Here is a 72089-nt window from a genome sequence, read left to right on the forward strand (position 1 = left end):
CCTTCCAGGGTCTCGAGCTCGTACGCTCCCCCGAGTACTCTCTTCACTCGGTAGGATCCTTCCCAGTTCAGCCCGAGTTTGCCAACGTCAGGCTCAGGTACCAGGATTTTGCGGAGGACCAGGTCACCGACGCGGAAGTTTCGTTTCTTAACTCTGGCGTTGTAGTACCGAGATACCCTTTGCTGGTATACTGCGGTTCTGATGTATGCGAGGTCCCTCACCTCGTCAAGTAGGTCGACGTTGGTACGTAGCTCGTCGTTATTAGTATTGTCACTGTTGTTAGACAGTTTTTGTATGCCCTTAGCTTCAATCCGATTTGATGTACTTTTGTTATTTAGTGGAAATAAATAAAGTGCATGTTTGATTCATGTTGTTTGGTTTAATTCTGTGTAAGACCCTAAAACTGGACACTTATAGAGACTCGTGTTAGTCTTAAATGTTCATAGCCATTGGATAAGTCTGGGGAGATTTATCCTGCCAAGGCTGATACTGGTGTGCCACCAAGTGTTGGGATGGCCTGTCTCGGCCACCAGGGTAAGACCCAAGGCACATGCAGTATGGGATTAGTCGAATCCTTGAACCCGACCAGATTTCCAGTATTGCCCTGGACCTTGGAGACAAATGGGCAAAACTGGAAAGTTACACCTGACCCTTAGACTCGATTGTGACACTTCACTAGATGTCGGATCAGGCTGTCTTTGATATGCCAATCAGTGAGATCCTTAGATGGGGGTCAAAACCTGGGTATGTTGGGGCAATTTGAGAATTCATCTGAGTGGGTGATCATAGTGACAGGATCAGCCACTTTGTCGGACAAAGGGTAATGATCGGGAATGCACTCTCTCTGATGGAAACCAAATTGCCGGCAGTTGATTTCAATCGTTGGAATTTTGTTTTGCAAAATTTATATATATTATATATGTACGGTTTCAAAATGTTTGCAAATGGTTTTAATTCCCGGGATCCATGTGAGTGGAGAGTGCAGCACTGTTCGTTGCAGCCGAAGAAGAGGACCTCTCTTGTCGGGCAGTGCTTAATCATTAAGGGCTGAGAGGTTCAGTGTAAACCATTTAGGATAGTACCTGATGGGCTAATCTTGCACCTGCCCACAGTCCTTGGGTTTTTATAAGATGGCTTGGCCCAGGGACCACTTAATGTAAGTGTTGGGCCCATAGGGTCCATATGATTGGCTCAGGGGTTTACTGAGTTTTTCAGTGAATTCAGTTGGGCCTTGTATTAAAGGCTGGGCCGAACCCATGTGGCTGGTGTGTAGATCAATGCTTGGGTCCCATGCCATACAAAGAAGCCCAACTGGGCAGCAGATTGGAAAGTAATTAAACACTGAACACTTAATGGGCCAAAAGCCCATTTCGAGGTGGGCTGATATGATCACCCATATGAGGCGAATATGAGATTAATGTTAGCAAAAGGATAGGGCCTTTAACCTTATCCACTCTAGGAGACCAAATTCAAATTAAATTTGAATCTGGTAACCTCTTGATAAGATCAGGAGTAAGCTAACTTAATCTGCAAATAGGATTAAGACTATCATCAATCCAAATACTGATTTGGATTGGGATAACTCCTAATTAGGAGTTTTCTTAATCAAGAAGGAGGGAGGAAGAACAGAGAGGTGGAGAAATATCAGATTTCGAACCATTTTTTGGTACACAAGGGATATCTCCTGCGAATTGAGATCAGATCTCATTCATACTCCAGAGAGAAGAGAAACAAGTTCAGCCATCTTAGTCCCAGGAGTTTTCATCCAGCCGCCACTATTCGCTTTTGCAAAATTCGATCTTTGCAGCAAAAGGAAGTCAAGAAATCAGTTCTTGACACCAGTCTTGCAAGAAAGACTAAAAAGGCTCAGTGTTTAGTGTTTTCAGAGGGTTCTTGCGAAGGATCCAGTGTGTAGGACGCACCCTGCTGGTTCTGTTCCATCCACAGCTGTGTCATCTTTAGCAGGAACGGATCTTGGTGTATTCTTTGGGTGTGAACACCAACTTTGGGAGATACCGCTTCTCCGGATCAGGTATATTCCTCCCTTTTACCTTTTGGTTCAGATCTGGTTTGTTTGTGGTTCAAATAAGATCCTTGAATATGGTATTCTAAATTTAGGGAATACGATTCCCAGTTAGAAGAAGGTAGGAAAATTTTTTGAAATTCGCCCTCCCATTCCGCAATCTTTTTGGCGTCCATTAGATGGATCCTACCATTCTTTCAGTGGTATCAGAGCCACAGGTTCGAATCTTGAACCAAAAGAAAATCAGATCTAACCCTGTGCAGATGGATAAAAGTTGTTCTTCCAAGATTTGCGCAGATTGCTTTCTTTTTTTCAAGAAATGGTTTCTTGTTAAGGGCGATTGATCTGAAATTAATTTTTATTAAATCCAAAATTTATTTAGAATTGTTCTTTATTTATTTTGATTTAATGGATTGTTCGAACCTGGAGATCGCAGTGGGGTTTTGGCGCAGATGGTCTGCGCACCCTTTTTCTTTTATTTTATTCAATTCGGTTTGTAAATAATTTTTTTTATTTTTATAGACTGAATGTATCGGATTTGATCAAGAATGTAATTAATTAATAGAAATAGGATTTCTATTGTTTTTTTTCTTGATTAAATAAGAAGGAAGAAGATGGCAACGCTGGAGATTTGCAGATGGAGAAATCGCTTCCTGCAATTTGCAGTTTATGAAACTGCAACAATAGTGATTAACCTCTGTTTTCCAAGTGGTGTGAACAGTCTATAATTGATTTGTGATTGTTTAAAATCAAGATTATTAATTTCAGATCTTTCATGAATTAATTCTTGAATTGAAAATCAGTTTTGGACCACTTCGGACTAGATTGGACCAAAACTGTTTGGACCGAATCTGGGGTTCGAAGGGGACTATTTTTCAATCCATATTTCTCACACTTGCTGTTCCAAATCTGATGTTCAATTACAGGGATTAATTTGGCCCACCTGTAAAGCCCAGTTTTAAAGGGTTAAAACTGCAAAAGCCCATTATTGTGAGATAAACTGTATGGGCCGAACTGCTAACTGTGATTCAGCCCATACACCTAGTAGACATTAATTGTTAATGATATAGATTTTAAATGGGCTATTCGATGGGCTTTACAGCAGTTAATTGATTGGATCAATTCCTCCTTTACGTGTGATGTTTGGATGTTTGATGTGCTGCGACCATGGGCCATAAGCACTTGGCCCATGAAGACTCGTTAGTGGCTCTTGCGCACACCATGGCTGAATGCACATCATTGCCATGGTGTTCCTTAAGGTCATTGGATGACCCCTCTTTGCTTGGTGGGCCCCATAACCCTGAAAAGGGATGCGTACGGAACCCCTAGCCGATTAAGGCCCACCAGAAATCTGACTTTATGAAAGTCAGTGGGAGCCACTCTAGTTTGACCTAAATTAGAACTAGGGCATAATTTTGTTCCCTCCAGCAAATATGAGTGCATGCGATAGGGAGATCCATATGATGGACTCTCTAAAGGCTTTCCGTCATTAGCACAATGATGGGTCCTTCAGTAATGAGGAAACGCACCATAAAATTGGGCTATCCATTTGCTATTGGATCTGTCAGAGTGTTTCATAAGATGATAGGGGCGTCATAGACCGATGTTGGAGGGGCTTCACCAGAAAATGGGAACTCTCTCACGGTACCTTGGCGTAACCTGAATATGATGGGTAAACACTCACTGGACAGAAAGGTTTACCTAAAAATGGCTCTGAACCTTGTCTGACAGAGGCCAAAAAGGAAACTCATTTGATGAGTGGATATGATCCATCACAGAAAGGTGGTGGGGTTATGCAGCTGAAACAGTTGGCTTCACACACCCCATGTGATTTCCTACATTTCCAGAGACATTTCGTCGTCTCCGTCACTGAGAAAGGAGGGAAATCTCAGAGATGAACAAATGAGAATGGAACATAGATTAAAAACCATATCTATGTAGGTAACATGAATCAAATTAAGGTTGTGGACTAACGTCTTTGCTGTTTTATCATAAAATGGCAAACGATCAATTTGCAAAGCTACTAGACGATAACAAGCTTAAGGGCCCAAACTATGCCGACTGGTACAGAAATCTTATGCTGGTCCTAACTTCCGAAAAGTTAGACAAGGTGGTGAAAAATCCTACCCCGGAACGTCCGGCTGATAGGGCTTCTGAGGCCCGTAGGAGGGACTACCAAGATTGGGAGGATAAGAACTCCCTAGCCCGCTGCTTTGTCATTGCCTCATTAGACAACTCAATACAGAGGCAGTTCGATCAGATCGAACTAGCCAAGGACATATTGGACAGTCTAAAAACAATGTATGAAGAGCAGAACCGTTCTACTCGACAGAAGGTCCTGAAATTGTTCACGACCGCACAAATGTTCAAAGGGCAGAAAGTTCATGACCATTGTCTTCAGATGATGTGATACATTAATGAACTAGAAGCTCTTGGATCTGAGCTAGATCTTGGCACGCAAGTGGATGCCATCCTAAATTCTTTGCCCTCTTCCTTCAATGCGTTCACAATGAACTACAATATGAATAAGCTGAATATCAGCATCCAGGAACTCAGCAATATGTTGCAGAGAGCCGAGGATTTACTCAAGAAGGATGAGCCTGTGGTTATGCTTGCCGAAGCTAACAAATCGGGCAAGAAAAAGAGAAAGGCAAAGAAGCCCCAGAAGAAAACTACCAAACCTAAGAAGCAGAAGAAGAACAAGGCATCTGATGTCTGTCACTTCTGCAAGCAGACCGACCACTGGAAGAGGAATTGTCCTGCCTACCTGGAATCAAAGAAAGGTAACATCAAAACTTGTGTCATAGAAACTAATATGTTAGTTACTTCTATGTCTTGGTGTGTTGACTCTGGGGCTTCAACTCATGCGTGTAACTCACTGCAGGGGTTCAAAGTTAGCAGAAGGTTGAGTGAAGGTGAAGTGACACTGTTCTTGGGAACGACTGCAAGTGTTGCAGCTGCGGCAATAGGAACCGTAGAATTAGTTTTTAAAGAAGGAGTACTTGTACTTAAAGATTGTCTTTATGTACAGAACTTGAGAAGAAATTTAATTTCTGTTTCTAAACTATGTGCTGATGGATATACTGTTTATTTTAGTAATATGATTACTGTTAAACGGAATAACAAATTCATCGCATGCGGGGAACTGGAGAACGGTCTCTATGTTCTACATCCTTCTCTGGAAACTAACTTAACCGAAACTATGTCAGTCGAAAATCCCAAGAAAAGGAATCGTGATACAGTAAATCCCACGTGCCTCTAGCATTACCGACTTGGCCATATCGGTGTTGACCGAATCACAAGGCTGGTAAAGGATGGTCCTTTGGATTTTCTAACCGTAGAAAATCTTCCCACTTGTGAACCTTGCCTTCAAGGTAAGATGTCTAAGCAGCCATTTGATGGTAAGCCTGAAAGATCTAAAGGCACACTTGACCTAATACATACTGATGTATGTGGTCCCCTGAGTGTTAGGACACGGAATCAACACGTGTATTTCATCACCTTTACAGATGATTTTTCACGATATGGTTACGTGTACCTAATGAGACATAAGTCTGAATCCTTTGAAAAGTTCAAAGAGTTCAGACAAGAAGTCGAGAAACAGTTAGGGAGAGAAATTAAGGCCCTTTGATCAGATCGAGGTGGCGAGTATCTCTCTGACGAATTCAGGGACTACTTAAAGGTCAATGGGATAGTGTCACAATTAGCTCCTCTTGCTACACCTCAACTCAATGGTGTTTCAGAGAGGAGGAATAGAACCTTGTTGGACATGGTCCGATCACTTCTCGTACGCTTAGAATTACCCTCATCCTTTTGGGGATACGCATTAGAGACTGCTATCTATGTGCTGAATCGGGTTCCAACCAAATCAGTTCCGAAAACTCCATATGAACTTTGGACCAGAAGGAAGCCAAGTGTAAGACACTTGAAGATTTGGGGTTGTCCTACACACGTTAAAAGAACAAGTGCAGACAAGTTAGAATCTAAAACCAGTCGTTGCCTGTTTATAGGCTACCCAAAGGATTCGGTGGGTTATCTATTCTATGACCCAAGTGAGCAGAAAGTGTTCTGCAGTCGAAACGCCCGATTCTTAGAATCCGATTACATCCTGGACACCCATCGTCAGGAAATAGTTCTTGATGAGGAGAGCTCAGGAGCAGTGGGAAATGTCCCACAAGTTCCAGGCAATGACCAACCTAGAAGGTCCACCCGGGTATCCAGACCACCAGTCTGATATGGTTATGACCAGGATAGTTACCTGGTAGAAGCCTTGACTAGTGAAGAGGATCCCGTGACTTACGCGGAAGCTATGTTAGACATAGACTCCCAGAAGTGGGTGGAGGCCATGAGAGCCGAGATGGACTCAATGGAGACCAATGGAGTCTGGACTCTAGTGGATCCGCCCTCCGGGGTAAAAGCAATTGGTTGCAAATGGATCTACAAGAGGAAGAAGGGCCCCGATGGCAGGATTGAGACCTTTAAAGCTCGTTTGGTGGCGAAAGGGTGTACTCAGAAAGAAGGCATCGACTATGAGGAAACCTTTTCACCGATGGCCATGCTTAAATCCATTAGGATCCTACTAGCTGTAGCAGCGTACCATGATTACGAGATTTGGCAAATGGATGTCAAAACAGCGTTCCTGAATGGAGATCTTAGTGAAGATATCTACATGCAGCAGCCGCAAGGCTTCATTGCTGCTGGTCAGGAACACATGGTATGTAAACTTAATAGATCCATATATGGACTTAAGCAGGCTTCTAGGAATTGGAACATCCGTTTTGATTCTACAGTCAAAACGTTTGACTTTGAGCAGAATCCGGATGAGCCCTGTGTTTACAGGAAATCCAGTGGGGATAAGATCACCTTTTTGGTCTTGTATGTGGACGATATCCTACTCATTGGGAATGATGTAGGAATGTTGACTTCGGTCAAGGTATGGCTATCACAGCAGTTCTCCATGAAAGATCTTGGAGAAGCTTCATACATACTGGGTCTTCGACTTTATAGAGATAGATCGAAGCGGATAATTGGATTATCCTAGGCTGCTTATATTGACAAAATTGTCAAAAGGTACAGCATGGAGAACTCCAAGAAAGGAAACGTTCCTTTCAGGCACGGAGTCACTCTCTCCAAGAAAATGTCTCCCAAGACTTCTGAGGAGATTGAGGGCCTGAGAGACGTTCCCTATGCCTCAGCCGTAGGGAGCATCATGTATGCCATGCTGTGCACTCACCTGGACATTGCTCAGGCGGTGAGTGTGGTAAGCAGATTCTAGGCAAACTCAGGGCAGGAGCATTGGACTGCTGTGAAGAACATACTCAAATACCTTCGAAGGACAAAAGAGTTTTGTCTGGTATTCGATGGTAGTTCACTGCAAGTTCTAGGGTATACCGATGCCGATTTCCAGTCGGATCCAGATGATAGAAAGTCTACATCTGGGTATGTTTTCATGATAGTATCGTGTGCTATTTGCTGAAAAAGCAGCAAACAGGGGTCCACTGCAGACTCCACAACTGAGGCCGAGTACATTGCCGCAAGTGAAGCTGCCAAGGAAGCCGTGTGGATGAAGAAATTCATACACGAATTGAGAGCGATTCCATCCAGCACATCACCCATCCCATTGTTGTGTGACAACAATGGAGCGATAGCCCAGGCTAAAGAGCCTTGGGCTTACTGGAAGTCAAAGCACATCGAGAGAAAGTACCATGTACTGCGGGAGATCGTTGGTAGAGGCGACGTCCTAATTCAGAAGGTAGCATCAGTGGATAATGTGGCAGACCCATTGACTAAGCCACTGACACAGAAGGTGTTTGAAAAACACATGGAAAGTATGGGACTCCGGCTTGTACCAGATTGGACCTAAGTGCAAGTGGGAGCTGTTAGACAGTTTTTGTATGCCCTTAGCTTCAATCCGATTTGATGTACTTTTGTTATTTAGTGGAAATAAATAAAGTGCATGTTTGATTCATGTTGTTTGGTTTAATTCTGTGTAAGACCCTAAAACTGGACATTTATAAAGACTCGTGTTAGTCTTAAATGTTCATAGCCATTGGATAAGTCTGGGGAGATTTATCCTACCAAGGCTGATACTGGTGTGCCACCAAGTGTTGGGATGGCTTGTCTCGGCCACCAGGTTAAGACCCAAGGCACTTGCAGTATGGGATTAGTCGAATCCTTGAACTGGACCAGATTTCCAGTATTGCCCTGGACCTTGGAGACAAATGGGCAAAACTGGAAAGTTACACCTGACCCTTAGACTCGATTATGACACTTCACTAGATGTCAGATCGGGCTGTCTTTGATATGCCAATCAGTGAGATCCTTAGATGGGGGTCAAAACCTGGGTATGTTGGGGCAGTTTGAGAATTCATTTGAGTGGGTGATCATAGTGATAGGATCAGCCACTTTGTCGGACAAAGGGTAATGATCGGGAATGCACTCTCTCTGATGGAAACCAAATTGCCGGCAGTTGATTTCAATCGTTGGAATTTTGTTTTGCAAAATTTATATATATTATATATGTATGGTTTCAAAATGTTTGCAAATGGTTTTAATTCTCAGGATCAATGTGAGTGGAGAGTGCAGCACTGTTCGTTGCAGCCGAGGGAGAGGTCCTCTCTTATCGGGCAGTGCTTGATCATTAAGGGCTGAGAGGTTGAGTGTAAACCATTTAGGATAGTACCTGGTGGGCTAATCTTGCACCTGCCCACAGTCCTTGGGTTTTTATAAGATGGCTTGGCCCAAGGACCACTTAATGTAAGTGTTGGGCCCATAGGGTCCATATGATGGGCTCAGGGGTTTACTGAGTTTTTCAGTGAATTCGGCTGGGCCTTGTATTAAAGGCTGGGCCGAACCCATGTGGCTGGTGTGTAGATCAATGCTTGGGTCCCACGCCATACAAAGAAGCCCAACTGGGCAGCAGATTGGAAAGCAATTAAACACTGAACACTTAATGGGTCAAAAGCCCATTTCGAGGTGGGCTGATATGATCACCCATATGGGGCGAATCTGAGATTAATGTTAGCAAAAGGATAGGGCCTTTAACCTTATCCACTCTAGGAGACCAAATTCAAATTAGATTTGAATCTGGTAACCTCCTGATAAGATCAGGAGTAAGCTAACTTAATCTGCAGATAGGATTAAGATTATTATCAATCCAAATACTGATTTGGATTGGGATAACTCCTAATTAGGAGTTTTCTTAATCAAGAAGAAGGGAGGAAAAATAGAGAGGTGGAGAAATATCAGATTTCGGACCATTTTTTGGTACACAAGGGATATCTCCTGCGAATTGAGATCAGATTTCATTCATACTCCAGTGAGAAGAGAAGCAAGTTCAGCCATCTTCGTCCCAGGAGTTCTCCAGCCGCCACCATTCGCTTTTGCAAGATTCGATCTTTGCAGCAAAAGGAAGTCAAGAAATCAGTTCTTGACACCAGTCTTGCAAGAGAGACTGAAAAGGCTCAGTGTTTAGTGTTTTCAGAGGGTTCTTGCGAAGGATCCAGTGTGTAGGACGCACCCTGCTGGTTCTATTCCATCCACAGTTGTGTCATCTTCAGCAGGAATGGATCTTGGTGTATTCTTTGGGCGTGAACACCCACTTTGGGAGATACTGCTTCTCCGGATCAGGTATATTCCTCCCTTTTACCTTTTGGTTCAGATCTTGTTCGTTTGTGGTTCAAGTATGATCTTTGAATATGGTATTCTAAATTTAGGGAATATGATTTCCAGTTGGAAGAAGGTAGGAAAATTTTTTGAAATTCGCCCTCCCATTCCGCAACCTTTTTGGCGTCCATTAGATGGATCCTACCTTTCTTTCAACTGTATGCTTCCAACCGAAGTGAGGGGATCTCGATTTTGGCTGGGATGACTGCCTATGTGCCATAGGTGAGGTTGAAGGGAGTTTCTCTAGTGGCGGTCTTCTCTGTAGTTCGATAATCCCATAGGACACTGGGTAGCTCATTCGCCCATAGTCCTTTAGCTCAGTCTAGCCTGGCTTTCAGTCCGCGGAGGGTAGCTCTGTTCATGAGTTCTGCCTGACCGTTTGCTTGTGGGTGTGCAACCGATGTGAAGTTTTTCCGGATCCCCATGCCTTGGCACTACTCTTGGAATTTGATGTCTTCGAACTGCTTACCGTTGTCAGAGATCAGCACCCGAGGTAGCCCGAAGCGGCACACTATGTTCTTCCAGAAGAAGTTTTGGACATTCCGAGTTGTTATGGTTACGAGAGTTTCAACTTCAACCCACTTGGTGAAGTAGTCTACTGCCACTACTAGGAAATTCCTCCCTCCTGTTGCTGGCGGGAATGGCCCGAGTAGGTCGATACCCCATTGTGCGAAGGGCTATGGGCTGGTGAGGTACTTGAGGTCGGCGGCGGGCTGATGGTGAATATTGGTGTGCTTTTGGCACTTCTCGCATTTCCTGATTAGCCTAATGACGTATGCTTTCATTGTTGGCCAATAGTACCCCTGTCGTCGTGCCTTCTAAGCGACGGCCCTGCCCCCCAAGTGACCGCCACATAGGCCTTCATGAATGTCGCGGAGTATGAGCTCGGCTTCGGGAGGTCGCAAGTTGCGCAGGTAAGGGAGCGTGTAGGATCTTCAGTACATCCATCCATCTATCATGATGTACTTGGCTGCCTGACGCTCTACCCTCCTGGCTGCATTGCATTCTTCGGGGAGGGTTCCGTATAGCAGGAAGCTCGCGAATGGATCAATCCAGCTCGGTTCTGCTTGGGCGATAGGAGCGACCTCCTTTGCTCCCAGGAGAATGCTGGGCCGAGGTAACTCCTCTATGTACACAGTTTTCATGGTGTTGTCATTGGTGCTGGCTAGCCAGGACAGGGCGTCGGCCTCAGTGTTCTCTGACCTCGGGATTTTCTTGATGAAGTGTGACTGGAAGCTAAGCAGTGCCTCTCTTACCTTTGCCAGGTAGGCAATCATAGCTGGCTCGCGGGCTTCGTATTCCCCTATAGCTTGGTTGACCACGAGCTGAGAACCCCTGCAGATAACTATGGGTTTTGCCTTTACTTCTTGCGCCAGGGCTAGTCTGGCTATCAACACCTCGTATTCTGCCTCATTGTTGGATGCCGCGAACTCAAAGCGTAGTGCGTACTCCAGTTTCGTGCCACTCGGACCACGGAGAACTACACCGGCTCCACTACCTTGCTGGTTTGAGGAGCCATCTACGTGAAGGATCCAGGGCTCTTCATCCCAGTTCACGCTTGGCCTAACCAGGAGAGATACCAAACTGGGTGCGACCCTACAGGGCTCGGACTCAGCCGGCCTGGGAGCACCGAGCTCACCCGAACTAGGAGCCCTGTGCTCAACCGGGCCAAGGTCCTTAGAGCAGAACGTGCATTCTGCAATGAAATCCGCCAAGGCTTGGGCTTTGATGGCAGTTCAGGGCTTGTACTGGAGGTCGTACTCACTATGTTTGATGGCCCACTTTGTCAATCGTCCAGAGACCTCGGGCCTGAGTAATACTTGCCTCAGGGGTTTGTTGGTGAGGACGGTGATGGTATGAGCTTGGAAATACAGGCGGAGTTTACGGGCCGCAATGACCAATGCATAGGCCAACTTTTCTATCTCTGGATATCTCGTTTCTGCTCCCTGCAATATCTTACTAACATAGTAGATGGGTCGTTGGACCCGATCTGCTTCCTTTATTAGTACCGAACTGACCACTTCGTCGTTTGCCAAAAGGTACAATTCTAAAACATCGCCCTCTTCGGGCCGGGTCAACACCGGGATGCTGGCAAGGTATTTCTTGAGCTCGGCAAACGCGAGATGGAAGTTCGGGTTCCACTCGAACCCTTTGCCTTTTATTGCCTTGAAGAAGGGCAGACAACGGTCTACTGATTTAGACATGAAGCGACTTAGAGTGGCTATCCTACCATTTAGCCTCTGAACCTCTTTTACTTTTCGGGGTGGTCTCATATCTAGGATGGCCTTTATTTTGTCCGGGTTGGCCTCAATACCGCGCCAGTTGACGATGTACCCTAGGAACTTACCCAAGGTGACACCGAAGACACACTTGTTTGGGTTTAGTTTCATGCTAAATTGACGCAGAATTTGAAAGACTGAGTGTAAGTCTTGTATTAATTCATGCAAAAACTGTGTCTTGACAACCATGTCGTCTACATAACATGCTATCTTCGTGCCAATTAAGAGCTGAAACAGCTTATTCACGAGTCTTTAGAAGGTCGCTCCAGCATTTTTCAGTCCGAAGGGCATAACCTTGTAGCAGTACAAGCCGAACTCGGTTATGAATATGGTTTTTTCCTCGTCGGACGGGTCCATCCTGATTTGGTTGTAGCCCGAGTAGGCATCCAGGAAGCTTAGCAACTCGTGTCCCGAGGTCGCGTTCACTAGGCGGTCGATCCTGGGGAGGGGGAAGCAACCTTTCGGGCAAGCTCGGTTCAGGTCGGTGTAGTTGACGCACATGTGCCACTTGCCGTTTGCCTTTTTTACCAGGACTGGGTTGGCTACCCAGTTTGGGTTAACCCAGTTCGGGTAATGAACTTCCCTTATGAAGTTTGTTTCGAGGAGCTTCTCGACCTCCTCATCGACCGCCCTCCAGCATTCTGGGGCTAAGTTGCGTTTCTTCTGTCTAATGGGTCTGACTACAGGGTCAGTATTGAGCTTGTGAGTTATAAGCATAGGGTCTATGCCGGGCATTTCTGCCGTGGACCAAGCGAAAACATCAAAGTTATCGAGTAAGAAGCGTACCAGTTTGGATCGTAGGGGTTCTTCAAGGGATGCTCTGACCTGAAGAAATCTGGCGGGGTCCTCTGCTGAGACAGAGATGGGAACAGTTTCCTCTGTTGGTGCAGCTCGCTCCTCATTCTGTTTCGTAGATCGCTCTAGTTTGAGGTTGCTGGTTACCTTGGCCTTTCCCTTGAGGGCGGCAACGTAGCACTTGCGGGACTCAAGCTGGTCGCCTCGCACTACCCCGATGCCAAAGTCCGTTGGGAACTTCATGGCCAAATAGTAAGTGGACACCACAGCTTTTAAAGCGTTGGTGATCGACCGACCTACTATGGCATTATAGAGGGAGGGGGTCACGACCACCAAGAAATCGTGACTGAGTCTTACCGTGCTAGGCCACGTGCCGACTTCCACAGGTACTCTGACCTTCCCCAGGGGTCTGACCTCTTCTCCACTGAAGCCGACCAGTGGGGTGAACGCGGGCTTCAAGTCACTTTCTCGGAATTGGAGCTTGTCAAAGGCCGCTTTAAAGACGATGTCTACCGAACTGCCAGAGTCAATGAGTACCCATCGGACTTCGAAGTTGTTAATCTTCGTCTTTATGACAAGTACGTCGACGTGGGGGTAGTGGACCCCGCATGCATCATCTTCGGTGAAGAATATGGGGTCTTCTGTCCTAGGCCACTTCGGGGGATTTCGTTCTTCTCTGGCAGCCTCCCGAGTTGACGCGCGAGCTGCTGCCGAGGTGCACCCTGCCACGATTGATCCTCCAACGATCACGTGGATTGTTCCCCGAACTGGTCTTTCCTCCGGGGGCTGCTTTTGTGGTTCTGCTGGACTCGGGAGCGTCTTTGTTGTGCTCTCCCTGCCGACCTGGCTTATTACTATTATTATTATTATTGTGTTGTACAAAATTTCGTAGATACCCGCGACGGATAAGTTCCTCTATCTCGTCGCGGAGATTATTACAATGTTCGGTGCTATGACCGTGATCCCTATGGAAACTGCAGTACAAGTTTTTATTCCTCTCGTTCGGATTTCCCTTCAGACGAGGTGGCCACTTCACATACGAGGCATCTTTGATCGTCATTAAGATCTTGGCTCGCTTTGCGTTCAAGGGTGTGTAGTTCGCTCGAGCTGCAAAGGGAGCTCGGAATGGCTGGCTTGGCTTCGTCTCCCGAGCTGGGTCTTTCCTTCTTCTGTCGTCTGGGTTGGAGGGCTCGCCTTCCATCTTCCTTTTCTCGATCCCGCTTTCAGTCTTTTAGTTGATCTCCTCTTCTGTTCTCATGAATTTGTTCGCGAGCTTGAGGAATTCAGCCACGGTCGTGGGCTAGCTAACTACCATGTGCCACTTGAACTCCTTATGTGTCACTCCTCTCTTGGCTGCCGCGAGCTGCACCGCGGGGTCTAGTCGCGGTATCTACAAGCATGCGTTATTGAACCGCTTGATGTAGCCTCGGATGGACTCTCCTTCTCTCTGGACTACTTCGAAGATGCTCTCCTCGGTTCTGGGGCACCGCTTGCTGGTAACGAAGTCCACGGTGAAGACCTACACGAACTGGGCCCAGCTTCTTATTGACCCGGGGGCCAGGTTCCTGTACCAGGTGTGGGCCACCCCCCTGAAGGTGGTTGTGAAGGCCACGCACATGCAGGATTCACTGGCCCTTGCCAGGTGCATTTGGGACTGGAAGGCATCGACGTGGTCGTTAGGGTCGAAGGACCCATAATACTTGTCTAGAGAGGGGAGTTTGAAATCTCTGGGCATGGGGACTGCAAGGAGTTCTGATGAGAGGGGGGAAGGGACTGAGAGAATAGGGGCAACTTTTACCTTGTCCGAGCTTGTCTCTTCTTTACCTCGGAGCTCAGGTAGGATGCGGATGGAAGTTCGGCAACTTCGTCGGCGCCTTCGTTGCTGCTTAGAGGGCCTGGTATTGGCACTGCTGGCTTCGGTAGTGCCGAGCTTGATGGGCCCGGACTGTTGGTAGTCTGCTGACTTGAGCGGTAGCTCAAACTTGGAGTGCCGAGGTGCTGACTTGGCTGGCAAGGAGGTTCCCGATCCACCAATGAGCTGCGAGGTGGGGGGGATTGGTCTTTCCCTCCTGCCTGGGGATGAGGCCTGGCTCTTGGAGGGGTTCTGAAGTTGGGAGGCTTCTCCTCGGTGGAGACGTCCGCCTTGAGGGGAGGGCTTGACCGGCTTCGGAGCGGGGTGCCGAGGTGAAAGCTGTGGTTCGTTCAAAGGCAGTTGGGGGAACTGCTGTTGATAGTGATACTGAGAGATGTGGTGCAGTACTTGATGATGATGGAGCTGATGCTGCTGGAACTGCTGCATTTGGGCTTGCATTGCCCGCATGCACTGCATCAAGTCGTCAAACTGGTTTTGGCTAGTTGCCAGGGGGACAGCAGTTGGTTCGGCAAAGGTTGTCTCGATAGGGAGAGGGAGGGGAACGTTCACAGGTGCCACCATGTTTGGTGCGTTGAGGCTAGGGATTCCGTCCGTCGATAGGGGAATGGTGAACTGTCCTATGCACACAATGGCGGGCTGGGGGTGTTCCCCTACAGCATTCAAGTCGGCGTTGTGCCTACTGTTGTTGGGAGAAGCCATGGAAGCTAAGGTTTCTTTGAGAGAGAGAGAGAGAGAGTTAGAGGTTAGGGGAGGCTTTTTGAAGTTATCCCACAGACGACGCCAAATGATGATGCGCGATCCGGTCTATCCTAGCTGTCGGTTACCTCACTTCTGACGAGATCGGAGGTGCCTAAAACAAGGAAGAAAATGGAGGCTTCCGGGGAGGAACCCAGTTGGAACACTCCGAAGCTCAAGTTAGTGTTCTTCAGAAGGCAAGGGAAATGAGGAATTCTAAGACCAAAAAACGCAAGAATCACATACCTTCTTCTTTGTGAGATGGGGGACATTTATAATCACCCTGGGTGCTCACTTCCATGCCTCTGCCAGCTCGGGCATCATTACCTCTGCCAGATCGGGTCACTTCCTTCTGTCAACTACTAGTTCGGGTGTCATAACCTCCACTGTCAACTGCCAGTTCGGGTGTCATAACCTCCATTATCAACTGCCAATTCGGGTGTCATAACCTCCACTGCCAGTTGCCAGGGCCGCCTCTGTCCGTCTGGGATGCCGGTGGCAGGTGGTCATTGGATGGCGGCTGTCATGTGTCAGTCCTCTGATCGATCAGGTGCGTCGCCTCTGTGTACGGTCTCCTGGGCGTCAGGTACGGTTGCTCAGTCAGGCGATTTGGAGCCGGAGTGTTCTTTTAATGTGAAGTCTCGAGTTCGGATAGAAGTATGGCCCGAACTACCCCTGGGCGGGCAGTTCAGGTTTTTTGCCTTTGGTGCTTGTAAGGCTCAGGACCTCGATGGGAGAGCTCGGGACTCTTTAGTTCGAAGCTCGGTTTGTAGGATCCTTCGAGGGAGCTCGGCCCTCTTTAGTTCGGAACTCGGGTTGCAGGTTCCTTCAAGGGAGCTCGGCTCTTTAGTTCGGAGCTTGGGTTGCAGGTTCCTTCGAGGGAGCTTAGCTCTTTAGTTCGGAGCTCGGGTTGTGGGCCTGCTGCCGTGCCGAGCTAGCGTTTCTGCCAGGTCACTCTTGGTTGCTTCCACGTGTCGCATGGCCAAGGGGTCGGGTCAAATCTTCCTCCATCACTACTTTTATGTTTAACAAGGTGTACTTACCATTGCCTCCAATGTGATATGAAATGTGAGAGGTTTCTAAAATTTGATATGCCACATTGAAACGGGAAAAACCAAAACACTTTTCTGAATTGTCACACTAAGCTGTGTTTGACTTCATGAAAATATAGAGAGAAACAGAAAGCTGAGTTAAAGAACTTTATCTCAACTTCTTTGTTTCTTTCTTCGCTTTCAATCGAACCAAAGGCAGCCTAAGGGTAATATTTTTTTTTAAAGAATGAAAAGCACAACCTACGGTGGGGAGTTACAACAATGCAATGATAAAAAGAAAATAAATAAATAAATAATTATGTACTTCACCATCCTATTGAAATGAAATCATGGAACACTCCATGAAAATGGGGCTATAACTACGACACTTTAGCTGTAGTTAGACAAATTGTAGCTAAAACATAGGATATAACCACAGATAATTCGATGTTCGTGGCAAAAAATTGAGCTTTAGCTACGGACAATTTGTCTGTGGTTAAAAGTTATTTTGTCCGTGGCTAAAAGATATTTATAGCCATGGTTATAATGCATCCGTGGTTATAAGTTATAAAAGCAGAAGTTGAGCTTTAGCTATGAACAATTTGTCTGTGGTTAAAAGTTATTCTGTCCGTGGCTAAAAGATATTATAGCCACGGTTATAATGTATCCGTGGCTATAAGTTACTAAAGCAAAAGTTAAGCTTTAGCTACAAACAATTTATTCGTGGTTAAATGCTATTCCGTCCGTGGCTATAATTACGAAGTTAATCATCTTTAGCTACAATCATTTTATTCCTAGCTCATAAATAATAATCATATAATATTCATTTAAAATATTTATTATATATTAATTACTTTTTATAGTATTAATAATTAAGAATTTATTAAAGTAAATGAATATAATTAATAATTAATAATTAAAAAAATTATTAGCTCATTACTATTGCATAACAATAATAATTAATGATTTCTATTTAATAATAATTAAACTAGAAAATAAATTATTAATAATTTCATAAGTACATTAATAAAAAGAAAATAATTTCTAAAATAAAAATAAATAAGTAGTAATTATTATTTGATTAATTAAAACTAATCATCAAAAAATAATTTAATTATTTAAGTAAATTAATAATTATTATAAAATAATAGACTAAATATGAAAACCACTAATAGTAAATTAATTAATTACCTAAGAATGAAAATTATATTGACAATTAAACTAAATTATTTAAATTCATAAAAAAAATTATTAATAAATTAATATTGTATAGATAAATAATTATTAATTAAATAATAACTAATAATTTATTTAATAAATTATTTCAACCACTTTACCAATTTTTTGCCTCAAAGTGTAATTTTTAACTTTTTTATTTGTGAAAGATGAAAAACTAAAATAAAATATAAATAAATCAATATATATATATATATATATATATATATATATATATATATATATATATATATATTCTACATATTTCAAAGCAGCATTATTTACTCTATATATAATAAAACATATAACACTAACCAATGTTTCGAAAGTTGGATGAGACTTGCTAGTGAGATTATTGTTAAGCCATGACCCAACCCTTAACCAATTCGATCATACACCTAACCCTATTATTCCAAAAAAAAAAAAAAAAATCTTGGGTAACGCTTTTGCTACCTATGTGTTTTAAAGTATTGAAGGCACCTTACCTTGCTATTTTTGCCATAAATCAAGGGTGATCATTTTAGCGAGTTGGCAAATTTCACTCTTGGAACTTGATTTTGTGTTTAAGCTCTAGCTGAGGCTCGGGCCTTCATTAGAGCCACAAATTTTAGGGTTGGGCCTAATACTTTAAACCCGCCTTGGGCTTAACTATCTATCTATCTATCTATTTATATATCTATCTATCTATCTATCTATCTATCTATCTATATATATATATATATATATACAGAGTGGTCAAGAAAATTCTCCTTTTTTTGATTTTTTTATTCTATGCCATTTTTTTTTAAAGAACCAATGAGATGCTCTCATTCCTCATAAAAAATTATCTAAAATCTCTCTCTTACCCACACGTTCCCAACAATCTCCTCTCCTAAAATTTATCCTAAACTACCTCCCCCACTTTCTCATGAATCATCTCCAATTCCTATTTATCTCCTAACTTATCTTTAATTTACCACACCATTTCTCTCCAAAATATCTCTTATTCCTATTTATCCTCTTTGCCACTTTTTATCTATATCTATCTAAAGAAAGTTTAAATTATAAAATTTATCTCCAAATTATCTCTAATAAACTTTAAAATAATTATTAAAAATGCAAAAAATAATTATAATAGATTTAATAATATTCATATTATTAATAGTCTTATATTTCTACAAAATTCATCATGAAATTATGTACTAACAATATAAATTATGATTTTCCAGATTATTCAAATTAAATGTTATTCAAATAATAGAAATTTAATATTAAAAAAATAAATTACTATTTCAATATTTTCAATATTTCAATATTTCAATGACTATATATCTTAAACAATAAAATACTGAAAATAGCTAAATAATTATATAGAAAAAATATTTAATTATTTAAATATTTCAATAACTGAATATCTTAAATTCAAATAATGAGTATTTTTAAATATTTAAATAACTAAATATTTTAAATAACGGAATATTTAACATAACAATGTTTTAAATAGTTAAAATAATGAAATTATCACTAAAATAAAAATCTTAAGATAAAAAACCATAACTTAATATTCAAATTAATAATAATTTAATATTTTTACAAAATTAATAATGAAATTATGTAATAATAGTATAAACTTTAAAATATTTATTAAAAACACAAAAATAAATTATAATAGATTTAATAATATTCATATTATTAATAGTTTTAAATTTTTACAAAATTCAACACGAAATTATGTACTAACAATATAAATTATGATTTTCCAAACCAAACCAGTAAATTATGATTTGGTGCAGTTTCTAATACGGTTTGGGAACTTTAGACCTTTCTTTATTCTATTGGGCTTAATCCCATTAGAAATCCCAAATAGAACCCTTAAAAATTAAAACTCAAAACTTTAATTGTATTATAAAATAATTTTATACATTCGGTTTAGATATATTATATTATATTATATATAATTTTGGTTTACAGTTTAGTTCGGTTTATAAAATCCAAGAAACCAAACCAAAATGGCAAACCACAATTTAACAAAATATGAAACTGAACCAAACCATTTTCAGGTGTAGACCAAACCAAACCACAAATTTGGTTAGGTTCAATTTGGTTTTGCGGTTTGGACCAAATAATGAACACCCCTATGTATACTTTTGAGGCCATAACTTTGCATTTTGGTTGCCTATTGGGATTATCTTTTTTTATGTTTTATTTTTATTTGGGGCAATTTTTTTTGCTATCGACATGTTCCAAAGTGCTGAAGGCACCTCCTTACCTTGCTATTTTTGCCAAAAAAAAAAAAAACACCTTTTTTTGTTCTCAAATCCTAATTTTTCATATTAAAATTTTCAAAGTAGAATAAAAGATATATGTTATAGTAGAATGTTATTGTATATTTTGTATATATGCATATTATTATTATTATTATTATTATTAGGGTAAATTTCTTAAACTACCCTTATGGGTTAGTTAAGTGACTAAGTATATTCCTACTGTTTGACTATTGTCTAATAATTAACTAATTCTACCCTTATCGTTAACACCGGTTAATATTCCATCAAAACCTATACACACATGACACCACATGACATTTAAATTTTTTTAAAACTCAATATTATAACCCGGATCCCCTTCTTCTCAACGGACACCCCTTTATCCTCCGACCCCCTCTCTCTTCTTCCCTCTGTCTTTCTCTTTCTTGTCCTTGCTCCAAGCTCAACCCCAAAGGAAAACCGGTTCCCTATAACCCACTTCTTAGCATCACGACCAAACCCATCACCAAAGCTAAGGTCATTATAGAGAGAGAGGGGTCGGAACGTGACTGCCAAACCCATTGTGGAGCTAAGGTAAAGGCCTCTGTGTACAATCTTCGGAGTGTGACTGTCAAACCCGGGGTCCAGACCCAGAAATCTAGCGACCAACACCCCTTTCTCGGCAACCTTGCAACCTTGCGAGAAAGAAGCGACCTAAATTTTTCGGAGGCGAATGCTTTGCGTATAAAGGGAACTAAATCTTTGGCGTTGCAGATGGCGGAGGAAACGAGGAGTTGATCAAGCTTGTCGGAATCGCTGGCAGTGATGAATAAGGGGAGAGAGAGAGGCTCTTTGAATTGGAAATAAGCTATGAGCGGAACCAGATTTGGATGTTAGAGACCACCCACAGATTCTAAGTGGCGCTCGAACATCTGCTTACCGGTCATCATCATCTTGCTCACGTCGAGTCATCCTCCTCCCCAGCATCTCTGCGGAAGCCTTCCTCAACTTCTCTAGTTTGTAAACCTTCGGCTCCTTGGTACAGAACACCAAGCACCCACTATTCTATGTTGGCTTGTACATGGGTTTTGACGAGGCTCGCACAACGCCTTACAAAAATTGACAGCTTCAAAGGCAAATAGCAAGCATTCAGAGGCTTTGGATTGAAACTGATGGGAATCTCAGAGCTCACTACGGGCGCGGATCGAGTTAGGTTTAGGATTACTAGGAGATTAACGAAGAGTGTGATCTTTCTCGCAGAACATGCGAATCCTATGGATTGTGTCTTTCTACTGGATGGGTCATGGCTTCGCAATTCTCGAATATGGTCTTTCTCGCAGTTTTCACCAGGGTCATGGCTTCACCAGTTGCTGTTGTCTTTCTCGAATATGGTCTTTGTCGGTTTCAAAGGGATTTAACGAAAGGGTAAAACTGATATTTCAGTTCTACCATCAATATTTAGCAACAATGGTAATATTGTTGTTGTTATTTACCTTTTAAAGATTTATTAATTAGTTTTAAAATTTAATTAATTATAAGTTTAATTTATATATAATTTGGAAGTGATTATATTAATTAAAATACATTTTTATTAATTTTAAATGGATACGTACTAAATAAATTTTGAATTTATGATTTTAATTAATTTTAAATGGATACTAAATTAAGAAAAAGTATTTTCCACATAATTCACTCTTAAATTGTATTAATTTATTCTATAATCCAAAAAATGTTGAATCAAATATTACATTAATTGGGACAGAACCGAACGGGCATAATCAGTTTGGTTAGGTTTCGATTGGTCTAGCAAAACCGACCCGTTGACAGCCCCAAATGAGGGGTTTATTTGATTGAAAATCCCCTCCCGCTCTTCATCTCTAAAGTCTTCTCTCCCTTTCCCGCTCTTCGTGACTTTTCGCTTTTGCTCACTCTCTCCCCCTACTCTCACTACTATCTCACTCTGAGGCTCACTACTTTATCTCTCTCCCTAGTCGCAACCTCTCATCTCTCTCTCTAGATCTCTTGCCACCGAAGTCACGATCTCTGCCTCTGCCCCGGGTTTATTAGTTCAAGTACAGAAATTTATTGAATCACTAAATGAAACTCTCCTATCTCATGGGGGATTTGGTGTTTCTATTGGTTTCTTAGAACCCTACTTTTTCTTCCCAATTTCAGTCATGTCCTCATTGTCGCACTCATTTCTTACAATCGACACTTGTGGACCTGTTGACATTGATGATCCACGACTTGGACTTGTCCAGATTGAAGAACTTCCCTTAGGAGAGCTGCTTGATATCATCTCTCGAGTATTATTTAAATGGCATATGGTACCCGTAGAATAGATTTATTTATTTATTTATTCCAGTTTCTGAATATTATTTTCTTTGGGAGTAGATTGATTTTAGTACATTCAGGTGATTGCTATTTGGTTATTTGTTGTTTTCCACTTGCACAACCACTTGACCTTTTGTATATCCTTTCTTATTATGCACTTCTTACTTAAAATACAGGTATAAAAGGGTTTTGTTAGATAATGGGCTCACTGTGATGGTAAGTTGAAATATATTCTCCATAGTGATTTCTTTGCCTCTTTCATTTAATTTTAATTATGAATTTAGCCACCTAGTTGTTTATTTTCTTTCCCTTGCTTTTTTTTTTTTTTTCTTGATTTGTGATGTGGTAAAGTGGGAATCTTAGAAAGAATATTAATTGTACAAAGGAATTTTGTAATAATACAAAATACCAGGAATTTTGTATTTATAGTCTTTCCAAACTTAACCTATGCGACATTAAAATTCGTATCTGGTTAATTATTTAAAAAGAAAAAAAAAGGAGTATACTATTGTCCACAAGTAGGTTGCATGATAGGACCCACTAATCAATGGGATTCATCAGTAAGGGACCAGAACACTTGAGCTATATATATGCATCTTTTGAATGCCCTGTGAAGGTGTGAGTAGCTGATCATGTTGTTATGTACTGTCATCCTAATAGACAGTATCTAGAAATCATGTAGAGTAAATTCAGATTTCGCTCAACACAAGGTGAATCCTAGACATGACCTTAACTTTTACAGAACATTGTCAAACTAGTTGCTAATTGAGGTTGCATTAATTACCAAATTCATATGAGTTGTCAAGAAGGGCCACACCATTTCTTCATGTTGTCGAAGTGGGAATTCTTTTGGAGATAAAACCCAACTGACTTGATTAATTAAAAATCATTTTCTCTCTAAGAATGAGAAAGCCATAGTTATTTTTTCCCAAAGTCTCTAAAAGTACTTGATTATCACATTAAGCTTTGGCTTATTTTCAATAGTACTCCAACATTGAGCTATATTGCTTCTTTTTAACAGTACTCCAACATTGAACTTCAATATAGCTTCAACAGACCCCACAATAGTCTCAGTGCTCTTATTGTAGGTTTTCTTATGAGTTCACTTGTTTGTGAAGTAATATAAAACTAAGTGAAAAGAACATACTGAAATTAAACCACTTGACTCAATCCAACTAAATAATCTTGAGGAGAAGCATATTGATTCAACAATCCCATCATTTGACGCTTGACCTAAGGGTCTTTGATCAGCTGAATTTTCTTAACCGAATAGCTTTATGTTTTTGTCTTTTAGTGAATAAGTAAATAAGGATTAATTGCTGAGGTTGAATTTGGATTGGATATTTTATTATTTAATTATTTTATCCATTAAAAGACAAAGGAACAAGACATTTAGTTCAGCCACTTCAACCATTATCGAACAGAGCATTTAGTCCAGGTTCCTGAATGGGCAGGTCTTAGAACATTAAAAAAATAAATGACAATTTCTATGATACTGAAAATGTATATATAGTAACTAAAAGGCTTCAGCCAGTCAGAATCCCATGTAAACTTGAGTAAATACCACTTCATCAGTTGCCAATTTCTATGATATTGAAAATGTTTATTGTGTCTAGTGTTCACAACTTGACATTAGAGCTCTTTGCTCAAGTAGAACTTGAAATTACTACATTGTGGATGGATGCAGATTGCCAACAAGTTAACTCTTGACCATGACCATGAGAATGCTAAATTCCACAAAAAAATTGCAACAATCTGAGATCAAAACACAGATCCAACTTTTCAAACTGAGGATCCTAACTCCTATGCTGCTAAAACATGTCCTAGCTCCTTGTCAATAATAGATTCTATTAATGACAAAAACTATAAAGCTAATGGGCCAGTCAACCTTAGGATCCATCTGAGAGAGTTGTTTGGTGTAGAATCTTGAAAGAGATTTTATTACTAATGTTGTCCACCGACTAAAGGCCCAAAGAACCATTGCTCATATAACCAAACACCTCACCTTAATGTAAGACGACTCTAATGCCAAGTTGATGCAGGGCATAACTTACATGCAATATATTTTCTTTCCTTTCTCATAAGAAAGTAGTCAAATAAGTGCATCAAACACATTTAATTAGAAATTTAATATTTTTCTTGCATTGACATAACTTATTTTTTCATTGTATTTTGTATATTTAATTAGACCATCAAAGTAGTCCTTGTTTTAACCTTTCTTTTTTGTTTTTCTTTGTAGGTTTTCATAATTCAAACGAGCGGCTCAAAGTATGGTTGGAGACAATGGATATTTCTTTTATATTTAGAATTTTTTATTTGAAGGTCATCTCGACTTTAATATGTATTGAGAAAAATTTGACATTTGTAATACATTATGGATATATTTTTTTTGGTAACACAATGGATGTATCAAATTATACATGGCATGTAGTTTCTTATTACAATATATAGTTTTCATGGTATCGATTATTGCTATTTTACTATTTTAATTTGAATAATTAGTTATGGAATGTATGAATGGAACAAGTATTTTATCGTTAATTTTTAAAAAGCCATTGTTATTTGTTAGATTGAAATAATTAGCTACGGTTTTGGAATAAACCATGGCCATAATCAGGTTTTAACCACGGTTTGTCCAAACCGTAGCTATAACTTGATATATTTGGTTTCAGTTTAGCTTTAATTTTACAGAAAACCGTGGCTATAGATAGACTCTTTTAGCCACAGTTTTGACAAAATGCTGTAGTTATAGGTTGCCACATTTAGCTACGGTTTTATAATGAATCGTGGCTATAAATGAAATACTTGAACTACAGCTTTGTAAAACTTTGTGGTAATAGATTTGAAGAATCACTATGAAAACTTAAAAACTATAGCAATATGTATCTTTTAGCTACGGTTCAGTCTGTGGCTAAAGGTTCATATGGTTTAAATCCATCCTTTAGCTATAGACAAAAACCGTAGCTATAGAGGAGTTATAGCCACGGATTAATTAAATCGTAGCCATAGGCTATAGCCATGCGAACATAGGCTACAGTTTTCTATCCATAACTGAATAGTAGCTATAGATCTATAGCTATGGTTATTTTGACCTTTGGCCATGGTTTTGTCCGTGGCTAAAGGTCATATTTCTTGTAGTGGAAGAAAGAGAAAATTACTTAAACCTTCCTTTATATCTATACTAATTATTAGAAGTATGAATAAGGTATTGGGTTTCTAGAATTATTTTATTAAAATACTCCTCATCTTGAATTTAGTTCATGTTCATTGAGAGGGCAGAAAATGTAATTAAAATAATTACATCTTCATTGTAGTTCATCTTCAAGTAGCCTTCATCGACCAGCTTTTAAATTTAATCAAAACAAATGGAAGCCTTGGCTGTTTTTGAGGGGGGAATGATTAGTTTTAAGAGTAGATCCTCGCATATCTTAGGCTAGACTAGACAATGTTTATAGAAGAACAAGAGGCAAATCTAGTGGATCCAATTATCGAAATAAGTGGGTGGTGGTAGTTGTCTCGAAACAACCACCTCAAAATCAACGAAGATAGCTGGTTGGAATTGTCAAGCTTTAGGTTACCCCTTGAAAACTCTTACAACAAAGAGGATCCTTCAAAAGGTTTTTTTTTTTTTTTTCTTGATGGGGATTAAGTGTAACCGTCGAGATTGTAGAAGGAAGTTTAGGATGCTTAGAGATTGGAACTACTGGGGTGTTGGCCTAGAAGGCCTTTTTGGGGGGTTTGGCTCTGTTTTGGAGAGTAGATATAAAAGTGGAAGTGCTTTTTTCAAATAAAAATTTCATACATACAAAAATTATGGATGAATTTAAAAACTTTTGTTTTTTTACCTTCAATTATGGTGAGCCGAACAAAATAAAAAAAAATAGAATAACTTTTTTAAACATGTAAGCAAACCTGTACTTTAGCTATGGGACTCTGGATTTTTGTAGGTGATTTTAATTTCATCCTAAAAAGAGATGAAAATTGGGGGGGGGGGGGGGTAGAGACCCAAAACACTAGGAGCTACAAAAAAATATCAAGGTAGTATATGACCTACATTTGACAAGCCTAAGGAGTTGACGCCCTAAGTTCACTTGGTGCAATAAGAGAGAGAACAGAGGTCTTGGATAGGGGATTTGAAAATTTAAATTGGATAGACCTGTTCCAAGAAGCTAATGATGTTTATTGGCTTATGGAGGCTTAGAACATTTTCCAATTATTCTAGACACAAAACCTGGTATGCTGAAATGCAAGAGGCCTTTCAGGTTTGAAGAGATGTGGGTCTCACATGAGGATTATGAAACCTTAATTGAGAAAGTGTAATCGAGGAAAACATTTGGTTCAAATTAGGTTGGGGTGAAAACAAGATGTAGGTGGTTGCGAGCTGAATTGAGGAAGTGGAATAAAAATACTTTTGGACAGCTGTGAAAAAAGATTGAGGAAGCTCAAAAGAACTAGATTCTGCCCTTAGAGCAAGAGGTAGTGAGTTCTCTCTTGGTAAGGTCAAAGTGTGTGAAGACAAAGTAAATCTGTGGTTAAAACGTGAAGAAATTTTTTCGGCATAAAGAGCTAGATCAAATTGGCTTCAATTGGGTGATAAGAATACAAGATTTTTCCACCAAACAATGCTTGGTAGAAGGGCTAAAATAGAATTTTAAGAAAAATGTAGGAGTGTGGGAGGAGGACCAAAGGAGGATAGAGGATGTTTTTAGAGATTATTTTACTAAAATCTTACTTCTACAAATCCCACCAATATTGAGGTTGTGGTAAATTTTTTAAATACCAGTATTAGAGAAGAGGAGGCTAGAGAGAGAGAAGGAAGTAACGGAAGAAGAGATCATTGATACCCTATTCCAGATGAATCTAAGAAAATCCCCAGGTCTAGATGGGTTCCCCAATTTATTTTTCCAAAAATATTGGAGTAAAGTTAGGGAAGAGGTGGTGAGGACAGTGAAATAAGTTTTTAGTGAAGGATTCTGAGGAATCTAAATACTACTTTCATTGCCTTGATACCCAAAACTAATCACCCTGAAGAGCCTAACCAATTTAGACCTATCAGCCTTTGCAATACTAGTTATAAAGTAATTGCTAAGGTGTTAGATAAAAGATTGAAACCGAACCTGGCAAGGGTTATCTCCCAAAATCAAAGCGCTTTTCTAAAAGAAAGATATATTAGGACAATATTTTGGTGGATCATGAGGTTTTTTATTATATAAAAAAAACAAAGCAAAAAAAGCAATTATGGCCTTAAAGTTGTTGGATAAGAGCAAGGCTTATGATAAAGTTGAATGGGAGTTCCTAAGAGCAGTAATGGAGAAAATGGGCTTTAGCCAGAAATGAATAGGGTGGGTCATGGATTGCATAACTTCAGTCTCTTATCAGATTCTTGTAAATGGCTCTCTGTGTAGGAGACTGTTTCCAAGCAGAGGTCTTAGATAGGGAGGTCCAATGTCACCATACCTCTTTCTTCTTTGTTCAGATGTGCTATCTTGTTTGATCCTAAAGCTAGTTGAGGAGAAGAAAATAACTAGGGTCAAACTAAAACACAATTGTCCAACAATTTCCCACATGTTTTTTGTAGATGACAACTTTATTTTTGCAAGAGTTGATCCAAATGAAGGGCATTGGATTATGGGCTCTATCAAGTGCTATAAGTAAGCATTGGGACAATAGGTATCTTGATAAATTTGAAGCATGTTTTAGTAGTAATTTTCATTATAGATTGCATAAATTATTGGAAAAAAGCCTAATGCGTAAAAGAGTTGAAAAACCTTTTGCCTACCTTGGTCCCCCTCCCACTTTAGCAGATGAAAATCAAGAATGTTTGAGTTTATAACTGATAAAGTAGAGAGGAAAACCTTGAGTTGGAAAAATAAGCTCTTAAATTAGGCTGGAAAGGAGGTTTTGCTAGAAGTAGTTATTAATGCAATTCCTGCTTATTGTATGTCCTATTTTGAGCTCCCAGTTGGGGTGTGTGATAAATTGAAGAAACTCCAAAGATACTTCCGGTGGGGAAAAGAAAATAACAAAAATAAGATTAGTTGGGTCAACTGAGTCAGCTAAGTCAAAACAAGTTGTATGGGTGCTTGGGTTTTAGAGGTTTGACTAGCTTTAATAAAGCTTTCTTAGCAAAGTTGGCTTAGAGGTTACCTCAGGATGAAAACAGCCTTCGGACCAAGATAATTAAGGAAAAATGTCAAAAACATATCTTTTTTAAATGATAAGTTGCTTGAGAATGGCTCTTGGGGTTGGAAGAGTGTTCTTATAGGTAGAGAGGTGCTTAAAGAGGTGGTTTGTTGGGTTGTTGGTTTGGGCAAAAATATCTCCATTTGGAAAGACCCCTGGATCCTTGGTATCCCGAGCTTTAAGGTTATGGGCCCTATGTCAAACACTAACAATGTGCCCAGATTTTGTGATCTCTTCCTCCCAAACAGTAGGAATTGGAATGCTGACGCAAAGTCTCAGGTGCATTTGTAGGTTTCTCAAGTGTTAATTGAGAGACATCTGTGGTCATTTATTTAGTCCCTCCAAGTACCCCAGATGGTAGAAAAAAAATTCTCTAGAGAAGTTGTCTAAATGCAATGGCTATCAACTCCAACATTTATAAAAGAAAAGTCACTCCAAGTTCTTGCTGTCCTGTTTACCAAAAGTAAGTAGAAACTATTCTGCATTTTATGTCTCTGTGTGAGTTTGCAAAGCATTGTTGGTTTGGTGGTTCTCTTGTTATGAGTTTTGATCATTTGTCTCTTAATACCCAGTCTAAGAATTGACTTCAAGATTGGAATGCTTTGTGTAATAAATAGGAGAGAAATGAAGAGTTGAAATCCTATACAGCTTTAATGTTGTGGAACATTTGGATGCAACGAAATGATTTTGTTTCTAATGGAAGTATGCCTAACCCAATATCTGTTATTGACATGGTTCGATTCCAAATTCAAGAGATTCAGAGGACTAGATGTATATCATCACCAATACTGCCTTGTTTTGAGAATGGGGCTAGATCTACTTCTTTTTGGATTTCCTGTAGGATGACGATGTGAAGGTAAATGTGGACGAAGCTTTTTTTTGAGTGGTAAGGTAGGTTATGGCATTGCTCCTCTCTCTAGGTAGAAGTAGTTGCAGTTTTTGAAAGCCTTTCTTTTGCAAAAGAGCTCCATCATTTCAATTTTATTCTGGAAAGTGATAACAAGTCTTTAGTTGGTTGGTTGGGTAAGGGTGGTCAGAACTGCAATGCTGAAGAGGATTTTTTAATCAGAGATTGTTTGAAGGTGGAAACTGGTTTAAATGTGTCTTTTACCATTGTAAATCACAATGCTAATAGATATATGCTCATGTTATGACTCAAAGAGGTCTTTATACCTCGGAGAATTGGGTGGGTGCCATTCCTTTATGGTTGGCCTCTGTAGTGTCTGAGGACTTTGTCGAGATTAGTAGCTGATTTTCTGCTCTATTTTCTCAGGAATAAGTCCATCCAGGCTCCAATTCAATTTAGGTAAAAGCGGGAATGAATCCCAAGTTTTTTAGGCAAGCTTAACTGTGAGGGTTGGGGGAGTTTGAATGAAGTCTAGATCAAATATGCACACTTGGTGAAGAGACTGAATGCTTTCTCAACGTGCTAACAAGGGTGTACCTTGTGATGATTCTTATCCCAACTTGAGGACTGCGCATTCAAAAAACCTGAGGACTGAAAATCCAAGCTTAGTCTATGCAAAATTGTGGATTGAGCCGGTTCAGGCTTGTGTTGGGTCCATTCAAGTTGCACCCTTAATTATGTATTCTTGTATAGATGGAGGTGAAGCCTTCATTCCAACTCATACATTGCCTAAGAATTAGAATAAAAGCATTGCCTTCATCTATATAATGATAGTCAAGCATGTGTTGAAGTCCATACCCTTTTATTATATCAAGGCTTAAATCCACACCAAGTTTGGCCTAACTTGGGCCCATGCAAATATTTTTTTCATCTATACACATCAAATACTATAAAATTTTATAAATAATTAAAATTTACTTATTTGATGTCATAGGCCCAAAACCTACATTGGCACTATAACCTTTGTAAAACTGGTTTGGGCCCACCCCATGATCATCCCTACTTGAAATGATTTAACCCATCCCATGATCACCCGTACTTGAAATGATTTAAAGCTTCTTTTAAAGACATTGATTGATGGAAATGTGAAACTTCCTTAGCTTTTATGTTGATAGATAGTTTTTAATACCTTTAAGTTATGTTTAGTACTATTGTCACTTTGCAAGTTTTGTGTTGGTTAATACAAATGTTTGAAAAATTATCTTATCGCATCACATCAAATAAACAACATTAAATTAGGTAGTGGCATTTATAATAGAAACACAAAAATTGGGGATTTCTAAAAAAGCATTAATAACTCAAAGCATTTATGGTAGAAAAAAATATATTTTCAAAATATTTGTATTAACCAACCCAAAAAATTAGGAATAAAAATGGGAAATGGTACCAAACACAACCCTAATGAACACCCCCACCCCATCTGCCTATTAGAAAGTTTAAGAAAAATCGCATGCCATTCTTATGATAAGCTTCCTCGTCTCAAAAATCATAATAGGAATAGAATAATGCACGTGAGATAGTGATGATTTTTAAATGACAAAAATGACCTTAATCTAATCAACGTCGGTTCATCTCTTATACATGCTGACCTACTCACCAACTCCAAAATTAAATCATTGCACCCTTTTGAATGCCCATAGGGTAGATTTCCAGCTGTAATTGTCCCCAGATAATGAGCCCCATGAATCAATCACTTTTACTTCCTCTCTCTCTACCGTTGGTATGGTGGCTTGTCCTCTAAAATTATTAAATTATTATATATATATATATATATATATTCCTATTTTCAGTTTTGTTTGGATGATTCCTTCTAAAATTGAAGTTGAGAAAGGAACGGATCTGAAGTTCTCTTTCTCCACAAGTTAAACAAATAAATTAAATGAAAAGTTAAAGCGACTTTTTTTTTCTTATTTTTTTTTTAGCATTGGAAGCTTGAGATGACCTTGTACATTGCTTGTCCAATTGGAACTGGTAGTTTGATCCAAAAAGCGTTCTATATTCATTTACTTCCTTTTCCTTTCCTCCCTCTCTGGTTTGATTCAAATTTATTTGATGATTACACAGAATAACTACCGTTCCGTTGTCATGTTAGGGGCCAACAAGGATGACCCTTTTCGGCGTTGTTCAATTGATTAAACGTCGAAAAACAGAAAGATTTGCCATCGATCCTCTCTTTGTTGGGTGAGAAAATCTCTGTTTTTTAACTTAACATCCACCTGAAATGGTTGCCGTTTTCAACAAAGAGCTGTTGAGTTGGTATCTGATCACCCTCAAACTCAGAGAAACTGTGGATACTGGGAACCAAAATACTGACGACACTCCCACCAGCGCCCGGTCAGTCAATCCATTCGAACAACCGCCGACACCGCCGCAGCAGCAGCAGCAAACAGAAAAGCGGCAGCCATGCGAATTGAAGAATATATCGACCAGCGGCAATGTTGAGGAAGAAACCTATTTATCAGAGTCCACCCAGTGGGTTATCTCGATCACAGAGAAGTTGGAACAGGCCCGTCAAGACGAGAACGCTGGGTCATGGGCCAAGTTATGCATCTACCGAGTCCCCAAGTGTCTCCGAGAAGGCGACGATAAGGCCTATGTTCCCCAGATAGTGTCGCTGGGGCCTTATCATCATGGTCGGAAACGGTTGAGGGAGATGGATCGTCACAAATGGCGAGCTCTCCACCATACCCTTAAGCGTACAAATCATGACGTGAAGCACTACTTGGAACCCATTAAGGAGCTTGAGGAGAAGGCTCGTGCCTGCTATGAAGGGGAGATCACCCTCAGCAGCAAAGAATTTGTTGAGATGATGGTGCTAGATGGGTGTTTCATGCTTGAGCTCTTCCGAGGCGCTGCCGGGGGATTCAAGCATCTGGGTTACTCCCGTAATGACCCCGTTTTTGCTATGCGCGGTATTATGCATTCCATACAGCGTGACATGATAATGCTTGAGAATCAGATACCACTCTTCGTATTAGATCGACTCCTGGGGCTCCAGATGGGTGATCTTGACCAGAAAGGCTTTGTGGCAAAGCTTGCACTCCGATTCTTTGACCCACTCATGCCGTCCGATGAGCCGCTACAGCAGAAATACTTAACTAGGATGGAATCTTCGATGGGACATTCGACCGTCTTCGATCCCTTGACGGAACAAGACGGCCTTCATTGCCTGGACATTTTCAGGCGGAGTCTTTTGCGCAGGGGACCCCAACCTTCGGCCCGAATGTGGATCAGACGGTGGTCACAAGCTGATCGAGTGGCGGACAAACGGCGTCAGCAACTAATCCACTGTGTCACCGAGCTAAAGGATGCTGGGATCAAGTTCAAGAAGAGGAAGACAGATCGCTTCTGGGATATCAAGTTCAAGAATGGAGTCCTTCGGATTCCTAGGCTCTTGATTCATGACGGGACCAAATCTCTATTCCTCAACCTCATTGCTTTCGAACAATGCCATCTTGACTGCAGCAATAACATAACCACTTATGTGATCTTTATGGACAATCTTATCAACTCCCCTCAGGACGTGGGCTACCTCCATTACTACGGGATTATCGAGCACTGGCTCGGCAGTGATGCTGAGGTCGCCGACCTCTTCAATCGTCTGTGTCAAGAAGTGGTGTTCGACATCAAAGAAAGTTATCTGTCCCTATTGTCTGAGCAGGTCAACCGTTACTCTGAACAAAAATGGAATGCTTGGAGAGCCAGCCTGAAGCACAACTACTTTAGCAATCCTTGGGCCATCATCTCCTTTTCTGCTGCTGTTGTCTTGTTGTTACTGACTACAGCACAGACCTTTTACGGAGTATATGGTTATTACAAGCCACCGCGACAACCGTAAGAGCCCATCACACACACACAATTAAAAAACACAGTCACAGACTTCACAAATGTTTTAAAATGGAATTTCTGATACATGAATGATTTTCATATACATTACTACGAGATTTGCTTAAGCCAAATACAATCAAATTTTGATATGAATTGTTTGGATGAGTTTGAATTATTTTCTTGAATGAAGTTCTCAACCATTTGACACAGATTTTACTGCAATAACATCTACCAACATATGAACTCCAACTATTTGATCAAATACTTGACCGAATAGCACTGCCTGGTTGAGAAAAGAAAACCATAAAAAGTTGTTTTCAAAAGATGTCCATTTTGCTGGTTCTTGAATCATGTATTGCTGATTCTGGAACCGGCAACAACCAAACAAACAGCCATTTTGCTTGGGCTGCTAATTTTTCCTTTTTTTTTTCTTTCTTGATTCTTCACTCATTGCTCATTCATCAGTTCAGCTGGAAGAACAGTGGAACCCCCATGTCATACCATACAACACAAACAAGTTCACTCCCTTGACTCACGAAGTCAGGAGTATACGTGAAATCTTCAGCAGCTCCATTTTTGCTTTTTGGAAAATTTTCCACTAATAAATTAAGCACAAGTACAAACCAGACTGAACTATGTAGGTCGTTTCAGATATGTTTTTATTCCAGAGTTCTTGATCTCAAGTCTCAACCATACAAACAGCACAACTAGCTCATAGAATCCACTAATAGGACACCAAGCACATGGCTGGAAATCCCCATTGTCTAATCACAGAAAAATATTCAGTTGCTAAGACCCACAAGCATCAGTTCCTATCACCCTTGTGTATTCCTCTTCTTTAGGCTCCAGCTTAAGAATTCTGTATTGGAATTTTTGTATTTGCACTGAACATATTTATATTCAGACAAGACATACACACATCATGTTTCAAATTCCCAAACACATCCCTACTAAATTTACTGAAATAGTTTTTAGTTTTTATTATTTTACTATGTGTTTTGTTTTTTGGGTTAAATACTTAAACTTTCCCTATGATTTAAGCATATAAACAAGAACTTAGCCTATTGTTTGCATAATCACTGATTAAAGTACGCTTATAATTTCTGACAATGGACAACTGTTATTAACCAGTAATGGAAAGATTGAAAAGACTACTTAACCTTTGGTTTTTATTCAAATTTTCAGAATATAACATTGTGGAGAAAACTGACCACAACTCTTTCCAAAGAGAACTGGACGAGCTACGACAGCAATTCCCTCAAGAATGGGTGGCAATTCATCCTTGTTATATCCCTCCAAACCAAAAATCCTTTTATTTATAAAATTCAGAGGAAGGAATTGCCCAGAAAATGACCACAACCATTCAGATATCAGCGAAGATTCTTCTGGCATCCGAATTGAGAGGTGCGTTCCTGCCAAATTCTACTGGGTGTATACGTTGCTGTTGCATTATATTTTCCATAGTTATATTTATTGCACTCTTGCTTATTACTTCCAAGAAAGGAATTCCTTTTCATGTTTGAATTCAAATCCTACAAAGTCGTAGTTCTGGTGTTTGAATTCAAATCCTTAGTAGCCCTTATTCTCCAGTCTTGTACTCTAGGGTTTCCGAAATTAGAAGCATGAGATCTTATAAAAGCACTGTTTTTTTTTTCTTCTAGAAATCCAATATTATTTTTGCCACACTTTGTTTTTCTTATTGGTACTTGAGGGAGGAGGATGGTGCAATAGTCCTAGTATTCTTGAGTTGCATTTTAAGATTCTCTTATTGGATGTTTTGTTTGTTTGCTTGGATTTTTTAGGGATATGAAGTCCCAAAGTTAGATCTGCTACTTCTACTTCAAATCTGCCCAGATCTGAAGTCACCACAAATTTCTGTGTTTCTGAAGACTCTTCTCACCTGAAATCAGTCAACAATAGTAGAAAGAGAAAAAAAATCTAATTTTTGGGATTCTTTCATTGGTAAATTAGGTTTTGTATTAAAAATTTGTGTTTGGAATAAGTGTAAAACGTCATCGGTGTAATACACCGATACGTTTTACACTAAACCGGAAAGTGACCGCTGATTTTTTGAAAATAGTGATGGGTGGAAGGGTGTAAAGTTTTACATCGATAAAATCGATGTAGTTTTTACATCGATTATCAATGTAAAACTTTAGAGTTGATGAGGTTTTATATTGATTATCAACGTAAAACTACACTCCATCCAAACGCACACAAAATTGAACCGGAGTGTAGTTTTATGTCAATAATAATTACACCCTCTTTCCAAACACATACAAAACCGAATTGATGTAAAATTTACATCAGTTATTGATTTACATTGCATCCAAATGCAGAAAAGAACAATGAAGAGAAAAATCAACCGCAAAAAGGTAGTTTTGGAATTAACAAAAATTATATAAGTCACGTGACATCACATGAGAACGGATTGTATTGGCATGCTAACAGTAGGAGAGGATTTTGTCCATTGTCAGAAATTGTAAGGGTACTTTAAGTGATTATGCAAACAATAGGGTAAGTTTTTGTCCATTTGCTAAACCATAAAGGTACTTTAAGTATTTAACCCCCTTTCTTTTTGAGAAAATTATTGAAAAACGAAAAATTACGAACAAGTCCTTAAATTCAGGGGTGAGCAAATGGGTAGGTTCTACTTGGAACTGAATGAAACCGACCTTGAACTGGCCTTGAACTGACCCTATCCAATTTGTTACAAGATAGGGTTTGGTTCCAAATGCTTAGAACTGACCCTCATCTAGGCTGATTCCATGGTTTAGGGGTTACCCTACTCGAATTGATTTGATGAACTGACCTTGATTGGCCTTGGTGGAACCTGTCGTGGAACCAAACTTGCTTTGAAATAAATTCTGGAATACTTATGGGGATGTGAAGATTTGAACCCAAGCACTCATGATTACATAGGCCATGGTCTCACTCGACCATTGAGTTACTTTAAGTGATTTGACCATTTGTTTTCATGTTAATATTTGAATGTGTATAATAAGTAATTTAAAATGTAATATATGCAAATTTTAAACTTAAGCTAAAGTTTTGAACCATATAATGATAGCCTATATATTAACTTGCTCAATTTAGTCAATAAAGATAATATAAGTTTTAAACTATATATCTTATTTATTGAAAATCAAGTTTTTAAAGAACATGTCTTTTTTTTTTTTTTCAAGGGGGAGAGTAAACAAAGAACAGGTTCCATAGGTAGACCCTGGAACCGATCCCGAAACCACCAAGGCCAGAACCGACCCTGAAACCAACCTTCATAGACTAGGTTTCAGTTCTAAAAATCCGAAATCTAGACATGAAACTAAACCGACCCATGTTCACCCCTACTTAAAGCATTTCTTCAAACGCCCTTTTTCTATTATTTTTCTCAAAAAACAAATGAGCCTAATTCTACAAATATAGCACATGCTAATACTCTTTTTAGGAAGTGGGCAAATTCAGATGGGGTTGCTAATCTTCATTTAAATTTTATAATAGACGCTTCCATTTTAGATGGGGATCTCAAACACATTAATTACCATCGTTTCTACCATAAAAAGAAGATACCTATAGATTCTCTCTTATGTGATGATTCACTCCGTCTTGAATAGTCATTGATTCTTTCTTGTCCATCAACATTTTATATTAATCACAATTTTTGGGTAATGTGCAATTCAAAGGCGCAATACTCATGGATAGAAATTGTTTCAGCTCCCAAGCTATGATCCGTACCATCATCCATGGGAAGGTTATTAAGTGCTGAATATGGCCATTTGTGTATATAATGTATCGGTGACACTGAAAATATATTATACGATATGGTACAACACGTATAACGATCGATAGTTTAAACCTTGACGAGAATGGTATTCCCCTATCATATAAGATTCACTTTGATTCCCCGAATGAAGAGGTCATATTGACAAGTTGGCTAAATAGATATCACTATAATTCTGATGCCCAAGAAGGTTAACTCATCCCTTACCTTCTGGTGGTGAATGTGTAAGTGCTCAGACGTACAGGAATTGCATTTTTCTGAGGTGGAAATGGTGATATGCACATGTAGGTGTAGGGGTGAGGGTCAAGCACAAAAACGGGAATATATAGTTGATTGCCTTGATATATGGAGTGGGGGATAATTTGGAGATCATTCATCGATCATATCGAAACAACCAGGGCCCTTGGGAGTTGGGATAATTAATTAGATACTTGGCCAAAAGCTTACCCCAACATCGAGTCCGTGTTCCGCCAATGAGTGACGACCATGTCGTCTCATGTGAAAACCGTCTAATGTTAACAGGCAGGCAGACGTTAATTGGCATTCATGGTTGAACCGGGCAGACAATGACAAATCCTAAATTCAAACCCTGTTTCTCATTTTCTCTTTTCTCTTCCACCGAACCTTCCTCCATTTGGCGAACACACCATACTGGCCATCGTTCATCGCCTCATCAGCCATCATCCTTTGGCGGCGAGACTCCGGCACCGGTATGTTGTCTGGCATCCTCCTCCTTCTTCTTCTTTTCCTTCTTCTTCTTCTTCTTACAAAGGTATTCCTTGTTTTCTTACAAAGGTGTTGCCGAACCTCAGCTCACACCCGCGGCCATTCTCCAGGCAAACGAAGGTGAGTGAACCCGAAACTCAAATCCCAATCCAATGGCTATCAATTAGGGGTTTTGCTTTCAGACTTGAGCCATCCATTAGGGGTTTGCTTCTATGCTTAATTTTAGGGATTTTTTTGCACATCAACTCTGCCTGTATGCTGCTTAGTTTTAGGGAATTTTTTTGTGCATCAAGTCTTCTAGTATGAGCTTGTCTTACACCGCCATGAGGGTTGTGTTATCTTTTTGCATTCACGACAGTAATACACCTATTTTGCATTGTTTAGATGCTTAGGCTAGATCTTGCAAACATGTAAGTCTGGCTGATCTTGCAAACTCCAAGTAAGTCATACATGGTAAGGTCACGTAGGAAAATGAAGGTGGCCCAAACTTCTAGGCTGATCTTGCAAACAAGTCAGGGACAACACCAAAAGCCACCATGGAGTATATGGCCAATCAAGTTGGAAGTGCTAAGAATTTGGGATCCACTCATGCTAATTATTACAATTATCTACGGACAAAGAGAAAAAATATGGAAATGGGAGGTGCAGGAGCCATTTTAAAATTTTTCGAGAAGTAGCAGATGGAGAAGTCCTCATCATTCCACTCCATACAACTCGATTTTGAATATCAGATTACAAATTTTGGGCGGATGCAAAAATGGTAGCTGATTATCATTTTTTTGGTGATGTGATCTGCTTTGATACCACCTTCAAAACCAATCAGGATCATCATCCATTTGCACCTTTTGTTGGTGTTAATCACCATAGGCAAACAGTAATATTTGGGGCTGTACTAATGTATAGTGAGATAGTCGAAGCATTTTTGAATGCAATGGGTGGGGAAAAAACAATAATGATCTTAACATATCAATGTACAACAATGGCAAAAGCCATTTGTTGTGGGCCCGGGCATAGGATCTCGTCACGGGTCGGTCCACGGGAAAAACCTCTTGCTTCCCCTTGCGTCTTCCCTTGCGTGCAGACCCTATTGTGGAAAACCGAATGGGTGATTTGTCCAAGAGACCACCCAAACTCTCCTCACTCTTTTCTTGACTAGAAAACTGAATGCCTTTACTTCAATTCGTAGCTCCTTAAATAGGAGATTACAGAAGGAAATTCCTTGTTGGATTTGACTAGGCTAGGGTAATCCAACTTAAACTCAAACTCCTAATTACCTACTCCTAATGGTAACACAACTCTTACTTAAGAAAAGATAAGATAAGATAAGGATAAGGGATGAGGAATGGTGTAGCTAGCGGCGAGTTGGCGAGCCGAGCTGATGTGGTAAGCTAAGTGTGGACCCACCCTGATGAGCTGTCGTGTGGGTCCCGCCCTACTGCTACTGCCTGGCGGCGCACGTCTCATAGTGCTGCTGCCGTGCGGTGCGTGCTGCTACCGTGCGGTGTGTGCTGCGCGCTGCCGGGTGGTGCGTGCTACGCGCTGCCAGGAGGTGCATGTTGTGCACTGCCGGGCGGTGCATGTTGCGCGCTGCCGGGCGGTGCATGTTGCATGCTGCCGGGTGGTGCGTGCTGCTGTGCGTGCCACTGCCTATGACTACGCCGTAGTGTGATGCCGGGCGGTGTGTCCATAACATCACACCCCTCCTGGACAACGAGCTTGTCCTCAAGCTCGAATGGGTGTCGGAAAACACCGTCAAGGGAATCTTGGATAGGTGGAATGGCTTTGCCCTCCTGGATCGGGTTCCCATGAAGGGGGCTCCTCTTCATCTTCCTCTTGTTTCACCAGGAGGCAGAAAAGTCTCTTGCACTTGTGTCCTGCTGAGTAGAGTTCATTGCAATTAAAACATTGCCCCCTCGCCCTGCGTTTTGCCATCTCAGCCCTGGACAAGCGCTTAATAGGGGGTGTAACAATGTTGCTCCCCACATCGGATGCTGATCTGGAATTGGTGCTTGTCTGTGGCTTCCATTCTTGGCTGGCTGCTGAATATGGAGCCACTCCGAGTGGTTCCGGGGTTGCCCATGCTGATGGAGGCCTCCCCATACTGACGGTTCCATAGCTGAGCTGTAGTTTGCGTTCGAAGGTGCGTGCTAGGTTCATGGCTGTGACTAGGTTGGGAGGGTGTTGCATCTCTACGTCCACTCTTAGGGGTTCTGCTAGCCCCGCGGTGAACATATCAACTTGCTGATCTGCACGAACCGAGGTTGCTCTGGCGAGAAGGGTTTGGAACTGGTGTTGGTATTCTGCCACGGTTCCAGTTTGTTTGAGGTTGATTAACTCACCTAGTGGGTTGCTCGTCAATGGGAGCCCGAACCTGAGGAGGCAGTAGGACTTGAATTGGTCCCAGCTGAGTTCTGGTTCCTCCTGCTCCACTTGGTAGAACTAGAGTTGTGCTTCCTCCGTTAGATGGAACGCGGCCCGACTAACCTTATCCTTCTCCTCCGTGCGCTGATTCTGAATGAATTGCTCGCAGCGGTACAGCCATCCTAGTGGGTCGCCGCTGCCGCTGTATGAGGGAAACTCCAAATGGCTATACTTGGGAATAACTGCGGCTGTCGGGGCAACGATCTGTTGTTCGCTGGGTGCCTCTGCCCAGTCTGGATGACGACTGTTTGTGTTGGTGATTCCCTCAGAATTCCTTTCTTTGTTGGAGAGGAATGCTTCTAGTAGGCGTCGCAGCTCCCGGACATATTTCTTGACCTCACAAACCTCCATGTTGGTTTCTACTAGACTATGTTCCAGTTCGTGGACCTTGGATGATAGCTACTCCATATCGCCCATGACGTTTGGCTCTGATACCAAAATGTTGTGGGCCCGGGCGTAGGATCTCGTCACGGGTCGGTCCACGGGGAGAACCTCTTGCTTCCCCTTGCGCCTTCCCTTGCGTGTAAACCCTATTGTGGAAAACCGAATGGGTGATTTGTCCAAGAGACCATCCAAACTCTCCTCACTCTTTTCTTGACTGGAAAACTGAATGCCTTTACTTCAATTCGTAGCTCCTTAAATAGGAGATTACAGAAGGAAATTCCTTGTTGATTCGGCTAGGCTAGGGTAATCCAACTTAAACTCAAACTCCTAATTACCTACTCCTAATGGTAACACAACTCTTACTTAAGATAAGATAAGATTAGATAAGGATAAGGGATGAGGAATGGTGTAGTTGGCGGCGAGTTGGCGAGCAGAGCTGATGTGGTAAGCTAAGTGTGGACCCACCCTGATGAGCTGTCGTGTGGGTCCCGCCCTATTGCTGCTGCCTGGCAGCCCCGCGTCTCACAGTGCTGCTGCCATGCGGTGCGTGCTGTTGTCGTGCGGTGCGTGCTGCTGCCGTGCGGCGCGTGTTGCTGCCTAGTGCTGCTGTCGTGCAGTGCGTGCCGTTGCCTATGACTGTGCCACAGTGTGCTGCCGGGCGGTGTGTCCATAACACCATCAAATATGTCTTCTCGGGGGGGTTAATCATTGCCTTTGTATTTGACACATTTATCAGAATGTTGTTAAACACTTGTCCCATCTATTTTGTGTTTCCAAGACTTTTAAGAAAGATTCCAGCAAATTGATATATGATTATGAAGAAGATGATGAATTTCTCAATGCATGGGAAGAAATGCTTTGTCACTATGGTTTGAAAGAAATACATGGTTGAAAGGGTTAGTTGAAGTGAAAGAGAAGTGGGCATTGGTTTATGGGAGAAACCATTTTTATAGTAACATGAAAGGCACTCAAAGGAGCAAAAACATGAATAGCTTGTTAAGGGGTTATTTGAAATCACCATTGAATATATCTCGATTTTTTTACCATTTTGAAAGGTTTGTGTGAGATAGACTCTAGAAAGAATTAGAGATGGATTTCAAGACGATTCATAACAAACTCCATTTGAGCATACAATTGTTGATTCTTGAACAAGCTGCAATAGTTTACACTCCCATGGTTTTAGGGAATTTGAGGAGTACCACAACTCTATGGTTTGCTTCGTAAACAACAAATTTGAGGTTGATGAAGGGATCAAAACCACTATAAGAATGTATGGCAAAAATAAAGTGCATGGTGTATTATTTTCACCCTTGGATCTGTCAGTCTCATGTAGTTATAGAAACTTTGAATTTGTAGGACTGATTTGTGATCATGCATTGAATGTGCTTTATAAAAATAGGGTAATGCATCTTCTATTCCGGTACATTTTAAAACAATGGACAAGAGACACAAAAGATGAGATTGCAATAGACTACCATGGTTGTGCAATTAATCTTGATCCTAACCATGAATATACTATGAGATCAACTAAATTGATGAGAATTTCACGAGGCATATCTAATCAGGCTGTAAAAAACGAAAAAAAGCTTACCAATATGCATTGAATGGGTTCAAAAAGATCCATATTTGAGTTGAGAAAATAATAGAAGTAGATGTTTCAAGTGATACACAGATTACTCATTTGCTTAATATCAAAGATGATTTGGATGCATATCTACAACACGGCAGTTAACTGAGATCTTGTCAATTAGGTGATGTCGATAATTTACAAAAGAAAGGAAACATTGACAGAGTCCATAATGATCTCACACACAAGGTGACGATAGGAATCAAATGGTGTTTGTCCAAGCACGACAAGTATTCTTGACCTTAAATTAGTTAGATACCACATATCAACCATATGTAATGAATATCGGCATCATTGAATTGGCAAATACCCTAGATTGCTACAAGAGACACATATCAACCCCATCAACATGACAAGATTGCTACAAGCTTCAATAGCTTCAGGCACATTTGAAAAACAAACAAATCAGGTATTTTTGGAGTTAAACAAAAAAGGTTGTGAAAATAAAATAAGTTTTCTTTTTTAAGTCAAACATTTTCTTATGGGTAAATTTCTTAAACTACCCTTATGGTTTATCTAATTGACTAACCCTATCCTTACTATTTGAAAATTGTCTAATGCTACCCCTATTGTTTCTCACAATTGACTAATACTTCCCTTACCATTGACGTTATGTCATAAACCATTCAAATGTGTCATCACATGACTGTTATAACTTTAAAAATACCAAACTTACCCTTTTATGTTGAAAATGCCCTTTTTTGTTTTGATTGAGCCAGTCATTGGTATCAGCTTGAGAGGGAGAGGAAGAGGGAACTAGCTCGAAGAGGGACCAGATGATGATGATGAGCATGGTGGAAGACGAAAAAGAAGTATAAGATCTTCGACTTCTCAATGACCAAGGATGGCAACTGTTCTTCAGAGAAAGAACCTGTAGTGACCCGTCAATTCTTTTCTAGTCAAGGAGTCAGAAATGGGGGCGACTCCTACTATTGTTACAGCTCCCTTGCCATGAGCTCACTGGGTTGGCGTCAAATTCTGTCAATCGAAATCTCTTGCCACCGGTATACCCATAGAAGTTTTGGAGAAGAATAAGTGAGGGTATACTATTGTGGCGTTACCTTTTACAGATCGACTATTAGGAGTCCTACATATGGTGCTTTTCCTCTCCCTTTGACTTTAAATAATGCTTTTTTTTTTCTTCTTGTTCTTTTAATTTCAACCCTCTCTGCAATCTCTCTCCAATCACAACTAATCCTTCCTCCCTCTACTACTCCTACAACAATGCCTTCCACGGCCTCGCCCTCTCCACGCTCTGACTCTATCCTTGCCATTTATCCCGACTCCCTCCACACCATCCACTCCCCCGAGTTCATGTTTCTCAGCTCCGATTTGGGCTTGCGGCCTGGCCACAGTACCGAGGACCTCAACCAAGCTTCTCAGGATGTCATTAAAGGGATGAGAGATCCATCATATGGATGATCGAACCCTACAGGAAGGTTGGGCAAAATTTTAAAAATTTCTTTACTCCCATCTAGGAATCGTATTCCCAATTTAAAAAACTGCATTTTCAAGGTTCGTTCTTGTAACCAAACCGGACCAAATCTAAAACCAAATTAAGGGAGGGATATACCTGATACGGAATCCACGCAAGAATGCTCCTCCCAACATAGTGTTCACACCCAAAGAGTGTACCAAATCCTCCCTCCATTGAAGATGACACAACTTAGGATGAGGCAGGATTAGTAGGTAGTTCTTTACCAAGAACTTGTGACTCTTCAGCAAGAATCAAATGGGACAGTGAGCATAGCTTCTAAATTGTTTCTTCTGGCAAGAAACAATATCAAGATCTAATCTTGATCAAATCCAAGAACTGGAGATCGAACAGGGTAGGGCGGCAAGAGCAGGAAGAAGAAGAGAAGAAGGCAAGAACAGTCTAATTGAGTTGTCTTCTCTCTGTATTGAGTGAGTGTGTTTTCAAGGTTTGCCCTACTCTCTTATTTATAGCCTTAAAGAAGCAACTTCGTAATCTCATTAGGAGTTTCCTGATCCAAATCTTTATTTGGATCTGGATTCTTTAAGTGATAAGGATAATCCCTTATCTTATCTGCAAATAAAGATCAACATTCCTAATCAAATTAGGAGTTCTGGACTCTTTAAGTGATAAGGATAATCCCTTATCCTTATCTGCTGATCCAAATCCCAAATCCGCCCCTATTTAATTAATCTAATTAACCTAGTTTATAATGGGCTTTTAGGCCCATTAAGCTTTCAGTCTCACTTCCACTTTAATGTTGGCTAGCTTGGCTCTCTTTGTATGGCGTGGGACCCTATCATTGATCTACACATCAGCCACATGGGTTCAGCCTAGCCTCTGTTACAAGGCTTGGTTGAATTCACTGCTGAATACAATGAACCCCTGAGTCCATCATCATGGGCTCTTAATGGGCACAACATTTACACTAAATGGTCCTTTTCCAGCCATCCTATGAAGGCCCAAGGACTGTGGGCAGATGCAAGATTAGCCCATTAGGTATAATCCTCAATGGTCTTACATTTAACCTCTTAGTCCGTAATGATCAAACACTGCCCGACAAGAGAGGACCTCTCTCTCAGCTGCAAGGTACAGTGTTGCATTCTCTACTCACATGGATCCCGGGAATTAAAACCTTTTGCAAACATTTTGAAACCATAATATATATATATATATATATATATATATATATATATGTATGTATGTATGTATATTTCTATATAAATATATTTTTGTAAAAACAAATTTCAACGGTTGAAATCAACTACCGGCAGTTTAGGTTTCCATAAGATAGAGTGCATCCCCGATCATTCACTTTGTCTGACAAAGGGGCTGATCCTGTCACTATGATCACCCACTCAGATGAATTCTTGGACTGACCCAACATACCCAGGTTTTGACCCCCTCTAAGGATCTCATTGATTGACATATCAAAGATAGCCTAATCCGACACCTGGTGCAGTATCATAATCGAGTATAGGGGTCAAGTGTAACATTCCAGTTTTGCCCATCTATCTCTAAGGTCTAGGGCAATATTGGAATTTTGATCCGGTTCAGGGATTCAAGAAAACCCACACTGCATGTACCTCAGGTCTCACCCTAGTAGCTGAGACAAACTACCCCAACCATCTTGGTGGTACATCAGTGTTAGCCCTAGGAGGATAAATCTCCCCAGATCTATCCAATGGTTGTAAAGATTCTAAACTAACACGAGTCTCATATGTGCCCAGTTTAAGGGTATTACACAGAAACACACCATAATAACATGAATCAAATATGTACTTTATTCATTTAAAATAAATGTCATAATGTACATCATGTTGATTGGAGCTAAGGACACACACTGTCTAACAGTCACAATCGACATCCTCAGCACGGGTGTCTGGCCTGAGTCCAATTTCTTTAACAACACAGGCATGCCCGTTGTACCTTCACGGGTTCGTGGGAAGGTGATGATCTGTGATTGAGGGATTAACGCCATGGTTGAAAAGGGTGTGGTTGTACGTGACGCAAGTGGATTGGGAATGACATAGCGGCGAGTGGGGAGGAGATGGTGGCCGTTGGCTGATAGGCATTTTCTCCCTAGCAGTGGCGGTGGTGAGGAAGACGGGGGATGGGTTTGATGGCGAGGCAAGGTGGGGGAGGGAGGGTTTGGCGAAGAGGCAAGGTTAATCCAGTAGAGACCGGTTGTAGCTAATATTGTAGTGTTTCCTTCGAGGAGAGACGGGTGGCAGTTGCAACAAGATGATGTTGTTGAAGTACAGTAGGTAGTTTAAAACAATATGTAAACAGTAAGTATAGGGGTTTGTGAATTAGCTAAACCATAAGGATAGTTTAAGAAATTTACCATTTTCTTATTTGTTATAGAGAAATATTATAGATGTACCAAACTGGTGTTTTGGCACACTTTTGGATTACCGACCAACATAAGCAAATAAGACCATGTTAGTGAGTGCACTTCTTAAACAAACTGAATTGTTAATTGTTTCTTTTTTTCACAGATTTTGGGTAATATAAATGCTTTTTCTTGTTTTATATTATGCTTTACATAGTAGAGAGAGAAAGTGTTAGAGTGAGGAGCCATCTCTTTCTATTGCTAATGCAATATTTTTCACTTTTTGACAGGTTGAGCTTTTGCCGATTCAGCAAAGATTTCCGTGATTCTCTTCCAGTACCTGATAAACAGTTGGCACTAAAATGCTCTCAACCAATTTAATCATAGTATACAAACTTTGTTTTGTAAATTAGTGCATTTGGGTCTTCAATTTCTTGGATTTTGTACTATGATGCGACTACGTAGAGCAGTGCTGTTAAACCCTATCAAACTATTTGCGTTATGGTGTTGATGGTGCTAAGTGGTTTTCTGCCCATGTTAATAGAATTATGAGGCCAGTTTACATCTCCAATAGTGGTGTAATCCACTGATCCATATAATTAATATTCTTATCATTTTTTAAAATATTCTAAATCCTCTCAGAATTCAACATATAAGATTCAATTTGATCCAAATATTAATATGTCAATGTCATGTCATCCGTAGCTCAATTAAAAACATAGACAAGTGGAAGTATAGTTATCAAATTTAGCCATTTAAATATTACTTACAACACACTACCAAAGCAACTTTCTAGTTCCTTGTAAAAGCATGCAAAGTCAGTCATGGGGATAACATGAATCTGTTCAATATCCCAAACCCAACTCAAGCCCAACCTGAATCCCAAACAGGATTAGAGTTGGGGATGACATAAACTGCTCAGCCCAGCTTGCTCACCTACCAGAAGCCTACAATTATCTGATTTCACTTCCTCTTTCTGGACTGAAGGCTTCATCTCTCCACATGGATCTAAGGTATACATCACCAAAGGTGAGTCATTGCGAGTAGATAAAACCAAATACTTGCACAATAAAAGTGAGAGCAGATAGTGGCGGAGTTGTAATTAGAATTTACTCTCACATGAACCAGCTGCTGTAACTTTTTGATCACCATTAAACCCTCTTGTCATTTAATGAAGATTAGAGCAATATAGAAATAGTAAACTTTCCAAGTGAAGAGAGGCGAGAAAAGGTTAAATAAAATAAAAACTTGAAAAAAATAGTAATTTAACTTTACATCTTCATGATGGAACTTTGCTAATCTTACACAGGCAATACTCCGAACCATGCACAATTCACATGCCTTACCGATACTTTTGTCAATGAATTTTATTGTACTCCATACAATTGAGATGCATCCGAATTGGAGCAATACTCAAAAACAGAAAAAAGAAAACTATGATCTATAGCATTTCCATCTTCGTTCACAGATGATTTTCAATTTAGGTGTTTTTGTCATCCGAAATAGATGAGCTCCCGCACAACCAAGAATGTATCTTTGTCCTTCACACTGAAATGTAATCGGCTCTTGGCAAACTTCCACTCACCTGATCAATGGAGATCACAAAATTATAAGACCCAAGTGATTACTCTGGGAGAGATTTCGTTATTACATGAAGATGTAGATGGTAGCAAACTCTGTCATCAGACCGAACTGCTGACAATTTGCATTCCTTCACATTCAGCATTAGTTAGTAGAGTAGAGAGAACATTGGAATTTTCTCTTTAATGCATTCATTCCTCTCAGTAAGATTCTCAATGTCAAACTCCAACTCTGGAAAGTATTCTAGAACTTTACTCCCTATAACTGGAGCGCTCCATTTCTTCTGCAAGATCATAAACAAGCAAATTAGACAGAGAACATTTCTCAATCTCAATGTCTCCTAATTACCCAAAAGAAAACCAAGATCATAACCAATTCAGATTGACCTAGATGAATCAATGAGATCATAACATTGTATATCATTCTAGTACATAAATCACAAGTTTGTATTGAAAAGCATTGAAGTACTTGGCAAATCTACCACAACATATAGTGCAAGACCATCTGCCCCCTTAGTTATGGTTGTTATGTTGGGATTAATTCTTATACATATATAATATAATAAACCTTATCATAAAAATAATAATTAAAAAACATGTGGTCTTCACCCTTTAATATGTATTTCGTGGGAAGATAGCAATGTTTCCAATATCTTCAGGCGACCATCCATATCAGCCACTAATCTGTCAAGCTCATAAATTTGGGTTTCTAAATCTGCTTGATTGTGCATGCTTGAAGTGCCATCATCATCAAGACCTTTGAGAACTGCCCACACAAAAAAATCACACCGATTCCCATTCAATTTGTTTGCCTACTTAAATGCAACATACTAGTCATAAAAACCTTTAATCATCATAAGTATAGAACATGAAAATTTGTTATATCATTTACAACTTTCCTCAAACAAGTGTAAAATAACTTGTGCCGATTTTGAAGGATTTTTTTATACTTGAATTACGCAGGTCCTTCCATAATCACAAAACATTGGACTCTATTTCAAGTCTCTATATGATGGATGATCACAAGTGGATTGAAAACTCATACCTTCTTGAGCACTATCAGTATCGCATCAATAAAAATGTTGAAGGTTAATACAGTCAGGAATCACTAAGATGGTGATAAGGGAAACAATAGACCAAGGTGGTGATAAGGAATCACCATACAAGAATGGAAGGCCATTAAAGAAAACACAGAAAGCAGACACCAAACACCAAACTTACAGCTTATCCGGTGACATGAATAAGAACCCCTTTCTTTTTTCTCCAAAAATTTCTTTATTTTCTTCTCATTCTTGATCAGACCTATTTCAAATAAACTTCCTTTCATCTTGAAAAAACTTTTGAGACTAGAACAACCCAAACATCTCTCTAGTTTTTGATGCATCTTAAATGGGCCCTCTCTTTAAGAATTAATTGGGCCAAAAATAACTTGAATTCTTACACAAAACCACCCCCGCCCCCAAAAAAAAAAAAAAAAAAATTGAAAAGCTATGAAATGTATGCATAAATAATCAGATGATCTGAAAACATATGATCATGCCAATTCTTCTGTTTAGGCCTTCTCAGTTGGAACTGATGCAGTAATTAATGGGTCCTAAACTTGATGGATATAGCTCTGTGCTTTGTCCCCACTCCCTATATCCAAGCCCATCCCATCAATGATATGGTTTGAGAATGACTACTTCATGGTTGCCTAAAAAAATTAGTTGTTTCTCCGATTTTTGCTTTGAAAAAATAAGATTATATACACCCTCTAAAAAGCATGAGACTAAGGCTCAGTTTGGAAAGAGTACAAATATAAATGTTTACAATGTAAATACATACAAAATAATACAAAATAAATTTACTCATTAACAATGCAAATTTTACATAAAAAACTTTCTCATACTTTAATTCTCACATATATAATGTGGGGACCATATCATTCTGCCTCCTAGATAACTTGTTCCTCCCAAACAAATAATTTCTTTCTACCACCATTCATTTTCATATAAGAAGTAAATTAGTTTACTTCTCACAAACAAACATGACAAAGTTTTTACTAAAACAAAGGTAAAGGTAAACCACAGATAACTCCCAGCCAATTTTCACTCATGCATTTACACCATTCATTCTAATTGATGGAGCCTAAAATGTCTAGCCTAAGCATCTGAACAATGTAAAATATGTGTATCATTGTCGTAAATGCAAAGAGATAACACAACCCTCATTGACAGTGTACAAGCTCATACTAGCAGACTTGATGTATAAAAAAAATCCCTAAAACTAAGCATAAAAGCAGAGTTGATGTGCAAAAAATCCTTAAAACTAAGCATAGAAGCAAACCCCTAATGGATCCGGTTCAAGCCTCGAAGCAAAACCCCTAATTGATAGCCATTGGATTGGGATTTGAGTTTTGGATTCACTCACCTTTGTTCGCCTAAAGAATGGCCGCTGGTGTGAGCTGAGGTTCGACAACACCTTTGTAAGAAAACAAACGATCTATATCTATATCTATATAAATATATTAAGCTGAAATGTGTATGTAAAAAGGCAGATGACGGAAATGGAATCTAATAGTATTTTTGTCTTTTTTTCATAGAAATTACAAGAATGTCACACTCTCTCTCTCTCTCTTTTTCTTATAAATTACAAGAATGCCATTTCTCTCTCTCTCTCTCCTGCCATCTCTCTCTCTCTCTCCTTACAAATTACAAGAATGTCACTCTCTCTCCAACTGAGGGAGACCTCATCTCGGCTGCTAGGGGACCTACAATCAAAGGTAGTCGAGTTCGAGCCGAACCGACCTCGAACTTTTGAGGGAGACCTCAACTCGGCGCCTTGTTAACTAAGGGAGACCTTAGCTCAACACCTCGCTTGCTAGGGAAACCTCAGCTCGACACTTCAGCAGGTAAGGGAGACCTCAATTTGGCACCTAGGCAATTGAGGGAAACATCGGCTCAGAACCTTGGCTTGGCACCTCGGTTGCTTGAGAGACCTACAATCAAAGGTAGCTGAGCTCGAACTTCCAAACTTTTGACTCGAGTCGAGTTCGAGTTCGAGCTCGAGCTCAATTCTCTAATTCGAATCGAGCTCAAACTTGATAGTTTATGAGTGAGCCCTTGCAACGCAGGGCCCCTCCACTGGTAAATCTATTAAGCTGAAATGTGTAAGTAAGAAGGCCCGAGTATGAGGGAAATGGAATCTAATAGTATTTTTGCCTTTTTTCATAGAAATTACAAGAATGCCACTCTCTACCAACTCTCTCTCTTTTGCCTTTTTTTTCTTTCAAATTACAAGAATGCCACTCTCTCCTACCAACTCTCTCTCTCTCTTGCTTTTTTTTCTTTCAAATTACAAGAATGCCACTCTCTCTCCTACTAACTCTGTCTATTTCTTTTTCTTACAAATTATAAGAATGCCATCTCTCTCTCCTTATAAATTACAAGAATGTCACTCTCTCTCCAATTGAGGGAGACCTTAGTTCGGCATCTCAGCTGCTAGGGGACTTGCAATCAAAGGTAGTCGAGTTCGAGCCTAGCCAAGCTCTAACTTCTGAGCTCAAGCTTAAGTCTCTAATTCGAATCGAGCTCGAGCTAGATGACACCTCGACCACTGAGGGAGACCTCAGCTCGACACCTTGGTTACTGAGGGAGATCTCGGTTCAGCACCTCGACAACTAAGGGAGACCTCAACTCGGCACCTTTTCAACTAAGGGAGACCTTAGCTCGACACCTCGCCTGTTAGGGAATCCTCAGCTCGACACTTCAGCAACTGAAGGAGACCTCGATTTAGCACATCGGCAATTGAGAGAGACCTCGGCTCAGAACCTTGATTGCTTGAGAGACCTACAATCAAAGATAGCCGAACTTGAACTTTCGAACTTTTGACTCGAATCGAGCTCAAGCTCGAGCTCAAAACTCCTGCCCATGAAAACGTACGTTTTAGCCCATGAAATATCTCGGAAGTTACATCTGTCCTTCAACTCAAAACTCCTACCTCATAGCAATTAGCTAGGACTTAGGATAGAGGGGCAGTGCGTTAACATATAAAAAAGGATTGGGATGTAGTATAATATCATACTTTGAGTTTGAGTAATAGAACAATAGAACGCACACATACTTTGAGTATGTAATATATATCTACAAACTTTTTCATCCCTTGTGCCTCATTGGCGTGCCAAAAATTGCTGAGAAAACAGGTCGGTCGCAATTGGGCCACTCTTGTACTCTGTTAAGTAGAGGTGTCAATGGACCAGATTCGGGTTGGATCCGTCCAAATCACATTTAAATTGGACGGGTTGGATGGTCCATGCTTTGGCATCGGATTGGACTGGTCCGTATTATTTTGGTCCTAAGTAATTGGTGGACCAAAACGGACGAAGTCGATTAGTCCGCAAACCATCTGAGCATCGATTTTACTTCGGACTCTAATTCTCAAGTCTCCAACCTAGGTTTCTCTAATGCTATGTTTGATTTGAAGGAAAACGTAGGAAAAGAAAAAGAAAGGAAGGGAAACCTTTATAAATTCTGTATATGTTTTTCTGCATTTTCCTTTCTTTTCCTACCTTTTCCTTCGCCTAAGGGAACTCTCTCCAACGGCTTTTTTTTTTTTTTTTTTTCTGATGGTTCTATCACGGGCAAGTCGACGACTATCTCCGTCAGTTTGCTTGAGCTGCATGTACCGAGAATGTATTGTCTTCACTTCGGACTCCAAGTCTCCAACCTAGGGTTTCTCCAAGGGAACTCCCTCCAATGGCTTTTTTTTTTCAACAGTTCTCTCACCGGCGAGTCGGCGACTATTTCCGGCAATTTGCTTGAGCTACATGTACAGAAAATGTATTGTCCTCACTAGCGGCTATCTCTGACATTTTTTCTCTCCAGCAGTTTTCTCTCTCCGACGGCCATCTCTCTTCTGTGAACTGCAATCAATCGTTGAAATAGCATCAGTCTGTTTTCTGTTTCTTTTTCTTTTTAGAAAATTCATTCTTAAGATGCCTAATTGTTAAGTAGTGGTTGTTCCGTCCAGTTGTTTGCTATTTTAGTTCCACCAATTACAAACATCTTTCGTATCTTTTGCTTTTTGAACCAAATCATGAGCATCTCCGGTGAAAGACCTAGATTTATATACAAAATTAACCTTGGTCTGTTTGTTTTCTGTTGTTGTGTTGCTTTTGTTTAGTTGTATTTATCCTTTTTTATAATGAAGATATTGCTTACCCAAAAAAATAAAAAACTGGATTGCTCAAGCTTTTCAGCCATTGATTGGCAAGAAAAAGTAGGCAATACATCCATTTTTTGCAGTTGGCAAACTAGCAATAGAAATACATTTTTATCTGAATTAGAGGGTTTTCTCTTTTAGTGAGAGATTCTAATAGAATAAAATTCATAGTTTTTTGTTTTAGGAAATTTATGGGCCATCTTGTCATTCCATTGTAGGGTTGCATCTAAAAACATCTAGAGATCATTCTCAAAATATTGAAAGAAAAAGATGAAAGGGGTGTTCTATGTGAATTATTTTTCATGTGAGTTCCAAAAACAAATGAGAGCCATCTAGTTTGAAAATAGATTGGGTGCGCATGTGAATTATTTTTCATGTGGATTAGACCAGCCCAATCCAGTCCTGGTTGAATAGTCCAATAAGACAGTGGACTGGATTGGACCAATCCAATAAGACTAGTTTAATGTAAGGATTATTATCTGGCTGGCTGTGTAGTGATGGAAGGTGGTGGTACTGTGCGGGTTCCTAAATTTTGCAAAATCTTCTTTGATTGGGAGCTGGGCTTTGTTTGTGAGGTTTTACAGGTCTTAACAGATAGAGCAGTCAAGGAGGGGCAGTTGGATATGTGGGGCAGGTTTTACAGGTTTTACAGGTTTTTCAGTTGTTGTTCAGTGGTCATTCTAGAATTGCAACAGTAATTTACTTTTTAATTTACATTTTTTTTTTCAGATAACATGACTGATTAGTTTTAGTGAACTATCCATTGCATTCTTAGGAAATTTGCCTTGTTAATTGCTCTGTTTCTTTGAATGTGTCTTAAATGCTGCCATACTCACTCTAGTTCTTCTTAATTTCACTAGAACAGGGAATCAAAAACTAAAATTCAGTTGTTTTCTAAATCCCATTTCTTATATTTTTATATAAGAAGAATCTATAGATGAATTACTAATCATATAAAAAAGGGCTACTAATTGGTAAGATCCTTATTAAACATCTTTTTAGACTATTAGCAAATTCTTAATATAAATCCTTCTTTGTCCTCTGCCTCCAACACCCACCTCCTGTGCTATGATATTTTTACTCCAGAACCAGAAGGGATACCAAACAAAAGATGTGTTCCATTAAAGATTGCATGTTCTGTTCTATCAAATTCATATTGTTGTCTTTGGCTTTAATCGTTTCTGCAACACCCTCATAGTTCAAATGTTTCTGATTCCCAAAACCATTGAGAGAAGTAGCACACATGAACCGAGATGAGCATCTCACCACCTGGTCCATCATCTGTCCTGTGAGTCTGTGACAGCAATAACATGGTTGGGTTGTGATGATATTAAAAGTAACATGGTTGGGTTGTGATGATATTAAAAATAACATGGTTGGGTTGCTGTCCTGTGACAGCAATATCTATTGTGACTTCAGTAGTACTGCTCCACGGATACCTCTTATCTGATATGTGGTTATTGTCTACAATGTTGTATTACTAATAAAGAACTAGAATTATGTCACTGATAAAAAAATAACCAGAATTATATCCATAGTAGAAACTGGATTAGAACTCTATATGCTACCCTTGGAAACAATTTTAACCTTACATGGAGAAAAAGTTCAAACCATGTGCATAAATTAAACAATGGAAATCCTTCCTAATAGATGTCAAAAGAACCAACTGCCTCTTGATCTTATCTTCCTGGAAAGCCAACGAAGCCGATTTATTAGTAGGAGGAGCCTTTTCTTTTTCCCATAAATCCAAGGAGGATTTCACTCCAAAAATGGTACTTTTGGGTTAACAAAGAAAAGATAAAATAAGGCAGAGCTTCTAGTCAAAACAGTGTTCTCAGACTTGGACTGCACAGAAAATCAGACTAGAATGCTGATGGAATGATGGGTCATGGAGCTCATGGATTGGTTAACTAATAACCAGGTCAAAATTCAAGGGTCCAGACATAGATCATGGGGGAGATTCTACTAACTTATCTGAACTGTGCAAGTTGGATTGAATCAAATGGTTATTAGATGTGAGCGTTGGCTATTTCTTGTAACTTTGTGGTTTGATTAGCTGATAGAGTAGTCAATGCAAAGTTCATTTTCAAATGGTAAAACATATTGTTTGAAGTTGGGTAGCTTGAGTATTTTCCATGCCCATAGCCATTTTCCACTGATTAATTAATCCTTTCCTTTTCTATACATTTCTTTTACAGGCATTGCAGAACTCGGAGTGATGATGATGACAACTTTTTTGGGTAGTTGTTTCCTCCAAGTAAGCTGTGTTTGGAGACTTGGAGTGATGATGACGATTTGTTGTAACACAAATCTTAGGTAATAAATTGGATAAAGGGTTGGATGATCTTTACAGCAAAGATTCATGGTGATTATCAATTTACTATCTTGATATTCTACCTAAAAAACCTCTAACTCTATGGTGTGACCCATTTACTGTGTTTTTTTGGTGTGGGGTCCTCACTCCTCTCCCTATTAATCCTGGCTTTCCGGAAAATCAATTCCCTAGTTTCCTGCCCTAATTCCTAATTTGACATATAATTGGAGTTGGCATTGTTTGATGGTCTAGCTGAAATTTGTTTTTTTCTTCACAGGATAAAGGGTTTCTCAGAGAATCAGCAAATTTCAGGAGGAAAGCATTTGGGGTGTGTCCATCCACCCACACGGTGTTCTCACATTATTTGGGGTGTTCATCATGGAGAATGTACCTGGCTAGTGGTTCCTCAAGAAGCAGGAAGTAGAAAGCAGAATCTGGTTGGATTCGATTGATAAGTAATAACCTGCATAAGAACAGTATGCAGTAGCTCTTTTAAGAACTTGTCAAGATGGTTGGAATTTGGTTCATCTTTTGTTTGTTTTTTTTTTTTGTTTTTTTTTTTTTGTGTGTGTGTGTGTTAGTATTGAAGAATTAAATTCTAAAAGATTATATTGACAAACTCTTAATATGGAATGACTAAGTGTTGCATTTCAATCCGGTTTGGACTGTAAATCTGTGATTTTTAAACAACATCCGAGACTCCGGGTTTCATGTAAAAAGTTTCATTTGGTTTGGACTGGATTGGATCCAATCCGGTCCATTTGCATTTCAATTTGACTGGATTGGATCTGATTTGTATGGGGGTTGGACCGGATTTGGTCCAGTCCATTTGTAAATGGACCAATGTTGGACTGAATTGGATTGAACCAAATCCAGTCCAATTGACAGCCCTACTGTTAAGTCGACACCATGGCTTATGCAATCACTAGGATTAGGGATTGTTTTATAAGTCCAGTCCTTGTTTGAATCGCTTTGTTTTGACCCTACATATGATTATGGAAGAAAGAATTTCTTTTACAGACTGAATTTGTTCATTAACTCTATCTCAACTTCAGAATAAAACCATAGTCCATTTCTTAGCTTCTTTTAAATAAGGTAAGGAGATCTATTAGCAAAAAAGGGAGATGAAAATATATATCAATCAGACCCAGTTTACTTCAAGGTTTTTGCTCCATCCACAAGGTAGTTGTGTAACTTCAGACATAACCTCTTACCCGATACAGTACTCTTCTTTCTGTTGGAAAAACAAGGGGATGCCACCTTATCAAATACTCTCTTTAATCATTAATTGTATTTCAATAAATAGCCGTAATTTCACTTCACATGAAGAGGATTAGAAGAGTGAAAAATGGGTTTTATTCTTCCTTCCATATTGAGTAGGCTTTTCATTTTCAAACATCTTCCTTCTGTGTCAATGGATCGGATTTGGGTTGGATCCATCCAAATCGAAATCAACTTGAAAGGGTAAGATGGACCAAGAAAACATATTGAATTGGATTAATCCAAACTTAATGGCCCAAAGTATTTATTGGATTGGATTGGATTGTAATGGATTTATATTGGATTGGATGGGATTTAGCCAATATCTGATCATTGACTCAATTGACCGAAGATAAGAATATAGGTGTCAATCGACCAAGTTTGGGTTGGACCCGTCCTAATTTAAAATCAAAATTTCAATAGACTGAACGGTCCAGACATTGGATTGAACCAAAATGGTTCAAAGTATTCATCGGATTGGATTTGACCCGATCCATTTATAATGAATTCATATTAAACTGACCGGGTTGAATTGGACACATATCCAATCCAATGACATCCCTACTAGCAATAGGACAAACCATGGGTCCATGGCCAAAATGACAGATGAGCATTGTCAAGCTAAAATACCTTATTCCGCAGTTACTTTAGCCCTAGCTAGAAGAGTGAAACCAAGAAAAAAGATAGATTCTAACCTGTGAAAAATTATAGGTGGAATGACTGTTTATAGGTGTGCATGGTGACCCGAGATGCTGTAGGAGAAGGATTCTTTGGGATATGCTGGAAGGAATCTTATATATTATATATATATATATATATAAAAGATAGTCTCATATATCTTATTTGCCACCCGGTTTTTGGATCAATAGTTTGACCATTTAGGTCGAATGGACGGCCCGTTCTAATAACAAAAATTACAAGCAAAAATTTACGAAACCATTTTGGCCATCAGTTTTTGTATTGACGGTTCGATCATTCAGTTTGAACGGATGACCCGTTCTGACAACAAAAATTACAGGCAAAAAATTGAATGTGTGAGGTCCATTAAGCAGTATCATGTGTTATGCCATTCGAGTGTGTGCTTTATACAACCCGAAAACGGAACCATTTTGGTAACCGGTTTTTTGGTCGATATCCGATGGAAACGGAACCATTGACTTTAAATTTGGAGGAGCTTCAGACAAGAGAAAAGTTATTTTGGAAGTAGCGCTCTTGAAAATTGTGGTTAAGAGAATGTGATAGAAATAGCAGATACTTCTATCTCTCTACGGTTCAGCATAGATGACAAATTACTATTGATAGTTTATGGTAGGGGTGTAAACGGATTTAACTCTAATTGGATGAAGTAATATCTGAACTTGAATCCCATTAGAAAATTCGATATTCGATGGATATTAAAAATTAATATTTGAATTTGAATTTGATTAAATATTTGAATATTCGATTCGATTCGAATTCGACTAATTAATTATTTTACGTAATTAATAAATATATAAAATATATATTTTATTTATATAAAGTATATCAATATATAAATTATATAAGACATTTAAATATTTAAATATTATACATAAAAATTAAATAATTGGTCGAATTCGGATATTTATTGAATCGAATTAGGTCATATCTGAATTCGAATTCGATTAACTATTCGGTATGAATAGGATATCTGAATTTGACTGATTAGATATTCAAATTATCTGAATTCGATTTGATTATGTCGAATCTCGAATTCAAAATCGGATTTTCGAATACCGTTGACACCCTTAGTTTATGGAATGTAGATGGTACTTGGTGTTGTGATAAGAAATTATAAAGGAGATGCTTGTTGATTAAGGCTGCAACTTGGGTCGGGTTGGCCCGGACCCAACCTAACCCAACTTGAAAAAGTCGGGTTGGGTTGGGTCGAGTTGATGCTTAGGTTAGGGTCAGGGTTGAAATTTATGAACCCGACTTTACTTCAAATTGGGTTAGGGTTGACCCTCCCAATCTGAACCCGACTCAATAATACATAACATATATAAATATATGTTATATATATGATATATCATACATTGATTTGTTTTATATGCATGATAGTTGTATAGCCCCCACCACATACTATCATTTATTTCTTTTAAGATAATCACTTTACTTAGTCTTAATTGGAAATACTAAAACCTTAATAACATATTTTATGTTTTTTGAATATTTTATTCTTTATCTCATCTCTGTTGTTTTCCACCCATAGCTTCCTACCCATAAAAGATCTATTATAAATCATAACTCATAATAAACTATAGTCATTTCAAACACTTTTTTTTTTCTAAATTTTGTACTTAATGAACCAATAAAAACATCAACAGACAAATACTAATAAAACATATGATTAATATATATATATATATATATATTATAGTGAAAGTTAAGTTAAGATCTGAGATTAAGAAGTTCTACGAGATTTTAAAGGATGGAAAGAAGGTTGGGTGGGCTGAGCCCAACCCAAGGGTTGGGTTAGGGTTGGAGGAATTTAGTTAGGGTTAGGGTTGGATAGGTCGGAATAACGGTTGGGTTGGGTTAGGATTAGGGTTGGAGCTTTAGAACTTAGATTTGGCCTCAACCTGACCTAACCCGGCCGAACTTGCAGCCCTATTGTCGATCATTTTAAAAATTTGTTTAGTTCTATTAGCATTCCAGTCGCAACAAAGCTTCTTTCAATGATTCAACTGCAGACATTTGCTTCGGACAACAAAGACTTTTGTTGGTTACCTAGTAAGGAAGAAATTGAAGAAGTTGTCGTGCAATTGGGATCTCTCAAATCACTAGGTCTTGATGGTATGTTTGCTCTATTTTTTCAAAAATTCTAGCATGTTATTTGTAATGATATTATTTCTTGAATTCATGGGTTGTTTAATTGGAAATGACTTGGTCCCCATTATTGCTCGTACTAATATTGTATTGATTCTAGAAGTTTGTCATCTAAAGTCTATTAGTACCTTGTACTTTGGGTCTAGTACCATTTTGGTCCCTGATCTTTAAAATGCTACAATTCAGTACTTGAACTTTCAAAATGTGTCAATCTATTATAAGCCGTTAACCCATCCGTTAACCAGCCCGTTAAGTGGCATTTGAGAAGATGGATATGCTCTTCAAGTGTCATCTCATTCTCTTTATCAACCATCCAAACATTGATAAAAGATGAATAATCCCAAATTCTTGTCTCTTCTTGAATGCCCACCCCACTAAGACATGACCCCAAATTTATTGAATAAAGCTCATCGCAAGCCCACATCGAGCCATGAACTTGTTGTGGGTGTGTCTGTAGAATTGGTTTAATACCTTTTGTGTTATTGTAGTTATGGTGATGAACATGTACATATATATATATATATATTTATATTACTATGTATACATAATTATGCATATCACATATTTATATTATTATATATATTATATAATTATGTATATATATAATTATATATTATATAATTATGCATATCACATATATATTATATATTTTTATGATGACATGTCAAGGATTAATTGGTTCGACTTGGATGGTTGAACTAATTACCCGTGACCCTGAAGGGAAAACGGTTTCACCTCCAGCCTAGTTCTTTAAACACTGGTTTCAACCACCCTAGAGTGGGGCACCATACCACAGTAATGAGAATTGCCTAAGTCCACCAATTTGAACCTATTGGTCCCCTAGTTTGATATATACTGTGTCTATATAGAACATGACTTGTAGCCTTGTAGGGTCTATTGTCTATTTGTCTTCCACTTGAGGTCCATTTAAGAGATAAGCCAAACATGGCTTACCAGTCATGGTCCCAAGGGCAGTAAGGGTCTGATAATAGATAATGCTGGATTCAGTTAATACTACAGAGCGGTGAGATTCATAGATGAAATGAAAGGTAGTTTCTATTAAGTGTGGCACTAGTCCCCAGCCAGTCCATTTAAGTTACTAAGCTCATTACCTTCTTTACATTTTTTTACGAGGCTACACAACGGAGGACCCGTCCCCATAACCCCACAACCTGGTGGCTTGCTGCAGGATTTTCAGGGCTTGGATCTGCTACCCACAAGCTGCTTCTATATGTCACTCATAATTCAATTGAGCTTGCCATTGGGAATGTCTCCCTTGTCATTCATGGGAGATGTTATCAACATAAAGTAGTGGTACTCTATGGTAGGGATGTGGGAACAAATTGTGAATAGCAGATTTGAAATGGGATTTCCATATCTCTGCCACAAAGACCCATAGAAGCAACCAACATTTTTTTTTTTTTTTTGTGAAATAGAAGCTACCAACTTAGTCACCATCAGTTGGTAGCTTCTTTACATTTTGCTTATATACATGTTGCAATTTTTCCATTTTATTGGAGCATGCCTCATTAGTCATTCCTAAGAAACTAGAAAGGAGTGCATTACACAACTCGGAAAACCTTCCCCAAAGCCCCAAAAACCTCTAAGTTAAACCTCCCGGTGCAACTTGGGCGGGCCGAACTTGAATCTGCACCATCCAGCCCACAATTTTATATAGGTTGGGCTTGGGTTTTTGATCCTCAGACTGGGTCTGGGCCCAAACGTTTAGATTTTAATTCTTCGAGTTGGGCTCAGGCCTAGTCCTTAACTAGTTGAATCTAGTTAAAGTCCAACCAAATTACATACATACATGCGTACATGTATTTCAATTTTTAGTGTGGATTGATTGACCAACCTACCCGGCTCAGGCCCAAACCTAACCTGAATGCATCAAATTTTATTACAGGCCCAAACTTGACCACAAAATTGGACCGAGCTTGGACTTTAAACCCACTTTTTAGGAGATCGGCTTCTATTAGGGAAAATCTGTGCCCACACCATTCTAACAGCCTTTTACAACCTTGTATTGTGAATATCTCCTCATGGAATAAAGTATACAAGTATGAAGATATTCTCAATGCAAGGCAGTAAAAGCTGCCCGAATGAGATTTGCCCTGACTGAAGCTGAACTCACTTTTTAGGATTAGGCCTGGATTGATCTAAAACCCGTCCAAACCCTCCGAACTTATACCCCTAATTAAACCCCAAAATAGGCGACACCTTCAAGATAGTCGGGCAGCGGGGAGAGATCTGTGAGAGTGACAGGGGAGGTTGCATTGGAGATGAAATGTGGGTAACCCCAACTCATTATTTCTTTTAACTTTTTTATAGGATTATAAATGTAAATATTTTCATATTATCAACTGTTTATCATATAAGAGAAATACAGTATATAGAAAATTAGTAGAATAGAAAGGATTGCAACTATAGTAGCAACAAATGTGAACTCATAGAAGATGGAATAATGTTTATTAAGATTACATCTCTTGCTTCTTACCGTACATTAACATATCAGCCTGGTGTGGTGATCTGAACTGTTTATTTCTAGTTTACCAGTTTGGTGGTCGAAAAAAAATCATACAAAATTCTGAGGATGGGGCAGTTGAAAATTGGGAAAATTGTAGATTAATATCCTGTATTTTGGGCCTAGTCTCACTTTGCTCCTTCAACTTCAAAATATATCAATCCAATATCTAAACTTTCAAAACTTATCAGTATCTTAACCGACCATCAGTTATGTGTATCAGGTGACATCATGTATGATTTAAAATTTTTAAAAATATCCAGAAGACATCACGTATGATTTAAAATTTTTAAAAATATTCACATTATCCTTTGAAATAAAACACTGTTTATTATCTTATTCTTCAAACAAAGATGTAAGTTTTGGGTATCGAATTTTGCATGAAAATGGTAATGCTCGCAGCGATTAAACCTAGGCGTGAGAGTGGGAGGAGTTGAACAGAGATTATCTGTAGTCTCCAGCCTGAACGGCTGCTTTCCTCTGCTTAAAACTAGCAGACAAGATTATCATTACTACTAGCAAATAGGGACTCACTGGGTTCAGTGAATGAACACCTTGTCTAATATAATGACGCAGAAATAATGACTCATGCACTAACACTAACGCACTGCAACAAGAGGCCATGACTGTCATTCCATTTCCAGCGTGAGTGCATCAAATTTGTAGGTCAAATCCATGAACGTGAATTAGGTAAACAGTACACTTTCGCTTCTTACAATCAATTTAGCATAATTATTGATGGCCATAAGAAATTAAGCCAAGCTACCTGGGCTTGAAATGATGGAATCAAATGGAGGATTTAACACATTATTTGATTGCTTTGGTGGGTTTTGATTGAAAGGTGGGTCTCAATTATGATGATTTGATCTTGTAAAAAAGTAAATAAATAAATCCAACCATGCATGCTTTATAGATGATAGTTAATTAAGTATTTTCATTAGAACAGATTAATAACGAATTTGGGATTGGTTCGAATTTCTTTTCCGGAGGAGGACATTTGGATGGATTATAAAAAATATTAAGAACATTTTGTATCTTCACACGTTTTAAAGTTTCGAGGAGCAAAATGAGATTAAGCACAAAATAGAGGGTACTAATATGCAAGTTGATGCAGATTTTTTTTTTGTTCTAACTCATCTCCCAGCTAGATGAAGAAACATAAAGTTGATCGTCACCTTATTAAAGAGAATACGATGAGCCAAGTCACCACCTATTTACAGGTTACATCACAATCACATCACATTACACCATGCCGCTGTGAATGGAATCAAATGGTCCTCCTTTCTACCCGACAAACCAAGATTAAAATGCTTACCCATAATTTATTCATATTTGGTAGAAACCCAGTTCGCTTGCGCATACAACAAACATGAATTATTGGTACTGTAGCGTGGATGGACCATTCATTCTATTTGCCCAATCTCTCTCTCTCTCCTACTGCAGTGTCCACCAGATTGCTACAATTTGAATTATTAAAGATCAAGGAAAAAAAAACGTGTTAGCTTGAAATTGGAAAGAGAGAAAACATGTTCTCATGATAATGAATCCATGACTATGATTAATAACCTACTAATTTCGAAGTTTGAAGTTTGAACAGCAGCAATAAAACATAATTATCCACTTGTGACTTGTGAGTTATCTATTTAATGAACCTTCGACGTGATTAATTAATTGAGTTTAAAGCAACTTCTCTCTGTCTCTGACTCCCGAACCATGAGTCTCTGACCGCATCTCATCTTCTAAGCTTGATTTTGGGTTTAGTAATTTGGGTTTTTGTTCTTCAGCTTGATGAGCCAAGTCACCACCATCTCCATTGGTCTTTATTCTTTGATGACTTGTACTGCTGCTGCTGCTGTTGTTATGCAATGCTTTAGCAGGAGCTTGGACGGTGGTATGGGGGGGAAGCACAGAGGGTAGTCTAGATAAGAGAGCTCCTAGACTCCAAGACATGGATGGTAAGAGAGGTGGGATTGGGCAAAAGGGTCCTCCTGCAGTACCCATCTGTGGGCTGTTCCACCCCAAATTGACGGATTTTATGGGAATTTCTTCGAAGCTGTTGTCGCCATAGCATCTTTTCTCGCCTGATAGGTTCCTCGTGTCATCGACGATAAAACCGGTTTCATGGACGCCCAGCGTATGGCTATTGTGTTTTAAGGTGTTTGGATGTTGGATGGCTGGGCACGGTCTCTGTATCGTGAAGAAGCCGGGTATGCTCTGGAGATAGCTAAATTTCCTCTGTACACTGATCACCATGTTGAGATCTTCGACAATCTGAACAAAGATGACCACCCATTATTAGAGGAATTGCTTTTACGTGCAACATATATACAGAGAGAGGAGAGAGAGAGAGAGAGACCTTATCTAGTGAACCCAGTTGAATGATGCCTTCCCTGACAGAGATTACTGCTATGGTCTGGAAATAGAAGTAATTATTTCAAATGTTCAGCTTGAATTAAGAGTAAAGAGTATTCCTGTTTTATTTTTCTTCTAATTTCTGGTATTATATATCTGCCTACCTGAATGCCTGAATTGAACTGCAACTTCCATTGCTTAGGCTGCTGTTCATATGAAGATAGGAAGTGAGAAAGAAAGCCGAAAATCTGTATCAGTAAACAGAGTGTGCTTTCATTTGTTTATGTTAATAATCAAGTAGGATTTTCTTTTTTTCACTTTTTCAGGCTTACAGGTTCGATTGATCCACTCCAGTTGGGATCGTTTTCAGGTGGGTTTTCCCTAAATACCCATTTGTGACTGTTGTCTGCTGCAACTTTCCCTACTAATCTGAAAAAGAGGAGAAAGAATAAAGAATCGAATAAAAGATAAAGAGGACAGTAATTTTCTAACTACCACTTCCTACGCTTCCTTCTCTTTATTATTTATCTCTGAAAATAAAGTAGAGAGAATGATAAAATCAGAATGGTCACCCTTCTCCAAAGCTGTAGACCTCGTGAGACATCTTAAAGAAGATATCAGCTCCGAACCTCCCCTTCACGTATCCGCTTCCCGCTCGTTCGCATTCATGGAAATCGCAGAACCCATCTTCCCATACAAGAATCCTGAAACCAGAACCCACTAAAAGAATTCAAAATACAATACGATGAAGATGGGCACCTCTGGATTCTTCAATTCTGGTGTGACACGGTACCAATTCCTTTTGTTTCCTTTGGAACGGTCGAGAGCACCTTCTCCATAATCCCATCTGCGGGACAAAAAAGTGTGATCAGAGAACAAGTACAGAGTTCGATAAATGCTTTTCAATTGTAATCAATTTAATCATTTCATCCCTTACTTTGGTGGAGGGTAATTCCGAGGCAAGATCCTCCAGAAGACAGCGTACACCCACTTTGAATAAGTAGAAGAATTGGAAGAATCTGAACATGAACACAGGCTTCTTAGTGTTTGCTGCAAGAGACAGTTGAGAATGGGAATCCCACCTTCCATTGTTGAGGGAGATGTTAGTGTCTGCCTGCCAATTTTAAGCAAGCAGTCACTTGATCTCCCGTTAAAATAAAAAGGGAAGCTCGAGTCGTACCATGTAGTAAGTATGGTCCGTTATCTGGTTTCAGAGTGCGTAATGCACCAGAAAGACAACAAATTAAGTACAAGTATTGGAATAGGCAAATTAATACTTGCTTGCTTCAGACTTCAGTGGCTCGTTCACCCGTTCTATCTATGCTTGCTGCTAAAGTGCGCAGGTGGCGTTTTCTCATTGGGATTCATGACCTGCTTAATGACAAGGAAAAGGAACATTTCAACATTGTTTACTGTTTAATTTGTCGCAGGTCCGACGTCTAGCCCGATAAGAACTCATAATCCAAGAGCTGGCACCACTTCCACTTCGTTCCATACTTCCATTCTGGAATCTGGGTCCGCCATCGACCTCTTCATAATCAACTTAGCATTTAACCATTGAACCTTTTTGTGGGCCGGGAAATATGAAACTCTGCTTAATTATAACTATATAATCAAACTGAACCCTCTTTTCTGAATCTGCTTAATTATAACTATAATCAATCTGCACCCTCTTTTGTAAATGGAGAATTAGGATTTTATCAACCAATTACTGAACTGCATTTCTTTAATTACTACTACTTAGTAGAGGGATCAATGTAATGCAGAACATTTTTCATTCGCGAAAGCATGATTAATATCTGACATTACCTCAAGAACTAAAGTTGTAAGAAGAGATGGAAAGAGTGCTACAATCGTTGTGAAATACATGAACATGAAACTTTGTGTGTGAAACAAGTTTATATGTCCGTACGGTAGTGGCGATATAAAACATCCAAGTGATCCAGATTCTGACTAAACGAACATAGCTGTTTTAATCTGCTACACATCTAGTTTTAGTGGAGACAACATATACAATTTGTGTTATAGTGTTGTAGTGGAGGAAGTCTGACTCTTGTGGCAATTGCATGCACGGATGAGGTGAACCTGTGTAAGTGGATTGAACAATTCCTAGGTTGTCCATTCTGCAGGAAGAAGGTATATATACCTGAACATTTTAGACTATTGAAGATGCCTGCAGCATTGTTGATTTTGATCCTATCTGATTCATTGGGGAAAATCAGAAAAGAACAACCTTGTAAGGCTTAATTACAAGAATCACATGAACTGATGGGTTAGTTATGTCAAGGACAAAGTTCAAAGGCATTTCTGCATGGCAAAGGGTATTGATGCTGTCTGGGCTGAGGTGGACAAGCAATAGATAAGTTATTTTGATGAGTTGGACAATCTGTGCCGATCCAACTATCTGTATACAAAAGAATCAGGCCTCAATTTTGAGTGCAGGAAATCCGACCTTGGGCAGTGTGCCCTTACATATATAGGTTCCAGGGAGTGCCATTGTGCTCCTCATTGTCTTGAGACACGTGTCAGCTTTTGAGATAGTCACCATCCGAGCCCATAGGGATATGCGCTGTACATTCCACCAAGAGTGGAAACCGGATTCACTCAGTGCAAGACCCGTTCAACAGCCTTTATATATAGCCTTGCATTGGGAATATCTCCCCATGAAATAAAGCACAAAAGTATGAAGAAATCTCCAATACAAGGATGTTCGAACAGGTCTTGCACTGCCTGAAGCCGATCTCCCAAGAGTGGGATGAGAAGCTCAAAAATGTTGGCATCGACCTTGGCGGTTACATGTCCCTAGATTGTTTGGGTCTTGCAGCCCGCACCAACATTAGCTCATAGGTCATATAAAAGCATATCATGTCTATTGAAAAATGGGGTCACCGTAATTTTGGAGGAGAAGCTCTGAGGCGTGTCTGAAGATATTGTCTTTAGAACGTTATTTTCCCCCACTCAGTTTCACCGAGTTTGCTGTTGGGTTACAGGCAAATCCGTTTCCAGGATACAATAGAGCCTTGGGTGAGAATCTGCAACCAGCAAAGTTGAAGAATCTCCAAAGAAACCTTCTGTGAAACTGTAGCAAACCGGACTGAGAGAAAGAGATAAAGTGGATTTCAAAGTTGTGTTTTTGAAGTCTGATTCATGCTCCTTAAATAGTCACAATTTCAAACATTGTGACTGTTTAAAAGTAGTTAACAGTTAATGACTGTTAACTTGGAATTGTGCCTCTTGATCACACCCGATCGAATCATGACCGTTGATCTCATCAACGGTGATCAACGGTCAGCATCGCACCAAAAGTGCAAGCAAAGTGCGCCTCTAAAGCGCCTCATTGTGCCGCACACACGCGCACACACGCGTGCACGCGCGTTGCGCGATATCAAACCCCCACTCTCCTCTACTATTTCTAAGGAGTGTAAATCAGCTTCTATTAAAAAACTGAAAACAAAGCTTATAATTTTCTAATCTGGGACAAATTCAAAAATAGTTTTTATAAGAGAAAAGCTAATTTTTCAATCAAGTGTGTAGGTGCAATTTCTCATGTAATTGACCAATCAAACTCATTGGATTTAATCTCTTATGAAATTAAAATCCAACAATGTCATTGCTCCTCGATATATCCAAGCTTTGAGTACATAGTAGTCTCCAGCTTGGCCATGTATTGCTCTCTCAATGGTCCACATGGCAATCCAACCCTAGCCTAATTTATGACCTCATCAAGTATCATCATGCTAAAGGTAAATATCTTAAGACACACACACACATATATATATATATATACACACTAGGGTAACTCAAAACAATCTAATAAAAATACATTATCAATACTAATTTTGGTGGTGTTTGGAATCGTAGGCGTTTATTAAATAAACGCTGCCACATAGGTGCCACTTCAGCATTTTTCCATTATGCGGATCCATACGCATAGAGAATTGCAAAAGCAAGCCTTGATTTATGTGTGCACCTATCGTTGGGGGAAGCTTCATTTTAGCACTTCCTGCAACAGGTAGGCATTTATTCACCGTTTTGCTGATATGGTGCTTAATGGCGCATAAGTGTCAATAAACAGGTTCATTATTATTTTTCTCGGTTTTACAAACAAATCAAGTACAAACATTTAGCAAATAAACACCCGTGGTTCCAAACACATATTTTATAGGTGTTTGGTTCTATGGGTGTTTATAGATGTGGTGTTTATTGTTTTAAAGGTTTATTTGAAAAACTCTACTTCAAATGATTTTTTTACTTAAACATTTCTTGCTTTTGTTGTTTGGTTGGACATAACTTTAAATGTTTCTTACTTTCCACCTAATACTCCATGAAGTATGTCACATAAACATTCCATTTCAAGAAATGTTGGGACATTGGGGAAAACAAAAATCTGATGTTTCTCCAATGCCTCATGCACATAATTCCAAATATTTATAATTTTTAGTGTTTATTTGATAAACATTGTGATCATGCATAATAAACCCCAACGCTTATGTGGTGCTGATGTGGCGGTTGTTTTCAATAAATGCTCAAAGAATCAAATATAACCTCTAATATTTTTCAAATGAATGTAAATACCCTATAAAAACATAAAAAGCACAAAGCACATACTTTAATTGCTTAAATAAAATACTATGTTACAATCAACATATCGGGCATATATAATAACTTGACAAATAACAGACTATTATGATCTTGTGTGTTGCACCAAATATAAGCCTTTAAAAAGGAAAAAAAAAAGAAGAAAGAGTTATTTGATTAAGAAATGAGAAAAAGATGGCAAAAGGCCACTCTTTCTCTCTCTAAAGTTACGTAGGCCTTAGGGAACTCTACACAATTCATCAGACCAGAACAAGACGAATCGGCCGTGGCCAAGTTTGCACAATATCACAGAGATTAATGCACATTGGTCCATATTAATGCGAATTTATTGATCGTATAAATGCGTGTAGGTTTGATACACATCTATACTCAATGAAGCAGTGTGGAATACCTTCAAGATAAGGAAAATTCGAAGTCTAACTTGGCCAAAAAATAAAATGAACCAAGGATGCAGCACCATTATTTATTTTTAAAAGAAATTTCTTTATACATTTTTCTTGTCTAATAAATTTATAAAACCTTTTTATGTAAAACTCTAATTGAATCGAGCTCTAACCAAATAATTGGAGTTTGATGAATTTGATTAGATTCGATTTGAGTTGCATTTATAATATATAAAAATATATTTTTATGTTTTATATATGATATAAGATTATAATATATTATAAAATATTAATATAAAAGTATATTCATTTTCAAGCTTTTGAACCAAATAAGAGTTCATTGAATATAAATTTGATTGAACCAATCTTTAACCAAGAACTCGAACTCAAATTCAAGCCTATAAGAGTATTTTAATTGAACCGACCTAAGCCATGTAAAAGTTTGGCTCGACTCCATCGTGCCCCTACTTTGATGTCTATCATCTATAATGATTGCTTTTGAATTAGTAAATAATTAATTCTCTGTAAGAAAGGATCATTGTGTTAGCCATCTTAATTGAAACTTTTCTAGTTGAACTCACCCACGGATATATACTAAAAACAGGCAATTCCAACAACTAGGGCATGCAGTCTAATAGCTAAAAAGTTTATTTTCTTATTTTGGTGATGGTTAAATAGGATGGAAATTTCATGCTGTCTTCAATCTTTTTAAGCTATCCTTTAATTCTGATAAGCGTTGTTTTCTATATACGATTCCCAAAAGGCAAAAGCACTTCCGATGTGTTATTTTATTTAACTACTCAAAATCCCATTTTCCTTCTTTGTTTTGAATCGAGAACAGAACAGGATGTGCAGTTGCCTCAATTGACCAGCTGGGGTATTCCAAATTTCCAATACTAAATGGAGCTTAATTAGTTAAAATTTGGAGGAACCTGATGACTTTAATGGTGTTGGGCGCCCTCACATGAAATTGCACCCTCTTTCCTCGACACTCAACATCATCGGGTCCTGATGACCTCAATGGAATTTGGACCAGAGATATTTGAATTTTTACGTGGAAATCTTCTCGGTAATAATTGGGTGAAAAAAAAAAATATAAATATAAATACTGGTATGTATTTGAGAAAAGTCAATAAAGGACAAAGTAAGTATAAAAAAAAGGGCAATTCATCTATCCATGACCAAGAGAGTCATTGTTGATATGCAAGTGACGTCATCATGTTCCCTTTTAATCTGTAAGGTACCGGTGTTAATTAGGTAGTATTTGGCATTCCTTATTTTAAGGATGTATCTCTTTTTTGCAGTTTTATTGGGGTATTTTAATTGTAAAAAGGAGTTAAGTCCTTAAAATAAAAAATGCCAAATGCAGCCTAAGTTTCAAAGTTGAGAAGAAGACTAATGAAGAGAAAAATTAGGGTTTTCAGAACTCAGAAAGGCAAAGGAAAGGAATGAACAAGAGAGTCCTCTTCTTTAAAATAAGGGCTTCTAGTTATAAGCCAAGTAGAATACTCATATGTACATGAAATAAAGAATTTTAGAAACTTTTCTAAGGCAGTTAAGCTTAGATATCTAGATTGATTCGACAAGGACATGCACTAGATCATAGGGTAGGGACCAACTACTGGCTTGTGTGAACGGTTGTTATCACCCATTTATCTTACCATGTGTCGCCAGCGGGAAGCTTTTGTAGAGCATGCATGCTGAAAAGAGATCGTTCATCTTTCGATTTGCAGATCTGAGTGGATATCTTTCTGAGGATTGCAGAATTACAAAGCGATGTAAGTGATGTTTGGCATCAATGATGATTTCCCAAAAATCAGCACCACATTGGATCCACATTAGAATTTAAAGAATCAGTGATTTTTATCTTGTTTTGGTTGGATTATTTTATGAATTTATGGGAAATCAGCTAAAAATCAATTATTGAAATCAGCCCTTTTTAGGGATCACCTTTTTCTGGTGATTTCATGATTTTTAACTGATTCCAATTTTTTGAGGATGACAGACATCTAACATGGCATTGAATAATAGCTCTAATACACAAATAATTGGCCCATAAAAATCAGTACCAAACAGATTCAAAGCCAATTTCTCAAAAATCAGCTTACATGACATAAATGAACAATTTTTAATGATTTTTCAAAATCACATCGGCAACAAGAAATCATCATCAATGCTGGCTGCGATTAATAACCAAATTGTCATTGTTGTGTTGTGCAGTTATCCTAAAGGCAGAAATGTATCTATGTGTCCGCAGTTACTATGCCAATAAGCAAGTCCATCCTCTTACACAATAACAAGTATATATAAAGCATTAGATCAATGTATGTATGGATATACCAGCAAGCATTAGAGAAGATTTCATAAATCCTATAAATAAATTTGTTAATTAGTAACACTAAGTCTAAGGTTGAAGTAACCATGCATAGCTATAAAAATATAATAAATGCATACTTTAATAGTTTATATAAGGAAACATATTAATTATAATCAATAATACTGAAAGTTTTGGATATATGAATATTATATAATTTTTGAATATCTCTAAATTTCTATGGGAAAATCCTAAATGTATTAATAGAAGCCAAAAACATCACCAATCTAATCAAAAGTTCAATCAGCATAGATTGTTACTCATTTAATATTTTTTTTATAAAAAGTAATAATTTTTATTTATTCAAATAATCAACATATGTGTTATTTACTTCTTATTGTGGATTAAATTATTAATTAATAACTTACAAAAATAAATAATTTTACCTAATTTTTATTTATCCAAATAATAGTATGCAATTCAAAATTTTCAACTAGTAGTCACTAAATACTAATATAATTATTTATTTATTATTATTTTTGTTTATTTAAATTGTTAAAATTTAAGAAAAATATCACTTTTGACATATATTGTTTTAAAAATCAATGGGTTTCATAAATCATTGATAGAGTTCATTTAAGAAAACATAATATAAGTTATTTTGTAATTTTTAGATTTTCTGTTTTTTGGAGAAAATCCATAAAACTACTATAGGCCTAAAACATAAAAAATATAACAAAATATCACCACACTTTTGTAATTGAAACAACAAAATGCATAGACCTATTGAACACGAATGAAAATGAAAGAAAAAACACAAAAATACCTTTTCTTCTTTCTTTCTTGTTTTTCTTTATTCAAATTTGAGCTGTTTCAAGT

The 72089-nt window shown here is 39.0% G+C and overlaps 3 protein-coding genes and 3 long non-coding RNA genes across 9 annotated transcripts in view; 4 read left to right on the top strand and 2 right to left on the bottom strand.

Annotated features, from left to right (window-relative positions):
* Positions 1-286, top strand: part of LOC148803748 (uncharacterized) — a 1845-nt gene extending 1559 nt beyond the window's left edge. Inside the window, exon 2 of the mRNA XM_088901856.1 lies at positions 1-286. This exon is cut by the window's left edge and continues 860 nt beyond it. The gene's annotated coding sequence lies outside the window, so the exon portion shown is untranslated.
* A 21128-nt stretch (positions 287-21414) lies between these two features.
* LOC104588117 (uncharacterized) lies at positions 21415-24627 on the top strand. The gene is made up of 3 exons (XR_733728.2): positions 21415-22168; positions 22352-22391; positions 24415-24627. It is a non-coding gene; the product is annotated as an uncharacterized LOC104588117 (long non-coding RNA).
* Positions 24628-31102: 6475 nt separating this feature from the next.
* Positions 31103-46439, top strand: LOC104588118 (UPF0481 protein At3g47200-like). Of its 3 annotated transcripts, none has more exons than XR_016080040.1 (3): positions 31103-33099; positions 34279-34497; positions 46129-46439. XR_016080040.1 is itself a non-coding variant. In XM_010245937.3 (2 exons), exons 1-2 carry the CDS (start codon positions 31487-31489, stop codon positions 34283-34285), a joined length of 1620 nt encoding a protein of 539 aa, XP_010244239.1. In that variant the 5' UTR covers positions 31103-31486; the 3' UTR covers positions 34286-34773. The 3 variants fall into 3 exon arrangements, 1 of the variants encoding a protein (XP_010244239.1); XR_733729.3 differs by lacking the exon at positions 46129-46439 and adding an exon at positions 34896-35204; XM_010245937.3 differs by lacking the exon at positions 46129-46439 and having other exon boundaries at positions 34279-34773.
* A 5442-nt stretch (positions 46440-51881) lies between these two features.
* On the top strand, positions 51882-55608 carry LOC104588120 (uncharacterized). 2 transcript variants are annotated; one of them, XR_733731.3, is made up of 3 exons: positions 51882-52345; positions 54816-54933; positions 55209-55608. It is a non-coding gene; the product is annotated as an uncharacterized LOC104588120 (long non-coding RNA). The 2 variants fall into 2 exon arrangements; XR_016080041.1 differs by having other exon boundaries at positions 51924-52235; positions 55209-55605.
* A 7483-nt stretch (positions 55609-63091) lies between these two features.
* Positions 63092-65142, bottom strand: LOC104588121 (uncharacterized). Its single transcript, XM_088894080.1, has 8 exons — positions 65095-65142; positions 64852-64933; positions 64708-64761; positions 64487-64618; positions 64247-64343; positions 64079-64162; positions 63919-63975; positions 63092-63833 (listed from the first exon to the last, which is right to left on the bottom strand). The coding sequence occupies exons 4-8, from the start codon at positions 64516-64518 to the stop codon at positions 63240-63242; spliced, it is 864 nt and encodes a 287-aa protein (XP_088750206.1). The 5' UTR covers positions 64519-64618; positions 64708-64761; positions 64852-64933; positions 65095-65142; the 3' UTR covers positions 63092-63239.
* Positions 65143-70333: 5191 nt separating this feature from the next.
* The window catches only part of LOC148803749 (uncharacterized), a 2134-nt gene continuing 378 nt past the window's right edge, over positions 70334-72089 (bottom strand). The window contains exons 1-2 of the long non-coding RNA XR_016081419.1: positions 72037-72089; positions 70334-70647 (exon numbers count right to left, since the gene is read on the bottom strand). The exon at positions 72037-72089 is cut by the window's right edge and continues 378 nt beyond it. This is a non-coding gene — a long non-coding RNA (uncharacterized LOC148803749). The remainder of the gene's footprint in view (positions 70648-72036) is intronic.

Source organism: Nelumbo nucifera, chromosome 1, assembly GCF_055504915.1.
Source record: "Nelumbo nucifera cultivar China Antique chromosome 1, China Antique-T2T, whole genome shotgun sequence".
NCBI classification, from domain to species: domain Eukaryota; kingdom Viridiplantae; phylum Streptophyta; class Magnoliopsida; order Proteales; family Nelumbonaceae; genus Nelumbo; species Nelumbo nucifera.

What these genes read in the sequence shown, in the direction of transcription:
- LOC104588121 (XM_088894080.1), bottom strand. Translation starts at nt 64,518, where the DNA reads ATGTCTCACGAGGTCTACAGCTTTGGAGAAGG. An exon ending in AGTTCAATTCAGGCATTCAG is followed by an intron (nt 63,976 to 64,078) that starts GTAGGCAGATAT and finishes TTCTATTTCCAG; the next exon opens with ACCATAGCAGTAATCTCTGT. An exon ending in AACTGGGTTCACTAGATAAG is followed by an intron (nt 63,834 to 63,918) that starts GTCTCTCTCTCT and finishes ATCTTTGTTCAG; the next exon opens with ATTGTCGAAGATCTCAACAT.
- LOC104588118 (XM_010245937.3), top strand. Translation starts at nt 31,487, where the DNA reads ATGGTTGCCGTTTTCAACAAAGAGCTGTTGAGTTGGTATCTGATCACC.